Consider the following 72,089-nt stretch of genomic DNA (forward strand, 5'->3'; position numbering starts at 1 on the left):
TTAAGTTCAGGAAATAGAATGTTTTCACGCAAGCTGAGCAACAGACGTGTTTAAGGTGCATGAATTTAAAATAAACGTAAGAATAATGCCTCAATGCCTTTAGATTATCGTCTGTATTTCTGATTGTAACGCTGTTGAGGGAGGCCATGAGAGTAATGGCTGTTTAATGACTTACCTAGTGTCCAGATGAGAAGGAGCTTTCGAAGACTTTGGGTTAGATCTCTATGGAAACCCATAATGACATCCACGACTTGAATCCAGCTTGTGTTGATGCTAAGATAAGAAGGAGCACTGTTATCGAGTATCCATCAAAGACTTATCGTCTCAAGTTGATCGTCGAAGATTAACACATATCGATCGCAGGTATTTGCACATTATGTCCGAAGCATTTCTACAGCGGCCAAGATTGCTTTGCAGGAGACGGATCACAGGTTTACTGTTCAAGTTTTTTTGTTTGTTCGTTTGTTTGTTTATTTCTAACAGGTTGGTCGAGAAGAATCTCCATGGCAGCGCTGACCAATTTCTGGAGACACTTAGCGCCTACACCAGTTGTCCTGACGAATGCTCCTGTCCAGCTCCCTTACTTGAGACAGAGAGAGCCGGCGGGGAAAAGTCTCTGCTTTGCTTGTATCGACAAGGGCTCACAAAAATCGCATTCAGTGCGTGCCTCGCGTTCGGTCGTCTGCTCGAGGAAGCGCTGTGTACATACGTTGAGGATGTGTGAGTGTGTGCCAAGGCGCGCTGTGTGTTTATGCGTGCCTTTCAAGAGTGGCGTATTACCCTTTTGGTGGTGGATGCATCCGGGGGCAGAGATAGAGAGAATACGGTCGCACAGTAAAAATCGGTACATATTCATGTCCACACCCCGGCATTTACCCCCCTGCGTCGCCTTCCATTAACTTTGGCTGACGCGAAAATCGCAAGAAGAATCAAAGATCGTGCTGGAAGGTCACCCTTCCCCGCGGTAAAACTGAAGTCGCCCTGTGAACGGCGCGCGGGCGTGCCAATGCAAAGCAAATATCTCTGCACGATTATCGCCAGGGTGTTGCTAATCAATGGCGAGAAGACTAATCATAGTGGGGAAGAGCGGCGCTGAGGATCACTTGCTTGTCCCTCAGGAAGAGAGCGAGGGAAGGGGTTATGAAGTTTATGTCACTTGTGTGGCGTGTTGCAGTTTCGCCCATCTCCCTTCGAGTATTTCTCTCTCCCCTTCCTCCTTATCTCTCTTTCTTACTATTCTCTCCCCCCCCCCCTTTTTTTTTCCTTCCCTCCACTCAGGGAAAGACGCCACCTAGGCGGTGTAATTTTACACAGCCATAATCTCGCCGGGCGCAATCATTGACCACGTTCGTGCTGACAAGCGACTCCAACAACCAATGCGAGGATGTATGATGGGCCAATTCAAGGCGGACGGGCCCGCCGACGGAAAGGAAATTGGGTTAGACGGAGGTCCGGGGTAAAGCCCGCCTGGAGATGGTCCCAGGGGGAAGAAGAGGCGTCTGTCTTTAGCCGGGCGTGAAGACTTAAAAAGAATGAAGCTGAGAGAGTTTTCTTCACTTGTCAGTCAATAGTTTCAGCTTTGTTCCACTGGACAGTAAATGGGATTAGGAACGACTCAACTTCTTAGTAAATGCAACATCATTCGTAAGACTGTTATATTGATGTATCCCTTTATAGAAACAACTTCTACGCGTTCTAAAGGAGCGAAGAGAAAAATGCGAAAAACACAAACAAACAAAACGGTGGCTGCGTCCAATGGACAGCACGTAGGCCTACACTATTTCTTCGATGAAGCAATGTATGGGTCCCTGTATGGGACTTTCGACGCAAGCATAATGGCATCACATTGATTGTTTTAAAGAACGCTATGCACTTACACAAGAAGAGACGTGCAGTAAATAATTACCGTCTGTATGATTGATCATTATTTTGTTTTTGTTACATTTCCTTTACAGCTCTTTACATCCGCAGTAACTTGTGAAAGTATTCCTAGCATCCAAAACAAAACTGCCATAACAATAATAATATGATCAAAATTTATTAATCACTATTCTGCTGTTCTGTTTCGTTGCAAAAGAAAGAGAAAAAGAAACTATACAGACACGTGCAGTATAATCGTAATGGGAAATTCACGTGATTTACAACAGAGAAGATGATTCCAAAATATTTACAAATTACCGTCCGATATCTATTCTGCCTTGTTTTTCAAAAACATTAGAAAAACTAGTTTTTACTCGTTTTTATGGTTTTCTGCTCCAGCATGATTTATTATATGAAAGTCAATATGGATTTCGGCAAAACCTGTCTACAGATATGGCAGTCATAGAAATACAGGACAGAATAATTCAAGAAATTAATGGTGGTAAAAATGTTTTAGCAGTATTTATGGATCTCTCTAAAGCCTTCGACTGTCTTTCTCACAAAATTTTATTACAAAAATTACAATATTATGGTGTTAGAGGTGTGTGTTTTAATTGGTTTAGATCTTATTTATATGGAAGAAAACAATTGACTGTGTATGATTCTTTTAGCTCGTCTCTTAAGAATATTGAAACGGGTGTGCCACAAGGATCCATTCTTGGACCTTTACTGTTTTTAATTTATATAAATGACATTGTAAGCTCTTGCCATGAATCTCATTTCATTTTATATGCAGATGACACCTCACTTCTTGCCTCACATAATGATATTAACGTTTTGACTGAATCTGTAAATAAAAGTCTTTTTCAAGTACATAACTGGTTCAAGTGCAATATGCTTACTTTAAATATAAGTAAAACGCAATGTGTATTTTTCAAACGCGGAAATGTACAATATAATACGATATAATTTTGAAAATTGGTGAAACTCGTTTGAAATTTTATGAATCTGTAAATTTTTTAGGTATTGTACTGAATAGTAAGTTGAGTTGGAATGATCATATTGATTTTGTATGTACAAAAATTTCTCGTTTTATTGGCATCTTAAATCGACTGAAATATGATGTGCCAGGTTACATATTGTTCACTCTTTATAATGCTTATATTTTATCCGTTTTATCTTACTGTAATTCTATCTGGGGAAATACGTATTCTTGCCAAACACAAAGACTTCTCTTACTTCAAAAGAAAGCAATTCGAATTTGTACAAAATCAGATTGTAGAGCTCCAACATCTAAACTTTTTAAATTATTATACACCCTTAAATTGCAAGATGTAAATAAAATGCAAATATGTTCTTTTATGCAACGTTATCATGCAAAAACTCTTTCGCCTTATATACAAAATATGTTTTCTTTGAACTCTGATGTACATAATTATTATACGAGATCCTCAACTCATTTTCATCGATGGCGTTTTTTAACTGACAAATGTAAATACTCGTTACGTCATACTGGTCCTGTTCTTTGGAACACGCTAGATTTGAGCAAACTTAATGTGCAATTTAATAATACTTTTAAAAGACAGTATAAGAAGATGTTGATTAGTAAGTATTGATTTTTGGATATGGATAATTAGTCTTCTTTTTATTTGTATGTTGTAGAAAGTATATCCAATGCTGTTATTGATTTTAGGTACATAATGTTATCATAATAGCATTCGAGTTAGTTTTTATAACGATTATATTACGGGGTATGTGCAACATAACAAGCCTATTCTGGCTTTCTACGCGCATACCATTTTCTGGTTAACCACATACACAGTGTCAATGAGCTTTTGTTTTTATTGTACCTATATTCTATCTGTTTTCCTTATTTTTTTCATAATACTTTCCTGTTTTGTCAATGTTTTCATTGTTTTTGTTTGTATTTCTGCACCTTTGCACAATGTGCTCATATTTACATGTATTTTTATCTATACTGTATATTGAATCGGAAATAAAAGATTGAATTGGAATTGGAATTAGAATGTGATTACTCAGGAGATGGACTGAATGTTTTTGAAATAATTTTTTTGTTTGTTAAATATGACTTGTATGACTTGAATGAATTGAAGTTATTGAAACAGTTGACCCACTGGCAATGATTAAAAGTAAAAGGTAAAAAGGGCTATACAGCAAAACAACACACAGGAGTCCCGCCACCTATGTATACATGATAGTGTAGTCTAAGTCCAATACATGGGAAACTTGTTTCTGCAAAACCATCGCAGGGAGACGTAAAAAGCAATCTTCATTTAGAAAGTAGTCTTAATGGGCAGGTTCATTGGCCCATAAATTATCGAAGGTAAATAGTGATTCTAATTGACAGAAAATAACCTATACACAAATATCCGCTGCAACAGATTTGACAATACCCACGTAAATACCTTGAAATTATCTCGGCAAATTAAGAATTTGAGCTATACGACACCATCAATCATCGCCGTCAGATACATTCATTTATTTGGTCAGCAAACCTGGGGCCCGTTGCATAAAAGTTACAATTTATTATGGTAACTTTGCCATCCAATGGTAACTACCGTGGCAACAATACTCACCAGCCGATCAATATCAAGAATTCCATGGAAGTTACCAATGGATGGCAAAGTTACCATAATTGTAACTTTTATGCAACGGGCCCCTGCAATCAGACAAAGCATGACCGACTTCTATCATTTATGCACCATATTAATCAGAAATAATACGAAAATAACTATTTTCTCTTTGTCCAAACTTTGTGTTGTCCTGTAAGCAATAAAAGAAGTTTAGTAATGTTCGGTGAGTCTTTGCCTTTACACTGTCATACTTATTATTGAAGAACGCTTGTTCTTCAATAATGTTTCTTTTATACCGGTATCTAGTTCACGTTCATCTGTATGAACATTTCTTGTTGCCATCATAGTTTTAGATGAAGCATACTCAAATTCTGCGCGTTCGTGTCATATATTAGGGAAGAAAAGAGAACGAAAACGTCGATCCAAGTCGAGCGTTATTTGAATTCCATTCTCTTGCAGTCCTAATCTTGCAAGTCAGGTAAGTTGATCTTTAGAAAGTGTCTCGGCTCGCCGATCGTCGACCGCTCTGTCGTTCCGGAGTCAGGTGTCGGCGCTGCGACGCCGGATGTACGAGCGCAGAGGCGCGCCAAAACAAGCGCAGAGAAAACCAATATCGCGCGGATTAAAACAAACACGAGAAATGCACTCACTCTAGTGGGGCGATCTCGTTAGAATTCTAGGCATGCTGATTGCAAGAGAGCTGGCGAGCAAAGAGTCGGGAGTCTTCTAGCCCCATAGCAAATCTTCACCCCAATTCCGTATCCATTAACTTCATCTTTATTGTTTTCTTTATGACTCTTTGTCGTTGATTTCGTCCACTTTATTCATTTCTTCTTCTTCTTCTTCTTCTTCTTCTCCTCCTTTTTTTTTCTGGGAGGGAGGGGGGGGGGACGGTAGTGGGATGGGGGGAGGGGGGTATGTCTGTATTGTGTAGATGCACGAGGAGTCATTGAGTCACGTGGATGAGAATGCACCTTCCCAGAATTTTTTATTAGCGCATTTCTACATGTATAGAAATCAGTTAACTTGTGTCTATTTTAGAGGCAAAGTTTGAATACAGTCAGGGATTGAAATACAGGGGAGTTTAAAGGAACGTATATAGACCTATATAGGCCTACTGTTTTAGTCTTCATCTCATTGAAACTTATTGACTATTAAAATCTATCTATCTCCCTCTCTCTTTCACTCTGTATACTATTATCTAGGGTTGCAGATTATGTTTATCGCGCTCTCATTTTATAAGCACGTGACAAAAAATGAATAACTTCATATATATATATATATATATATATATATATACATATAAACATATACAATATAATATAATAATCCATGTATTGTTATAGGGAGGGAGAAAAAAGAGAGAGAGAGAGAAAGATATGACATTCAGTTCATCAGAAGAAGCAATAGTAATGCGCATATTGTATCAGAATATATAGTAAATATTTATTCCAAATTTGTGACCTCATGTGAACGTTTGTGTGTGTGTGTGTGTGTGTGTGTGCGTGCCATTTTTTATAGTAATTAATGAGTTGATTTGTGTGTGATATATCGAAATTGTTTGGTTCAATATAAATTTTCAAGTCACTTGTGTTATAAAGAATCAGAAATAAGATATTGCACTATATTGGAAAAAAGTGTGTGTATGTGTGTGTGTGCGTGTGTGCGTGCGCGCGCGGAACAGGTGAAGAGCGAAAGAGATAATCTCTTTGGGAAGAGCTCAGAGTCAGAACTTCACAGGGCTAAACACCGAGATTAATTAACATGGCGAAACATGACACACTTGGATGATTTTCAAGGCACAGTAGCTGAGATGCTCCTCATATTACGGAGAAGAAAAGTCCATCGCCTCGAAAGATACTAATACGACGTCTCCCCCTCTCCCCCTTCCCCTTTATCATTTTGTTTTCATGTTTCTCTCTATCACGCTCGAGTTGTTGTCACAACAGTAATCCCATCTCCAGCCGATAAAATACGCCAGCGCATGCCTGCAGATTGCATGATATTGCTATATACATGTTGGACGTGCGTAAACGCCGTATCCGTGATAAGTCATCAATGCTTTCCATTAGCGCTCTAATTGAAGAACGCCTTGCGCCCCGCTGCTGCCGTTATTTTAATGAGCCCTTTTTTAAACCCTCATCCCTGTATCTCGTGTCTGATAATGAAATGAAAGGTATACACGTCATCACTGATTACAGTCCTAGTTCAAGAAGGTTGCGCGTAGGACAAGACAAGCGCGGTGAAGATCAAAGGAAAATTTGTGTCATCCGCAAAGGGATCAGAATGGTTTAATCGACAAAGACTAGACGATCCAATTGTATCTAATTGACAGAGTTTCGTTGAAGACATGCAAGGAACAACGTCTGTACGTTAAGATTATTAACTTGTGTTTTGCATGTACTGCATTGTAAAATGTCCTCTGTTTTTTCACTTACTACAAGCGCGCCGGAACACTTCTGGTTTTGGGGGGGGGGGGCAAAATCTCAACGGGGGCACATTATGTGGCGATGTGAGATCCTCGGCGCGGTATAGCGAAGCGAGTGAGGGGGGGGGGTGGAAAGGGGGATACCCCCCCCCCCCCTGTAGGGAGCTTTTGTAAAACAGGGTACAAAAGTCGCGTTTATATACCATTTAAAAGCAAATTTCTAAGGAATTAAACATAGTGAAAAATAATCAGTGCGAAGGACTATGATCATTACATACGGCCGAGTACATAATAATGTGATTGTGTGAGATCCTCGTCGAGGGAGCGAAGCGACCGAGCGGGGGAGGGTGTGGGAGGGGGATACCCCCTCCCACGGTAGGGACTTTTTGTAAAAACAGAGTATAAAAGTCGCTTTTATAGAGCATTTTAAATTAAATTTCTGAGGAATTAAACATAGTAAAAGAAATCACTGCGAAGGACTATGATAATAACTTATGAAAACTTTTCATTTTACTATAAGTACGGGCAGAACGAGCGAGCCACTTTTACTTTGCAATTTATCTGAAATGTACTCATTAAAAGCTTAAACGTGATCGCATCGTTCGAACAATAAAAAAATATTCTTATACTGCTAGAAAGCAAAGAAGAAAATGAAATGTGTAAGGTTTACTGAAGGTATGTTTCAGCGGGCACACTCGAGGACACGAGGCTACCATCTATACACTAAATTTACTCATAAGTTACTATTAGTGTATAGATACAATAATGTATGTTGTTAGTGTATTATAATCTTCGCCCCGTTAGGGGCGAAAATTTTTGCATTTTCAGTTATGAAATTACAGGGGGCACTTGGGGGGGGGGCAAAAACTCGTTTTGCCCCCCCCCCCCCCAACATTTTGTTTGGGGGGGGGGGGGGCAAGTGCCACCCCTGCCCCCCCCCCCCCCCCGCTTCCGGCGCCCTTGTTGAGAAGCTATCAATAATGTCACCTGACTTAATCAATAATCATTATTATGATATTTTGTGTTATTGATTTTTCTTCTTATTTGCACGCACAGAACACTGGTTTGATATGCAAAATAATACCCATAACAACTACATCTTTTCCTATTAAGAATGGAATCATATTCTCATCTTTTCAAATACTGGAAATTCACAAATTGTTGGAAATGCTGTCTGCCTTCGGAGCCGACTACAGACTTAAACAAGGATAAATTAGATCATTGAACGAATGAATCGGATTTTTCCCAGCATCAGAAGTGAGATCGAACGAGCAGTTATTGAACTAAAATGAGTTATTTCCAGAATAACGTTTACGTTGAGTGTTATTCCTTCCTTTTTTTTGTAAATTCTATGGCTGTACATAGTTACATTTATGGCTTATAATACAGTATCGGTATGTGACTGTACACTGCATAAAATCTCCCAGCACGCCACACCATCTACAATATTCCATGCAAAGGGTTATACGCACAATAATCACTGCAGTTTGGAAAACTGAAGTAGAAAAAGGGGTAGAGGGATTACGGAAAAGAGGATGAAAGAAGAGAAGTTAAAGGAGGAAGAAGAAGAAGAGGAATACGATGCGGGAGGAAAGAGGAGATTGAGGAGAGCAAGAAAACAAAAGAAGAAAATGAAGAATATGAAATTTGTCGTCTGTGGTGTACCCATACATCACATAAAACGAGAAGTTGGCATGCGTGTTGTAATGATGACTTCCAGTCTCGTAATGTCATACAGAGCGTTTGGTATATCTTAGCGAAGGGGAAAAACACAAGTGTAGATGATGTATAGATGCCATGTATCATCAAAGAGCTTTCCATTGATTCATTTGGCAGAGCTGTTGAACGAAATGTTCAAGTCAATTGCGAATCCCATAGGTTTTATCAATGACATAATACTTATCCTCTCACAAACAAACAAACAAACAAACAAACAAACTATAACTTTCTACTTAAAACACACACAGCAGACAAACCCTTCAGAGGGCAACGGTGATCTCTTCAAAAAAAAAAAATAATAATAAAACAAAATTACAGAACGCCAATTCGGATTCCAGAAACCAATCGGAGGGGAAGGGATCGACGGGGGAACTCTCGGCTCAAGATGGTGAGTGATTCTGCAGCCAGAAAACTGATTAATCGGTCACTTGTGGGAATAACTTGTTTATTGCGCTAGCTTGATTTTGTTAACCCGACGAGAGACGAAAGAGTAAATCATTTCGTGGTATGAAGATGAAGAGGGACCAGAATAAACGAGCTGTTTACATGGTTTAGGAGGAGGAGGAAAAGGGGGAGGATGAAGAGGAGGAGGAGAAGGAGGAGGAGGAGGAGGAGGAGGAAAAAGAGCAATAAGATGATGATGAAGAAGGTCAAAGATTTACATTGAGTTGTAATGATTATTAGAAAAACCTTTGCAGCAGTGTTAGCAAAAATTGTTATGATTATGATTATGATTATGACGGTGACGATGATGATGATGATGATGATGATGATTATGATTATGATGATGATGTGATAATGATGATGGCGATGGTGATGATAATGATCTTTATAATTGTTGTCATAATCATCATAAGCATCATTGTTGTAATTGTTAACGGTAACGATGATAATGACAATGATGGTGGTGATGATGATAATGGTGGTGGTGGTGGTGGTGATGATGATGATGATGATGATTATTATTGATGAAGTGAATCAGATGATGGAAAAGAATGACAGAAAAAGACAATGAAGAAAAGAAGAAAAGGATTAGGAGAAGCAGAAGCAAGGGGAGGAAGAAGAGAAGGAGAATCCATGGCAGATGAAGAGAAACAAGAAGGGAGGAGCAGGAAGAGCTAGACCATCCTATGCACAAAGCGACAATGACGATGCTGTATACTAATGGTGATGACCTTCATAATCATGGAGGATGATGCGGAGCGTTATTGGGTCGTGGAAGAAAAATATGGTGATGATGATTAATAAGGGGAAGAAGGTCACGGTGAAGAAACAGCTCTCTGGTTCTTCACGTGAGAGGAGGAGATGATACTGACATACCTTGATATGGGTGTCAGAGAAGAGGAAAAGCACGTCGATGCATGCTATACTCTTAAAGTTGGCTGGTACTTATGAGGATCTGATGGGTGACGAGGGAGACCGGAGGGGGGGGGGGAGAACAGTATAGCCAAAGAGGATAGAACACTGTTGTCCAGATTAATAGATTGTAGACATAAACACAGAATATGATTGTCAGTGAGATGCCCTTGAGTTTGATTTTGGCTTTGTTTTTTCCTGATCACTAGGGAAACACTAAGGTATTCACTACCTTTTTAAGGACCGACTGCTTTTCTCGTGTCACAGGAATTGCCGATTAGAATTATAAAGTGGTTTCGGAAACGCTATTGCCAAGAGACTCGAAATGGGGACCTGCAAATTAAAAATCGATCCGTGGTATTCATCACTAGGCCACAACAGTTTCTCGTAAACGAAATATGAAGAGAGAGAAAGAGAGAGAGAGAGAGAGAGAGAGAGAGAAAAAAAAAAGTTGTTTCTTTTCCAGGCCCTCCATTTCCTTACTCATGGTAGTAAAGTTGATTATAAATGACTCATTTTGGCAGAGGTCTAGATTGTAAGTTCGCTAACGACAACGTATTGAAAAAAAAATAATGACTGAAGGAAAGTGTCTTCAGTTAATTGTTGCTGGTAGTAATTGGAACAGAGCGCTGTCTCAGTGAAACGTTGATACGACCTCATTAGGTTGAACGATTATTGTTCATTGTCAACACCTGTGTATTTCATTACGATATAACGATGGTGAATGCTCCATTTCGCTCGTATATGACGTAAAAAGAGACGTGCTTGCTGAGTTCTCTTCATGAGTTAAAGAAAAATTCTACTCAAGAACCATGATGACTGTGATGTAAGAAGTGAAGCAGAATTAACGTGATACCATGAAGGTGCATACCGATATTTTGTTAAAATCTGACAAAGTAGAGGCTTGTTAAGTTTGCAATTTTCATGCGTTATTCTCAACCGTGATATCGGTTGCATGACGCAATATGCAAATCCATATTGGTTGATGATGACGTCGCTTCAAAATCGAACCCCTGTTTCTTATACCTTTTTGTATGTACATCATTTGTATGTATGTCACACAAATGAATAAAAGAAATCGTGTGTCTGTTATCAAATAATGGCCCATTCCCCTTTAAAAAAAAAAAATGTGCAGTGCTAGGTCACTACAGCTGTAATATAATTCAATGTAAGGGATTTTGTCTTTTTATGGAGTCACTCAAGAAACGATCAACGAAAAGAAATTTGATGAAGCTTTTAATGCTTAGTAGTATGCTTTCATTCACTCAATCTCTGAAAGCCAATTTGAAAATGGAGCTCAATTTTACACCCATCATGGACGAAAATACGACCTAATGCCGATATAAAGTGCGCTAAGGCAAGAGGCAATTGGTAATGATAAACAAAGATGTTAGGGATATAATAGAACCTAATGATAAATAACAGCGTATTCTGCATTCCACATGGCTCCACATTAGGGCAATCGGTTTTGGCTCGGAAACTATAGTGGTTCTATTCTTCCTCTTCTTGTTCCAGTCGTCTGCCATGAGGCAAAACGACGGTTGCAAGAAAACCTTCTTTGATTGGTATCTTTCTTCTCGTTAACCCTTGGCCCGAATTCACGAAGTGGTACAATTGAAACCATGGTTTAAACCATGGACAATTTGTATGGAGCGCCAAATGTCACATGGCCTATTTCGTTATGAAATCAGTCATTTTGTCGACTAAATGATGATTATTTTCGTAACAAAATGACAACATCTAGTCGACGAAATGATCATTTCGTTAATGAAATGAACATTTAGTCGACAAAATGGTCATTTCGTCAAAAATGACTGATTTCGTAACGAATTATAGGCCACGCGACATCTGGCGCTCCATCCGGTTGTCCATGATTTAAACCATGGTTTCAGTTATTGTACCACCTTCGTGAATTCGGTCCTTTGTGTACACTTTGCATGCCGATTGGCGCAGAAACCCTTCATAAGCGTTGTACATAGGACTGTCCAAAATTCCTGACACAGAGAGAGTTATAACAAACATGACAGTCAGGAGAGGGTGAGCTTTACCAATTCTAGAACTGACTTTCACATTAATCTGTAGCATTATGCTCACATCAAAAAGCAAATGGAATTTCGTACGCCACCACGGCGTTATTGGAGATCTTTCTTTCAAAACCAACTTAAAGTGCGATGAGTTTTCAACAGTTATATAAATAAACCGACAGAAGCGATCTCTTAAGATGCAAACGTTGAATTGAAATTCCACTCCGCCTTCATGTTGATTTCGAATGGATGGTAAAAATCTAGACCAGTGAAAGTCGTTTCATTTTTTATCTGACAGAGGTATAGTTATGGAACGGTTGTGTTTTATACATGTATTCGTTTCACAGTCAAGGCAGCAAGTGTCGTGAGTGAGACTATAAACCTTTTTTTTTTTTTTTAATAGACATTAATTTACTGAATCATTCAAGTTTCTGACAATCATCTAGCATTCACGGAACCCTGTCCCTTTTATTCTCGACTCGGCGGATGAGTTTATTCATGTCGATCATATTTTAAAAGACGAAATTCAGGAGAAGGCCTGATATAGGGTTTCTCGCTGTGACTGTTGGAGCAAATCGACCAAAATAAGACGTATATTATACACTGTATAGTAAAAATCCCGTTCCAATCTAATACAAACTACACGCAACTCATTGGAAGAGGAAAAAGGGTCTAGGGCAATTACCCCCTGGGGAAATCACCCCAGACTCTTCCTCTGACCCTAACCCTAATCCAAAATCCTGAACCTAAACCTAACCCTAACCCTAATCTTTACTCTTCCCTGATCACTAATCAGTATACATTTAGCCGGGGAGTAATTGCCCTCGGGCGGTAATTACCCTGATACGGTCTGCATGTACGATAACCTTTAGATATGTAAAATAAGTTAGGACACCATTGAAGGCATGCACAGCATACCATAATTTTATTAAAGTGAAACTCAACTTTTGAGATGGAATAAGATTCTTCGTTAAACACTTCCAGATAATATATATGAAGAGCTTGCTTTCAAAAGGCGCTAAATCCATATAATTTTTTAATGGATTTAGCTCCATTTGGAAGCAAATTCTTCATATATTTTTCTTTTTTTCGCTTCATGAACTATACAGGGACCTGGTTGCTAGGCTACTACCAGTACTGGTACATGCTAGACTTAGGTGAATACTTGTATATCTAATCGAGCACTGTTCAGTTTGGGGAACGGCTGAATTTCAGAACGTTGACGTCATCACAGATGTATCTAAAAATGTTCTCATGCAGTTGACTTCTAGTGGCACGGCTTCTCTTGAAAACAACAATCATTGTATTTTCTGTTATCGTTATTGTTAAGTGCTTTCTCAGGGGACCTGGGACAACCTCTTTGAACCAAAGAGATTAAATCTTTTGTTTTGAACAGTTTCAGAGCCGTAAAAAGGGTGAACTACTGAAATTTTGCACAAGGGCGCCATCTGTAGTCTTTACATTGTATAAGTTTCCTGTCAGAGGTCATGCTGGAAGAGTGGGTTTATGTTCCGCGACAGGAGAAGAGTTGGACTGCATCTCGAATCCGGAGGCATCCTTCCTCCATTTTCGATTAAGAGGATTCCTTCAAGATGAGTGGAGGAGTATCATATTATGGGAGCAAAATAAGCCTCGTATCGAACGCAGGAATTCGATATGAAGGTCATTTGTTCTCTGTTGATACCAACGAGTCGACAGTGACACTGTCGAAAGGTACGTTTTCTTTACAGTGTGTATGCCTCTATGACACAATGACTCCCACCAGTGCAATGTCCACTGTAACGTTATAGAAAATAACCAACATAATGTTTACGTCAGTGTCAGGGGTCGTTTCCTTTTTGAAGATGTTTGACTTGCTTCTTTTGCTGTTTTTCTGACCGCCATAAGTAAGAGGCCATTCGGCACAGCAGAGTTTTGGGTACATTATTCTCATGATGAAATATTAGTAAATTACGGTACGTTACATCTCAACATCAAACGGATTGTAGAAATCCAGGCAGGCGGTAACAATACGTAAAAATGTAGATCTAGGGCCTAACGTGTTAGGTATTTGGTAGACGGATCTAATGTTAGATCTAGGTCCTACTAACGTTAGCAAGTAAACTTTAAATATAAATTTTACTGATGTAAGATGAAGGAGGTTTAGGTCTAGAACTAAAAGATAAGAAAAAAAAAAAAACTATTTGAACAGTAGACACGTCCTAACCAGTTAACAAAGCCCCAGTATTCGGCCGGCCTCCAAAACCCAGACACTTCTTAGGTCCTAGTACCTGGTACCACTTATCACAAGCCAGCAAATTCTACTGTCACAACACACGCATATCACATTGTTTCACACACTGGCAAACTCGTTCACCACAGGAAAGTGTCCGAGTCACCTCCAAAAACCCACCTAAATTCCCAAATTTTGCCGTCAATAATGCGCAATGTGGAATCACCGCAACTTTTCCATGCGCACGAATTGGGTCCCGTGTAAAGAATCAGGGTCACCGAAAAAGTGCTAAAAATTGAAAAATTATGCCGTTCTGTCGCGAGATTTTTTCGCTTATCGCAAGCTCAGAATGTGATGGTAATGTACAGGTGTATCCTCAAAAACAAAAGAAAAACAAAATGTCTGTAGGCCTAGGGTTTCTAGGCCTATGTGCTGATGCAGTGAACAATAGGGCTTAGGGGCTGAATGCAAGTGCCAAGTCACCAAAATTTGGACACGAACGGGCGCCACAACGTCCCCGATGAGCAACCTTGGGAATTGCGACAACAAGGGATGGCGCGCGCTCATTTTTCAGCGGCCTTTGTACGCGTATTGACATTGCGCGTGCGTCGTAATTTTGGGGAAATGACAAGGTGATAATATTTGGGGATTCTGTGAAATTTTATGATGCATTTAAAAAATTCAATATGGGGGAAAAAGTAGGTTGATATATTTAACATAGATTATTAGGGCCCTATAGATATAATTTTGTAGAGTATTACCGGTATTTGAGTTGAAGAAATATTGCAAAAAAGCTTATGTGTCCGAAAATTGGGGGTTTTACTCTAGACATAACATTGTTACATCCGGACTCAACAATAAAATTCTATTTCTGTAATTTAAAAACCTGAACAAGTTAAATTTACCTGGTACATAAAATGACTGAAGAACTTGGAATTCATGGATGTGTTCTGGACCTGATATGAGTGATAATGATGTTGCATTGGCATTGTGTAAAATTACTGTTTGTAGTGTATCTACAGACATGGTAACATCAGTGTCATTATCCGAGTACAATTCACTAGGTTGATGTCCTGACTCACGCTGAATAATATTGAATTTGTATTGGCATCTGCACCAAGGTTTGCACATAGAAGAATTGCCCATCCGCTCCGTGAACAGGGGGATACCCGCGCCGCACTCTGCTGATTGGCTCGCTGCGCAACACTGCTTTGCTGCACAGCAAAGCATAACTGCGACCAGCAGCCCCAAACGCGTAGCGTAATGGGGCTGCGGACTCTAGCATTCAGGATTATGACGGGTAGTATCACGGATAAATATCAACTTAAAATCGGAAAATTTCTTCAAGTTGAAGACTTAGGTAAAGTTGAAGTGTTGACAACAGGTAATGTGCAACGTTTGGTTCTGCCAATAGTCCCTTTCTGTTCGAATTGATGACTTAATGTGACTCGGTCAATCCATTGACTGGATAAGATGACTGTGTGCGCATGCGCTGGCCGTCAATTCAGTGTAGCTCTCCCAGGTTCCTCTCGATCGAGTCACATTAAGTCATCAATTCGAACAGAAAGGGACTATTGGCAGAACCAAACGTTGCACGTTATCTGTTGTCAACACTTCAACTTCACCTGTAAGTCTTCAAATTGAAGAAATTTTTCGATTTTAAGTTGATATTCATCCGCGATACTACCCCTGTCATAATCCTGAATGCTACAGTCCGCAGCCCCATTACATTACACGTTTGGGGCTGCTGGTCGCAGTTAAGCAAAGCAGAGCGCCATTCACTACACGAGAGCTCTGCATAGCATACACTGGTCCGCTATACTCACTGAACTATGGATACCAGCCATAGCTTGAAAATGCGCAACCAGGGGGATCTATGCGTGGCCGACTTGAATTCCCTAGCACAACCTGAACCTCTCCGCCCGTTTCGCAGCCTGATTACACAACGCTACACAGCATACACTGCACTCCAACACGAAACAACAAAATGGCAACGAGAATTCATTCAGTGTAATTTGTTTGGAGGGATGTCACTCTCTACACACACATGTTGCTTCCATACAAATTGCACATAGCTATACACACATATCAACGAACATGTCCACATACTTTACAAACTCATACGATAAAAATCATTCAAAAATATGACTTACCAAAGCACGAACTCACCAACAATATCGCCAAGGTTTTCCTCAAATAAATGACAACACGGATGGTGAAATTTGCTATGATCAATGTAAATCTTCATACAAATTTATTATTATTTTTCTTTCAAATTACCAAAGTAGCTATGTTATTGTACAGGCATGGCTTTTGCACACAAAACAATGGACAGAAACTTAGAATTTACTCGTAAATCCAGTAGGGAACACTGCGTGATATTTAATCGTTACACAATGCATGTCACATCAGAGAGGAACAGAATTGCGAGTGAGGCGTTGTTTTACTGTGACATTTGGTGATTTATCAGTTGGTTTGGGCATGTTTGTTCATGTGAGCAAAATATGCAAACTTACCACGCCATCTACTGAGTCAGGAGTGTGAACATGGCACTGTATGGTCAAGTTTTCAGTAAACTTGGTGGGAGATACCATTATTCACACAGGCACCATGCCCCTTCCCCCCCCCCCCCCCCCTCTTTGGGATCCCAGGTTGCCCTGAAGCCCCCAAATTAGGTAATCTTACGGGGGGAACAAAACATCTGTCTGTGGAACCAGAAATTACAGACACAATGCTATGAGTTTAGAATATATTGGTGAGTGTACTTTTATTTTTATTTATTTATTTATTTTTTTTAATATATTCAGGGGTAACCCCTTGGGGTTGAGACCTAATTCAGGGCTAGTTTTCACATTTTGATCATCTTTTGGAAAATGCACAAAGCCCCCCAAGTTTGCTACTACAGTTGAACCTCTATTATCCGGCCTCCCTTTATCCGGATCTCTCTATTATCCGGACGCAATCTTGCCGTGATTTTGCCCAACTCCTTGAGAACTCCTACACAAACACACATGAATTACATATTACTTCCAACATGATTAACATACATTACATCAAATTTCCTTCCAAATTGCTTACCCTCAGACATTTTAACATCCCCAAACATCCCCAAATGTAACAATGAAAAGGTTGCAGTATACACATTACTACATGTGGTACTACAATGGGCTACATCAGTACATGTGTATGTATGTACATGTATAAAGCATTGAGTCTCCCGTATCCGGCCAAATCCCTTATCCGGATGAGCCCCGGTCCCGACTTGTCCGGATACGAGAGGTTCAACTGTATATGTCTTTCTAAGGTGATGCAGTCTGCAAGAATACAAGGAAGGTGAACTTGCAATATTGAGGTTAACAAAGTTACAAAGCTACAATTTAAAGTACCTTTGAATCAAACTGCCACAGGGAAATGAGAAAAGGATAGTGTTGCATTGTCTTAGTGAAGCAAGATTGAAATGGGGTCTATGGCTCTGAGAGGCTGTGCACGAACTCTTCAGGAAATTTGCAGTCTTGCCAAGTTTTCGATGAATCATTTTACATCATTTACATCATTTCTGTAGTTAATAACTAAACTCTTTTATTTTCAGGGTCATTGATATTCTGTGCCCCTTAGACTAAAGCAAACTACACCAAACAAAGCTTGAGGCTGTTGGACACATGAGGTGTACTGTAGCAGTCACATCGGGAAATTACTGCATTTCATTCTAATTCTTCCCAACAGTTCGCTCCTTTGGGACAGAAGATCGTGAGTGTCCACATCCGGTGGCCCAGCGAGATGAGATGTACGACTACATTGTGTTCCGGGGATCCGACATCAAAGATCTCCTCGTATGCGAGGCCCCAAGAACCCAGAGCACCATTGCGCAGGATCCAGCTATTCTGCAGGTACGTGGTGTTATTTGTAATGAGGTAGATACTGGTACTTACATGTAGAAGGGGAAACTTGATATTCTGATATCATTTTTGGGATGACATAAAAATATCATGATATTGAAAAGATACTCTTAAAGAGGACTGCATGTCACCAAACTACATGTATATTTTATGGCTTAAGATGACAATTTATACGATCATAGTATTGTGGTGATGTAAAAATTGTTGGACACATTGTATTTGCTGTTTAATGATACTAAATGGAAAATTTGATCCCTTGAGTTTGTTGATGGTGACAGTAGAAATGGATTTACATAATTCATTGTGGTTAAGGAAGTAAGCAATTTTTTTCCCCCAATTTCTTTGTAGTGCAGATGTAATGACATGTAATGTTAAGTGTTGTCTGCTTGCCTAAGCATTTTTTTTTTTTTTTTTTTTTTTTGTGGCTATAGGGCTAAATGAATCAACAGTCAGGAAAAGAAATGACCGTTTTGGTATGCAATGCATTCTTAATGCTCTGGATTGTACAAATTAGTAACAATCTTAACACCATGTGTAGATGTGCTACATTCTTTTGGTGTTGTCAAACTACAATGTACCTGTATGAAAAGCTGAGACAAATTGACACATATTGGGGTACTCATCTGTCAGTAGGTAACACATTACCAAAATGTCCATTTATTCTCTCATAGTATTTTGGAAGACTTGTTTGTACACATTGTCATTGATGTTCCCCCTTGACATCAGTTTAAGCTTTACAATTTCTCTCTTTTTTACTCTCCTGGTCGTATGGTGCCCATAAACTAAACCATGTAAAGCAGCTTGCGCAGTTACAGTGTAGCTGGAATTGGTTTTATAATAGAAAAAAAAAAGAAAAAAGAAAGGGGATACTCTGTAGTTGGCCATGAAATTGATAGAGCCTCTTATCTTAGAGCAGTTTGCATTACAGTGTGTTTGTGTGGTGTTGGTGGTGGTGGTGGTGGTGGGGGGGGGGGGGGCATCCCACCTGCCCTGCAGAACAGTAGGGTTAATTTTTTATTGAAGACAAGGCTCATGTTGTAATATTCTCAGTATCTGTGTATTTTATCCTTAGGTGCTTTATGCAGTGTGCTTTGCACATAATGAATGTTGAAACATGTTGAAATGATTCACAGTTTTTTTGCAAGCAGTTTGAGGTTTGCTTGATATTGACCATATTGCTCAGATAGCTTATATTAAAAAGATTTTAAAAATATATAACAGCTATTGACAGTAGAAATGAAAGTGACAGAACTATTGTGATCTTGAATGATCTGTATTGAAGGATATCAGTAAATGCTTCTACTACTACTGATAATAATGATAATGATTGCATTTACATGGCACTTTATACTAACTGGTGTTTCTAAGCGCATGGTGCTATTCTTACAAAAAGAGTAGAAAACACAATAACATTAGGACAATGCAAAACCAAAATTACAGTCACAAAAGAAGAAAATAAAAACAATGTGATACAGTGATACAATAATTAATAACTGACTGTGTGCGCCTCCGGAAAAAAAAAATACTAGTGTCTGATCTGTTTGATTGTTGTTCATATAGCACTCTGGGGCTGTGAGCACAACTTCAACTCCAAGCTTCAGGCCCCCCAACACCTTTGCAACTGCTCCTGCCCCATTTGCTCCCTTCAATGTCCCATACCAGTACAGTGCTATGGGGGGAATGATGCCCAATCAGTTTGGAGCAGCCCAGGCTCAGAGACCACCGCAAATGGGAGGTAAGTTATGTGTGTCTGAGTGTGTGTATGTGTATTGGTTGGGGGGGGGGGAATGTAAACTGATTTGTCACAAAAACACAACAACATGTAAATAGTAAGCTACTATTGGATTCAGCATGGGTAAATGGATACTGGAGAGACCGCTGTATGGGGTGTTTTTTTATGTTAATTTTTTTGTGTGTTAAAAAAAGTATTGAAAAAAAAACACAAAGCAATTAATACAAGAGCCATGTTGCATGTCACGCACAGAGCTATACATGTTTACTTAATCAGGAATTCTTGTGCAGGCAAACATTGACTGTAGAAAATCACAGGTTTTGACATGAGCCATGCCATGATGGATGCAAAGAGCAATACATGCTCACTTAATCAAGAATTTGATGATTGGGCAAAGATTGATGACTGAAAATTCTAATTCATTTTTTTTTTTTTATTCTTTTTGAAGAGTTCATATTGAAGTCCTGTTTTATGATTATCTAGAACATTCGTGCAACAATGCATTGTCCCCTACAACCTGCTTCATCCCATTTCACCCTTTCTTTATCGTCTTCCTGTAGAGGTAGGTCGGCAGACTCCCCCAATCACCCGCAAGTCGCCAACCATGGAGCAGGCAGTGCAGGCCTCTGGCCCACAGTCACCAGAGAAGGACAGGAAAGATGGCGGCAAGCACCATGAGAAGGATGAGGAGAGTCATCGCGACTCCAGACCCGAGCCCCAGCAGCAGCGGAGGCGGGACGATCGCCGGCCAAACCGGGACGCCAGGGACGACGGGCGCCACAGGGACAACCAGGATGGGCGGCATCGTGATGGCCAGCACCGGGACCAGGACAGGGACGTTGACAGGAGGAGAAATGATCGGTCAAGGGATCAAGGTCGCCGACCCCAAGGTACTTTGCTTGGTAATGCAACTGACATCTCCCATGTGGATGCTCTGTCAAAGGAACAAGAGTACTGATCACTACAAAATGTGATTGCCTAGAAATGTGAAGCTGATGAGACAAATGTTAATTTTTGACCCAAAGGTGGTATGAGGGAGTGGAGTAGGACTCTGCTTTAAACATTCTTTACACTTTTAATGTACATTGTTCTTTAGCTGTTGCAAACCTGTAGAATCTCTACTGGGAATGGAGAAGGAATCATGCTTAGGTAGCCATTTTGAGCTTAAATAATTTTCAGAGATATCATCTCCCTGCAAGCATATTTGGGTTTGGGTCATTAATCATATTCTGTGATCATTTCTTGCAGGTCAGCAGCAGCAGCATCAGCAACAGCAGCAGCAGCAGCCATATAGGAGGGGTGGGCGGGGCCGCGGGCGTGGCCAGCGCCCACAGATTGCCAAGGAGCCAATCAAGGTTGGCACCGACTTTGACTTCGACACCGCCAATGCCCAGTACGACAAGGAGGCCATAGAGGACGAACTGGAGAACAAGCTGAAGATTGGTGGGTGCACTCCCCTCTAGTCTTAAACACAGTGATGACAGTGCACAAATAGTCCAAGTCGCAAGTCCGTAATTGCTGTGTTTAACCCTATCTCTGTCACGGGCCGATTAAATCGGCCCAAAAACTGCAACAGAAATGCTTCGGCCGATATTATCGGCCCCATTTTGATTGACAGATTACTTCAAAGGCTATGACACTACCACTCTATAAACTCATATGTGATTGGCTGACGGTGTAAGGAAACGATTTCCAGCCTCAAAAAAGCTTCCCCACCTTTGACCAATCAGGAAAGCCTTCTCAAAGTCCAAAAAATTGTGGTGGCCCCGCCCATGTTCATTTGCATTCAGACTGCAATGTATTGTGTACAGTTTTGCCATGTGTGGAGAACTTACACGAATCTGTATATGTGGGACTGTAATAGAGATCGCCGCGAGCGATGAAAAGATCGTACTCGTGGGTCAATTTTCATCTATTTTATCTAAGTCAAAATAGTAAAACATGAAGTGAAAACATTCAGATTAGGGATTTCAACATCTCTGAATTCTGTGAAGGGGTATAGTTTCAGTAATATCGGCCTCATAAATGATCTGAAGAATAGATGAACACTGCACATTCGGTGCAGCAGTTGCAACTGTTTACTCGGCACTAACAGCAGTGCAATGGGTCTCTAGTTAGCCGGGGCCAGCGGGGCAGGTGTAAGGAGCAATAGGGTTACAGTAGCTTCCTGCTGGCGGCCTGAAGCTGTACAGTCTTGATGTTGGGATATGTTTGACTGTTTATTATTATTACATGATGAAACTGTCACTATGCGAAACTTCAGTTCAATGCAGGTTTATCATAAAGAAAATGACTGCTGTGCTAGTTAATTCTGTTTCAATAAGGAAAGTGCAGAAAGTCGTAGACTAGCATATGATGATCAACTGGAATGCATGGACACTCCCAACGTCTGAATATTTTCAATAACATTTTTTATCCTTAGATTATCTTATCATTATGGCATTATCATAGGACAAGATTAATATAAATTTGAAAGAAAAAGCACAATTCAATTTATATTTTCAGCTTGACAAGATACAAACACGCTTTGTCTACTTTCAGGCCAACATCACTCACAAAATCAGAAATTACACAAAATGTGTGAAATCTAGGTTGTAATTGCCACAGACTTTTGTTCATAAAATGAAAAGTACTGATGCTATTGATGAAAAATCATACCATCTGAAAGCTGAATAAATCCTCTACAACATCTATGAGACCTTTTTGTGATGCAAGCTCATGTTGTGTGGAAAAATGAGGTGGTAACATGTAGAAATAAGTCTGCATTGATAATTATGTGACATAAGAGGGCGTCCTACTTAAAATTGAAGTGCGCCCTCACTCAGATTATTATGGAAAATGAAAGTTTAGACCATAAGCTTTCAAATGATGTATAACATGACACATTAATGTCAATAATAATAATCAGAAATGGCCATCAACAATCTTGTGTCTGTGCACTGCAAAATGTCTGAGCAGTCTGGCTACGGTGTATGTGACAGATATAGGGTTAAACACAGCAATTATGGAGAGAGAGGGAGAAACAAGAACAGACCAATTTGATTATATTTCTTACTTCAATGGTTGATATATGGTAGCAATTGAATACTCCTCTGTTACATTTTCTTGTGAAACATGACTCCTCTGATCTGTAGCATTTTAAGGGATAAGAAACGACGTAGTAGGTTGCCTAATGTAATTGTCATCCCTCTGAATGTTTTGCCAAAAAAGTTAAACTTTTTATTTCGTTACTTTGTAGTGTATGGCTGATAATATGTTTGGTTTCACTCTGTTTAGTACTGCAATCTGTTTTGCCTCGAGAGAAAGATAACTTAGATGCTGTAGTTTTGTTACAAGTGTGGCGAGCACGGACCCTCTGTGGCAAACTGACAGATTCCTACTCTCTTTATTTCCTCATTAGTGAATGGTGATGAGAAGTCTGGAGAGCATGAGGGATCGGGCAGTGAGACACCAACCAGTGAGACCCAGGATGACAAAGCCTTCTACGAGCCAGAGAAGTCCTTCTTTGACAGCATCTCGTGTGAAGCCAGCAACCCCGAGTAAGGGACAGGCCCCCCCACCCCCCCCCCCCCCCAAGTCTGATGCTCTTTCTCTCTCTTCGCCTCCACCCCTTTATGTTTCCCTCACATGTAAGCTGATATTGTGTAACTTGTATGACCAAATGATCAAAAGTGATAATACACCTCCAAACATTCCAGTGTCATAGTTTCTACTGAAGCAAAGCAGCAGCACCTACGAGAAATGTTTGTATTGTGAGATTCTATGGTGTTATAGTAACATGCCAAAGTTATGATTGTTGATGAGCACATATATACATTATACATGTACCATTTTCATTGCAGTATGTAAGTTTTAAGAAGAGAAACAGGAGGGTATTGTTAGTGAAGTGTGGATGGCAATCTATACAGATAAGTATTTCTTTATTGTGATGTATTGCATTTGTGTGTGTTGGGGGGGGGGGATGAATAAAGTAAAATCTGTATTGATGGGAACAGCCATAGATTTGCTCTACCCCATATTACCCTGTTGAGGACGAGTCCCTAGTATGCTTGGGCAAGGGTTTATGGGAAATGGGTGTTGCAGCAAAATCAGTCCGTCCTCAACAGGTTAACGTTTTCATGCTGTCTTGTGTACCTTGTAGGAGCCGAACCCGACCAAGTCGCCGTGAGGAGTACAAGATGAACACGGAAACATTCGGGGTTCCCTTCGCCAGGGGACGTGGACGCGGCAGAGGAGGCTACTACCGTGGGGGCTACCGGGGAGGCTACAACAACTACCAGGGCAACTACAACAGGAGTGGCTACAACTCTGGCTACAGGGGTCGTGGCAACTACCGTGGCACGTCTTGGAACAACCGCAGGAACCGCAACCAGGATTGGAGTCGTGGCGAAGGGTTCCAGCGCAGGGACCGGGATGATAATCGCAGACGAGACGAGGGAGTCAGCCAAAGTAAAGGAACTGCAGTAAGTGTGTATATATAACAATTAGATTCTTTCGTTGTAGGAGTACTTGGTATGTTCATTTTCCCCCATTCAAAGCTTTGTATATACCCCGCTATGTCTGCATGCTAGAAGCAAAGCTTGGTATCAGTGGCAGTGCCTGCGGGAGCTGTCTTTTCTTGAATCACGACGTGTGTAGCCAGTCAGAATGTCCCGTATCATGTGGGGTTGTCCTTCTGTCCATCACTCTGAACTTTGTCCAGGAGAGATGCTGATTGTGATTTTCAGTCAACATTCTTAACGCTATTCTAACTGGGGGGGGAGGGGGGGGGGGGGTCAAATTGACACCCCCCCCCCCCTTGACGTTTCGCACCACGATTCCGCAACGCGCGAAGATTTTACCGCGTCGTTTCATGACTTTTTTCATTGAAGTCTTCGCATATTTTTGAGACCAAATTTGCGACGTCCAGGTACACCGTCCTGAAGTTACGTAATGTTATGCATATGCATGTCAACCCGAAAACAGCTCAAATTCATGATATCGTGTGCAAAATTTAATGCAAATTGTGTTTTTTGGTTAAATTGATATAAATTTGATTATTTCAGCTTTTAACCATTGACATTAATCAATTCTAGTGTAGATAAGCCTGAAAAAGTGCCCACAACAAATTTTGGCAAAAAAACAATAGAAAACAAAAGGTCGAAAAAACAATAAAATACATAAGAAATTTAAAAAAACAATAAAAAACAAAAGAAATTGATTTTGATTGCGCTATTTTTTTACATGAAAATTGTTTGATATGTCTTGAGGAATTCTGACACAGAAATTTAGCGATACTTCAGTCTTTTTAATGGAGTTATAGGTGAAAATATGATTTCATGCACAAATTTGCATAATTGATTTATTAAAAATAGAAAGGCAATATTTTTCTATTGTATGACCATGTAATCTTGTAGTTGACATCCAGCTCTACCTTCAGGCAAAATTTTGCGGCTATCGCGCGATACCCCCCCCCCCCCCCCCCCCAGTAAAAACTTGGTCTCAAATAGCCCACTTAGAATAGGGTTAAAAAATGTTAACATGTCTGATATAAAAGAATGCCTATAAAATACTTGTCCTTCTCATTCTAATCTGGCATATGCATTTTTCTCTCTATCTTGCAGGAGAAAAGCCAGAAAGAAGATATAAAAGTGGCGGAAGGCTCATAGGTGGAGTGCTGAGCGAGAGGGGAGTTTACTCATCTGTACAAACAGACTCTTATTCTTTTACAAGCAGCAGCCCTGGTTTTCAAGAGAAAAGCTGGAAGCAAGGACCGTCAGCAGCTCTCGCGAGTAATTATTGATATTGTTTCGGTTTCTTTAATACTGTTAAACCCTACCCCTCTTCCTTTTACCTACACAAAAGTGAGGGGGAACAAAAGTATGAGAAATGTGTGATACTACATAAGCGACATCCTGCAGCCAGGTGTGCAGATAGTGGTGGTGGAGTAGATCTCCATCCCACTGTAATTTCTTTGGGGGAAGATGGAGAGGAGTTAGGAGTATGATATTTTATCATGATTCTTCATTGTTGGCCTTTGGCAGTGGTTCTGTGTGTCCAGTGTGAAGTTTAATCAGTCTTTGGGGACGCTGCACTTGTCGGACTCTGGATCGTAACTCCTACAATGGACTTTGAGGGTTTTTTGTTGTTGTTTTTTTTTTTTTGTTGTTCTTGTTTAATTTTAGGTCTTTCTGTCTGTTCGCTTTATTTATTTCTTTGCCTGCCATTGTACATTTAAGAGCCAGTGACCCACTTGTGCTAAATCAGGTTTTTTTTTTTTTGTTTTTTTTTTTGTCACCTCTATTGCTGATACAAAGTGTCGTCTTAAATTGAGATGGACTTCATACTCACAGGCCTGCATACGAGGGGTCTGCTTTGCTACTAATACTCACTTGTGGTGGTGTATAGTTTCCTATGAAGTTTTCTGATGACCTAGAATATTCTTTCACCATTGTGAAGAGAGATACCTAGAGTATGGCGCTTAACATAACCTCACCACAATTACAACACAGTCAGCATGGTCATGTGTAGGCATCTCTTTGCCAGGGTTGGATGAAGGATGTGCCGTTTCATGAGGGAAGAAGTTCTGTTATTATTCTCATCATATTTGCACTTGGCTAAATGAGCAAAGTTGGCATTCTTCACTAAATAGCATCACAGATGATGCGGAAGATTTCACTGTATGGATATGCTTTGATCTGTGCACGTAATTACCAAAGGCACAATATGTATATCTGTACCAACACAAGCAACATCTGTGAGCAGAAAAGCTGGAGATTAATATACACTGTAATGTTACATATCAGTCATAGGCATGCATAATATGATAATGACAGATCATGGAAAGTTTACTGCAACTGAAAGCAATTCTTTCCGGAAATTGGCCTTATTTCATACCCTCAAAAAAGTATGCAAAGCAGGCATGTCTTGCCCATAGAGATGTTGTGGATCCTTCTCACTCATAGCCCTCTGCATCTGACGAAACATTTGATCTGGCGTCAATACTCAATTATACATGCTGAAAGTGATGCCAGTCATGCTCTCTCTGGCACAAAAAATGCACATGCACCTTTCATAGAGAACTCAAAGGTTGTCATTTTCACAATCGAGTGTAAGGAGGGTGGATAGGTAAATTTGTATCATGATAATTGGTATAGACCTATTCAGTGTTAAAACGCTGTAACTTCAATTGTTCGTAACTGGGTGACTTCGAAAATGAGACGAAAATATGATTCAATGGGTTATGCAATGAGTCAGCATGCGAATCAACTGTTATAAGGCATACTGAAGCCTCCCAGGTTTGGTTGAAGTAGACATTAACATAAACCAAAGAGGTGTGTATTCAAAGGTATCCTAGGCAATTTGGTGCACTCCTATTGTTTAACAGAGTAACATAGTAGTGTGCCAACTGGATACAATCATGGAATTTAGACAGTGGTTGTATTGTCCACCCAAACATCTTACCAATGAAGGAAGTTTTAAAGGGATATGTAACCCTCTTCCACTACATTCTGCGTTGAGGAATAACAGCAATGCTGCACATGCTCCCAACTTTCTGATGGAAAACAACCAAAAATTTCCAGAGTTAGGTGCACCTCCATTTATGTATTGTCTAACCACCCTTATGCACACATTACATGCATGTTGATTGTTGGAAGAAAGAGGAACATTGCAAAGCAGATCTTTCCATGTCATGTGTTGTCATTCATGTCAGTATTAAAAATAGCATATTTTGTTTTTGTAGCAGATGGACTGCCACATAGAAGTTAAGTGATGATGATGCTGTTGGGAGACCGTCAGTGACTAACGGTGCAATGTGTGGTCACCACCAACACTTTGTATTGAAATGAGCAAATGGAAGTGCAGGTAGCCTGCCAGTGTTCGCGTACTTCCAAGCCATTGGCAAGATACATAGATTGTATCGCCACTTGGAAATTTTCTGTGTTTCAAGTGCCACTGCACTTTACAAAGAATATAAAATACAGAAGTGACCAGAGAGGTAAGATAAGTAGCCGCGTACTACTGAAGTCTTTTTGATATGTTGCTTGGGCAATATGTCAGCGGAGTAATTCTGACAAATGTTAAGGGAGATTGTGAAACTCCACTGTCAAGGGACGAGAGCTGTGAAAGCAATGGTATTGTTAGTTTTGTAAATACTTGTAGCTGAACATGTGATCATACTACAAGTTTATTTATGTCCCATCCAAATGATGGATGGATCATTATTGATACGAGCACGGTTGTCACCAGGAAGCACTTCAGTGTGTAAATTGTCTATACATATATTGAGCTTTAAATTCTACCTAGGAAAAAAAAAAACCTACATTTTCTTGTAATTTAACTTGAATGTCATACGACTGAGAATTTTGTATTCAGACTTGGGTTGTTTCCTTGAGGACAAAAAATGGAAAAGTGAGATCATTTTTTGAGTTTGAATCAAATGGATTGAATAAAAAATTTGTGAATCATTTGAGAAGACGATGTGTATGACTGGAAAGTCAGTTTATTGCCATGGAAGGTGGAAAATGTAGAAAACAAGTGTACTTTTCCTTTGATATAATACATAAACTAGAGAATGAAGTTGATTTGAACTGTTATGAGATGTCAATGAATGATAGACAGTGTTGATTCATTGCTCCTAGGGGTGCCAGCACACAATTTGGACAGCAGGAGTTACAGAGAAGTATGTATCAATGATGAGTGTATTTTGCAGCAGTGAAATAGGAACAGGAACGGTCCCTGTATTATAACAAGAAACAAACAGAAAGATACTGCTAATTGTGGAGGAATGCTCTCATTACAATCGCATGTTAAAGAAGATATCATTTATATGTGTGTTTGTAAGTGTAGACAAGAATATTTTGGAAGAACAGCCAATGAAATTATAGAAAAAAGACATTATCCTGACTCGGTCAGTTATAATTTTTTTTTCCCTGATTCACACAATTCAAAGTATATAGGATTTGCAGAAAAACAAGGTAGCTGAAGGTCGAATGCTTTTCTCTTGGAGAAATTTCTTTTGGAGAAATTTCTTTTGACCAAAATCATCATTGGGCTATTTGAATGCTTGTCATGAGCACCATTTTGAAGTGATATGCAAAGTCCCAATTGTGTGGTGGCACTTGAACATGGTGTTGACTCCTTTAAGGTGGAAAGGATTGGCAAAGGGTGTCCAAAAAAATTAAGAGTCATGGGCAGCACATGTAGTGGTGTAACCAGCCCTGACTAACTGAATTTTATTTTAGGGTTTTTGCAGAGATGTTCAAGTAAGGAGAATGTTGCCACGTGACAATCTTGAAGTGATCGCATGATCTTGAGGGCAGCAAGTTGATGGCATTCAAGGAATAATGTGAAGACGGCTAATGGAAGAAGTGTAGAAGACTGCACGATATTTTGTGGTGCACGCTAAAAATGGAAAGAAACTCAAAAAGACTTCAAATGAGAGATGTTAATCATCTTGTAGTGAGCGAGGTAGAGAGTATATTTCTTTTGTACAGGCAGATGACAGATCTGCAAAATGTTCCGTTGAATTTTGTGAAATAAACAAGCTAGAATTCAAAAGAAGTTTGTTTCTGTGTCTGTGTGTGTGATGTGATCCAATGAGTTCAGAATTGTTTCATGTTCAGTGGACAATGCTCATAGTATGTACAGTACTTGTAGAATGAAGCCTCATTTTATAGGACTTCACTTTCAAGCAAAAATGTTTCAGATACTTCACACAATGAGAATGCTGGGACTATTCGAGGTTGGCTATACATTATTGGTTTCCTATGGGTATGTCAAATTACCATTTCAGCCACATGAGATATCAAGGATATAAGATATAGAATAGGTAGTGAGAATTCTGCAATCTCATTGGTTAGGGTTAGGGTGGATTTTCTACTGGCCACACACTGCCTCACAGTGGTAAACATGTTATCGCACACTTGTAACAAAGCTTCGCACACTAACAAGCATTCGCGCACTCAGAGTATGCCTATTGGCAGAAAAATCATGCATCCAGTACATGTAATTACTGGATGCATGGTTTTGAAGTACTGAATGCATGATTTTCGGGCTTTCATCTATAGCAAGCCAAAAGGAAATGGATCCATTGAATTTGCCATAGGGTAAAATGGATTTTTGGCAAGAAAATTGTCCCCACTCTATAACACAGATGATGCACATGTCTTTCCGTACGTCAGTCGGAATAGTGTGCATGTGATAACTATGGAATTTAGCCTAAACCCACTTGGCTTCGCCTTGTGGGTTAAGCATTCCATAGTTAGTTACCTTATGTACACAATTCCGACTGACATGACTCAGACCTGTGCATCATTTGTGTAGTGATACACTTTCCCTGAAACACAATGGCCCGAATTCACGAAGGTGGTACAAACAAAACCATGGTTTAAACCATGGACAAAAACCATGGAGCGCCAAGTGTCGCACGGAATATTTCGTTACGAAATTGGTCATTTCGTCGATAAAATGACAGGTTTCGTTAACGAAATTATTCCGTGGACGAAATGTTCATTTAGTTACAAAATGTTGTCATTTTGTTACAAAATAATAATTTCATCGACGAAATGACTGATTTTGTGACGAAATATTCCATGCGACACTTGGCGCTCCATGGTTTTTGTCCATGGTTTAAACCATGGTTTCATTTGTACCACCTTCGTGAATTCGGGCCAATAGGTCAGACTATAATCATATGAGTGTGACAGATCATGTATATGCTTCTATTTAGTGCCTCCCTGCCTGGAAACAAAATGCTCTCTGGATAGATTTTTACAAGGAAACCTGCTTCAAAGAAGGCCATAATTCTCATCTCTTGTATCATTGAACAAAGTCTAGTAGATGGGATATTACTGTAAAAGTTACTTTCTATCCAAAAGTACATGATTCAGCGAATGTAGCATTCCACTGACATTTCAAATACAATGTAGACTGATATGCTATCGATGTTGCTGGGACCCCCCCCCCCCCCCACCTTTCTTTTCTCGACTTTTCACCCCTCTCACTTCTCTTCTGAAATGGTTGGTACAGTTATGGTTGAGATGGGGTTTCAGGTTTCCAGTGGATTTTAATCATGATTTTTTTTTTTTTTTTTTTTTTTTTTTTTTTTTTTTTAAGATAATGAGAAACTTCATATAAATATGAAAGAACATATAATTCTAAGAGGAGATTCAAAGTTTATTTGATGAAAATTGATTTTGAAATGGCTTAGATATTTAAAAGTAAGCAATCCTTATAAAAGATGGAACTCACCTTTTACATGTATTAGGATGGCTATGTTTTACTTTGTTTTTGGATATCTCAGCCATTTCAAAACCAATTTTCATCAAAGAGACTTTCAATTCCTCTTAGAATTGTATGCTATTTACCATTTCATAGAGTGGTAGCTCCGTATCTCGCAAAAAGCTAAAAGCCGAGTCCTGCTTTTAACTTTTTGTGCGATACTGAGAAACTGCTTTATGAAATTCTAAGAGGAATTCAATCTTTATTTGGTTAATATCGGTGTTAAAATGGCCGAGATATCCAAAAACAAAGCGATCCTATACCGATGTTGATAGAAAATCATGACAACAAAGACAAGTTGATCTTGGATCTTGTTCATATGTTCAAAAGACTACCAGAACTCTAAACACATATGTATTCATATTTTCTTTCTCTCCCTCACACAAAAACACACACACAAACATGCTTAGAAGTACAGTAAATATATATATATATATATATATATATATATATATATATATGAAGAGTTTGTTTGCAAAAACTGATAAGTCCATTTTTGAAGATTTTGAAGTACGGTCTCTGTCATAAAGTACAAAATAATACCTTTTAAATGATATATTGGTCACTACATATAAAGGTATATTTTTGAAGTTATGGTCAAAAGAAGCAAAAATTTTCTTATTATTCTCTTTATTTTTCTTGACCTTTAATCGCAAATATCTCCATTTGACAAATATGGACTTATCAGTTTTTGCAAACAAACTCTTATATATACATATATATATATATATATATATATATATATATATATATATATATATATATATATATATATATATATATATATATATATATATATATATATATATATACACACACACACACACACACACACACACATATGCATTGTACTTCAGTATGTTTAACCATGTACATATTTGGTTAAAACCAAATAGAATAGTGATGACAGTTAAGCAAAAAAGAAAACCCAAATATACTGTAGGTGGTACAATAAAAACACAATATCAAAAATAGCGAGGCCGGCACAAATTCTGCTGCTACTGTGGATTAACCACATCCAATATTTTGAAGGTCTTTCCCAGGCAATTATGTAATCAAGTAATAAAATCTATTATCCTGTTCCCGTGTAGATTTACACCATATTTTATTACATCAAACAAAACCAAAGAAATGAGGCTGTCACATGAAAATTTCACACCTAAGTAAGTACTGGCATAATTTATTTTCTTCATACTTTGCACTTTCAGGGAAATGATGCTGCAAGTTACAGAGATAAATTTGCAGTATTTCAAAAGTAGTAAAACAGAAGGGACAAGGATGTCAAAAACTTATCTTAATCTAATTTAGGGAATCAGAAAGATCTGTATAAAATATGCAGTAACTACTGTATTGAGAATTTAAAGTTATTGCCGCTACTTGGAAACACATACGTGCAGGCAGGGGATCAATACAAAACATCAGCATTTCCTATGAAGGTGTTTTTCATAATCTGAGAGTGACTTTGTCACCTTGCTATTTACCTCAACATGATCACTCGCATCAACATCTATTGAAAAATTTTTCTAGTTTTCTCCAAAAGTATGAATAAGCTGCAAATCTGCAACCCTTTACTAAATACACTGTATCATGTTATAATGTACAAACCGTTCTCAAGTGCATTGTCCATGTATTTCTTGCGTAAGCCACATTCTCCAGGGCAGAAATTGCAATGCTACAGTCTTGCAAGAGCAATGGCTACATGACAGCTGTTAGAAACTGTTCAAAATATGATGGCACTTACAACCTGATGCCCCATCCCCAGACAGGGAAAGACAATATTGCAGTATCAACTGCTGCTTTCCATGCTCCTGGCTATCTGGCTGACGTGGTCCCGCACTGCCCTGTCCATAACGGCGTACATGTCCTTGCATCCACTGCTCGCAGTGTCCAGCACCTTTTCCAGGTGGTCAACGTGCAGCGGAGAGTCCATCTTGAAGAGCGCGATTTGTTCCGACTTTGGGAGCATGGCGACAGTCACTACGGGGCCGCCCTGCGATTCCTCGAGGTAGCTCACGTCGGCAAGTGGCGTGTCGTTGACAAAGCTGGACGAGCACGCGCACACGTAGTCCTTCATCGGAATGCCCGCATCGATGATGGCCAGCGTGGCTGCATTGACACTTGCGCAATAATTGCCTCCATCAGCCTGAAGAATCTACAGGAACATACATATGAAAATACCATTCATGTACATATTCCACTATGCACTCACCAGTAACATGATACAAGTATTGCACATAGAAATGCAGCATAAGTTACCACTTATCTATGTCTAGCCAAGTTTACCCATGACTCGAAGTCTCACAACTAAGAATTCCACAGCCTAGTCAGCATCAGCAAGGTTTTAAAAATTAAAATTTTTTTTATTTTATTTTTCCTGTAACATGATAACTCTGGACATTTAATCATAACACATGATATATGTAAAGTATTATGCACAATGACAGCATAATGTTGGTAAGTATGTTGTAATCTACAGTTGTAGCCTCTATAAGTGCTTTGGCAGTAATCAAATTTTTGCACTTGGACAGTAAGATTCCTTCAAAATGCTTCACAGTAAACTTGACCTCTAACACAGGAGACAGTAAGCCTGAAGTATGACTTAGTGAACTCTCCCTCACTGATATCTTGCATCACAACTTATAATATTCTTGAAATATGTTGTGTGACACACTTCATAACACACTCTACCATACCTCAGCAACTTTATATAATGACAGTTCAGATGACAGCAGCATGACAAAAACTTATCATTGCAGGGAATTTTAGATAATTTCTGTTGACATGGAGAGTGAAAATACTGCTACCTACAATAACTGAATTTCTTTGTGAAATGGGATTCATGAAATTTGACATCAACTACTACCACCAAACAAACTCAGACATATCAAATTTGAGACAATCTAATAAATTCAGTGACATATCTCATACCAATATCAAGTTATAAACAAACGAAAATGAAATGTGACATCATATTGAGAGTAGTTGTTCCTTTTTTGGGACAATGCTTCAAGACAAATCCCCCCCCCCTGCTTTTTTTTTTGGGGGGGGGGGGATGGGGGGACTATTCCACCCTTTAAAAAAATTAATCCATTCACAGTGAAAACATAAATGTTAGAATGAAAATGCTGTATGTTAGACTGAGAAAACACACAGAAACATTTGGCAGAAACCAATGATTTTATACCTGAACATAGATGTCAATCTGTGATCGAGGGTAGAGCTGTGTTTCTATGGTGGCCTCAAATGTCCTCTGCAGGTGCAGTGACATCTCAATGGATTTGCGGTCCCCCGCCGGACGCTTCTTTCGCTCGTTTGTGCTGAAAGTAGCCATGCTGTACTGACAGTTAATGGTCACCTTGTCATGTTGGGGCTTGTTTCTCCCTCCCAGTACCTAGAATAGATGATGCACATGATTATAACAGATATCAATGACATCATAAGGTAATATCACCATCAGCAATTACAATCACATAGACTACATGTATACATACAAAATGAGTGGGAAATTGTCAAGTTTGGGTGTGGAGTGTGATAGTCAAGCTCAGTTGTCAGATACTTGAGCGAAACCCCACACAAGGCAATGTTCCTGTTTCTTAAAAATGTATGTGTAGTGTAGTATTTCTACCATTGGGCATTATGTGAACCTGCTAAAAAGTCCTTTTTAATAAACATGAATGAATGTTAAGACAGTGTCAGCTAATAGTTCTATCAAGCATTAGGTTAAAGCAATACTGTACTAAATCTGCAGTTGGAACAGTTCAATATAAAACCTTTTGTTTATATCGTACAAACATAGGTGCAGCAACTGCTGGTACTGGTAGGACATCATATTGATAAGTGTTTCAATTTCAGTATGTGTCCTGCAAAAACCCATCATCCAGAACCTCAAACAAGTTGTTTTCACCCGTTTCTATCAACAGTCAATAAACATCTTCCTGGCACTAATGCACTTTGGTATCCTCCATTGTATCTCAAATTCCACATGCCTAAATTGCACCAAAATGACAGGAATATACTTTTAGCATATTTTTCCTATCACTCTTATTAATTTCAAACAATAGGTCACCAGAAAGCAGAATTATCAACATCCACTTTCATGTCATTGCTCAAAAAAGCTCATTCTTTACAAGCAATCACAATACGTACACTGCCTGCACAATCTGAAACTGAAGTTAGCCATAACATTATGCAGTGTATCTTTCAAGTAACCGGGAGCTCAAATCAATGTAAAAAATTATGACAAGTTGAAAGAAGTCGGTCGAGAAATGCAGTTCCTCCAGCACACACGAACACACATGCATTGACACAGACAGACAGACAGACAGACAAACAGAGGCAGACGTTTGAACACACACACACACACACACACACACACACACACACACACACACACACATACACACATATTTCTCAATTCATTCATTTCTAAACTTGCCATAATCATTGTACACTGATTTTTAGCTCCCCATCAATTTGACTTGAAAGATTCGTTGCATAAAATTTAGATGGCTAACATCAGTTTCAGATTGTGCAGACAGAGCTAGAGTGCACTGCAATCCCTTGTGAAGAGAGAGAGACTCAAGTGATATAATATGTATTTTATGATGAGTGATAACATGAAAGTCAAAGTCGATATCAACGCTTCCTGACAACCGATTTGGCCCAAATTTACGTATGGGTAGGCGCTAAGTGACTGGAAATATGCTATATAATTTATCAATGTGTTTATTTCCAGTGATTTTGGTGCAATTTGATTGATTTTGTAGAATTTGATGGCTTTTCTACAGTGGCCATGGAATAGATATAATGTGAAAGAACATTATAAGATTGAGCTGTGAATTTTCTTCAATTTGTTTCCCTCTCTAACATATTACATTGTTAGTTTTTACTATCGCCTGCCTGTCTCCATGTCTTCATTGCTAAGTTTGTTAATCATGCATGGCTATGAGTAGTCTGACCAGACTTTGTGTCGCTAAATTTATTTATACAGCGACTGCGTTGTGTATAGTTAGGCTTAATCCTGGGGCACTCCTTAACATACACAGTCATACTGCACTGTGGGCTACGCGTTGGGGCTAGTCGCAGTTAAGTTAGACTATGAGATTAATGCAATAGTAGTAAATCGACTCTCTAATTCTGGTTTGTATGTAGGCACCAGTGGACTCAGCTCAGCAGGATCCGTAAGCGTATAAACGTATGATCGAAGGTTTAGCCTGCTGTACTGACACTAGTAGTACCGTCTGTATGATCTTCGACCTGTCATACTCATAGGCCCGAATTCACGAAGGTGGTACAAATGAAACCATGGTTTAAACCATGGACAAAAACCATGGAGCGCCAAGTGTCGCATGGAAAATTTCGTTACGAAATCGGTCATTTCATCGATGAAATTATTTTTTGTAATGAAATGACAACATTTTGTAACTAAATGGACATTTCGTCCACGAAATGATAATTTCGTTAACGAAACGGTCATTTTGTCGACAAAATGACCAATTTCGTAACGAAATATTCCATGCGACACTTGGCGCTCCATGGTTTTTGTCCATGGTTTAAACCATGGTTTCATTTGTACCACCTTCGTGAATTCGGGCCATTGTGTCAAGAAAGTGAAACTGAAGTAGTTTGTCAACTAGAAAAGCACTCTGAGAGCACAGACCTCCGCCAAGCAGCTACTTTCATCTTGCTCTTTATTAGTTTAGATCAGTGATTTCCCGCCCCACTGAAAAATCGCCAGATTTCCCAAAAGCCTTTGTTAATACGTCATAAACCCTCAGATGCGCGGCGCCTCGCCCCAGCATAAACTAGAGCACGCACTTTAGTGTGCGCATGAAAACCTCAAAAACGCACAACCTGAGCTGAACTCCCAAGTTCATTGACCCTACCTGCCAAAATATCAAAAATCCTTCATAAATTCCCCAAAATTCTCGGATCACTACCACAGTTTAATCGTTTAATACTTGTAGCATTCTATTTCTAAACCTTTCCTGCAAGTTTCATCCAAATCCGTTAACTTCTGTTTGAGTTATTTTGCACACGGACAAACTAACAAAAAACCAAACATAACCTCCTCCCTTGGCGGAGGTAATTACAGCAACATGAATTAAAGCGTATGGGACTGAAGCCAATTAAATAGCTGCATACCTCATGTGGTCCATAAACGGTAGCAAGGACCTTAGTATTTCCTTGTTCCATGTAAGCAGACCCATCTGCCTTGTCAAAAACTCCTAGTCGACATCGGATCTTCCTCAATTCGGATGGTCGGCGCCCATCTAGCCGGAAACCCTCATCGGAGAGCAGTTCAAGCCCGGCCATATTACTTTTCTTGCCCGTGCGATCACTTACTTACACCAGGGAGGTTCGGTGGGTAAACGGGTGCCCAAATAGTGCTTTACCATTACCGAGGTAAACACGCTGCATGCATGCATGCTTCGCAAAATGTATTCTCTCTCATGCGCCCTCATTTGGCGGTAGCGGTCGCGAGTCCACAAACCGCTGACCCCAAAAAGACAGACAGCATTGTCCAGATGTAGGTCCATGTCCAGATCCAGGGAAGGGTGGGGGGGGGGGGGGGGGGGGGGGCAAAACTCTCAAATTTTCAGCTCCTTCTCGACAACCCTATGATTTATTTTCACCCCGTGACAGGTATAGCATCCCTAATAGGGTAAAATAATCTCATTATTTATTCAAAAGGGCACCAAACCCACGGGGTGGGAGAGGGGAGGGCAAGGGGCCCAACATATCGGATTGTTAAAAGATCTTATCTAACTAGTGAGAGTTAAATACAGTGCTACTGTATAGATGTAGATTCAAGTTTGCTATGCATTTATGGTGGAAGAGGGGATACTCAAAGGTAGGGAGAATTTTTGAAAATCTGTGTGTGAAAATGGCGTTTTCTTGCATCTAAAACACCACTATTTTTGGTATAGAGGTCATTGCCATAAATAGAAAAAAATAAAATTACAAGTTAAAAAAAAAGATAAGACAAAAAAAAAATGGTCCCCAGATTTTTTTATTTTTTTTTATTTTTATTTATTTATTTTTTTTTTGGGGGGGGGGGAGGGGGGGGGGGGCGTGCAACCCCCCAACCCCCCCCCCCCCCCCCCGGTTTCGCCGAAAGGGTGCGTTGGTACTTTTTCTCATGTAATATTAAAAGACGAGTTTTGAATTTATATCTAACCTTCAAACAACCATTTTAAAGAGGCTATCGTCCGGATCGGTTTACACTCTATTACCACTTGGTCTACAGCCAGTTGGTCTAATAGACTGTTTAATATCAGTTGGTCTAATAACCAGTTGGTCTATAGTGATCATTTTGTCCAATAATCACTTATATTACTGTTTGGTCTAATTGTTATTTGGTTTAATTACTATTTGGTCTACAGTCAATAATAGCCATTTGGTCTATTTTTGGTCTAACACCAATTTATATTTTGTTTGTTTTTTGTTTGATAGATACTTTATTTTCTGCAAATCAATATACATAAGTTACATAATCATGAAGATGCAGGAAGTATACAAAGTAAATTCAATGCAGAGTCGTTTGACTTGCATAAACCACGATACATATAAGTACATAATCATGAACATGTAGGAAACATATAAAATAAATTTAACACAGTCTTTTGACTTGCATAAACAACGATATGAAAGAAATATAATATACAATATGCATGTCTATGCAGCAGTGATAAGAATAGCATTTATAGTTAAGAAACGATTATGCAGAGGGCCGCCATTATAAGCATTGCTTGAAAAGATGGCCGGCCCGAGGAAAGGATAAGGACGTACTAGATTCGTAACGATATAAATTCATTTATCATCAAATACCGATTTGGTCTATTATGAGTTGGTCTAATTCCATTTCGTCTAATCGTCAAATGGTCTAAAATTAAACCAAATTTGTCCAATATAAATTTGGTGTACACATCATTAATTTTGGTCCATTGCCCAGTTGGTCTAGCCCTCTGTCTATCATCATTTAGTCTACACCCATTTAGTCTAATAACCATTGATCTTATTGTCATTTGGTCTAATAGCCAGCCTCCTGGTCTAATCAGGTACCATTTGGTCCAATCATCGTTTCGTCTATATGACCAACTGGGCTTTTTTTTTTTTTTTTTTTTTGGGGGGGGGGGGGGGGGGGCTTGTTTATTGATGTGTACACCAAATTTGGACGAAGGGTGGTGTTCCCATTAACGCGACGCGCCACCACCCAACCCACCCTTTCGGCACAAGCCGGCCGGCCGGGCTTGGGAGATGGGGAAAAACTTTCACATTTTCAGCTCCTTCTTAAAAGCCCTAGGATATGACAGATTTTGACCAAACGTGGCAGTTATTTAGTATCTCTTTGGGTATTATAGAAACTCCTTTTGTTAGAAGGGGCACCGAGTCCCGGGGGGTGGGGGTGGGGGTGGGGGGGGGGGCAAAAACCCTTATCTTAGGGATTGTTTAAAAAAAAATCTTTTAGAACCAGAAGTGATAGAGAGATTTCCCATCATAGTCCCAATGAACAACCATGATAGCTAGGCCTACAAATCACATGAGATATTCCTCTCGGGCATCGTTCAGAAAACTTCGATGTTTTTGATTTCTTTGCTCATGTGAATAGACCGGTTCTGTATGGAGATTTTATGCGTGCTTTGTTCACAACCACAAAACTTGCCGGAGGCTTGCCCTACCTATCAACAACTAAGTGAATTCCTTCCTACTATTAACTTTAATAGGAGGGAGCAGGTGAGTGAAATGCTTCGTTACTATAGTATTGCTATAGGAAAAGAAACATCTATTGTAATTGTAATTGTAATACATTGAAACGGTCTATTGGACGGGGGGGGGGGGAAGACCACTTCACCTTTTTTTCTCTCTAGAGTTGTTCTCTTTCTGCAGTGATGACTTTGTATAAGAGTAAAGGAGACGGATTTACAATATTGTTTGTGAATATAATAATTATGAACAAACACTATCAATAGATTTTTTATGAGCAAACAAGTCAGATACCAATTTTGATGCAATGATAATATCCTCGTCACATAAAGTAATGTGTTTGTGAAGGCCATTGCAGTTTTTGAAAATGCAATAGATTTCAACAATCATGACCTTTTCATTCTTTAATTTCTGGATGTAACTTCTGCCAATATCTGCTTGTTTAGCTTTACTCTTCTCAGGGCCGGCGCACTGTTTTCAAAAGTGTGGGGGCCCACTTCCGGGTTTCATGAGCTAACAAGCAAAAAAAAAAAAAAAAAAAAAGGTCCTCATCTCTACCCGTCCACTTCCGGGTTTCTTCAGCTGACAAGCAAAAAAACAAAACAAAAACAAAAACAAAGGTCCTCAGCTCATTCTCTCCCCTCCCATTGTAGTGCCTCTTACGTACTTCCGGGTTGAAAAAAGTGTGGGGGCCCAAAGTGATGACACCTTATGTATTCCTTTGTATGGCACAAAAAGTGTGGGGGCCCGAGCCCCCACGGCCCCACGGCCCCCACGGCTGCGCCGCCCCTGCTTCTGTTTAACTATACTCGGAATACAGAGTGTATAGCGATGTTAGCACTCCCATAGCAGGCAAGCCGCCGCACATACTATGGCACTTGTAATCCCACTTCAGAGCACTGTAACTTATGGAGGGCGTAACTGGGGGCTTCCAAAGAAGGTCAAAAACACTTTCAATTGTTTCCGTAATGAGCCGGGTGCTTTGCTATATGTCAGTGCATAGATTATCTTTTGTTAGACATACTTGAAGCCCCCAGTTAGAAATTACCATAAAACAGCACCCAAACCGAATAGGCCTACACGTTGTGCTTCGTGCTCTTTTATTCTTTTCACCGGAGTGCCTCACATAGCAACCGAGAAATAGCGAGCATTGATTTTGCATGACATTCCACATTGCAGGGGTTTATCTGACACACGCAGTTTGGGCTACGAAATGGAAAATCTAATGAAACAGACCGTTTTTGGAAGGTTTCACAATTTATGGATGTTTCTTTTCCTATACAGCCCAGTAACGAAGCATTTAATTCACCTGCTCCCTCCCAGGCAGAAATTCACTAGACGTTGCTTGGTATAGGGCAAGTCTCCGGCAAGCTTTGTGGTACGTTAAGAGCTACTTTTGAGAGCAAAGCATGCATAAAATCCGAATACATTACAGAACCGGTGTGATTTGTTGATTTGTTGCTGATTTGTTAGGTAGGTTGAAACAATTAAGTGCTTAATCATGTCATGGACCTACTACACATAGACTAGTAACGAAGGTCTTTCTTTGATCCCATCATCACCGCCGCCACCTGATTATTGTGCATGTATGTTCATGTGCTTGGATAATGACGATTGTGACATCGTGCATCGACACTGACAAAAGAACCATTTCCCTCATCGCGGTGTTATTTTGCTGAGGTGCCTTTTCAGACACAACTGCCTCTGAATAAACACCGAAGAAAGAGAGCAGCAAACCCGAAAGCATGACAGTTTTCCTATCACAAAATTGAAAATTACTGTAAAGTGGACACTTGTGGACAAGCATGTAACATGGCTTAATGATAGGACATAGTTATATAATGTCATCTACGGTAAATGTCCATGTTAACTCTGGAACAATGTGCGAAAAATGAGGAAAATTAGATTACAAATCACAACAAACCTCTCAAAATAATTGCTTTCTCTTGTAAAGGCAATATTTGTCAATCAGTTTATGGAAAAACATGACACCTGGGCCCCAGGATGGCAACTCTTGGTGGAATGACAACTTCCAATAGCAACAGCCAATCAGGAAGCTGGATTCTTGTCGTTACTAAGACAATTGTCATTCCAGCAAGAGTTGCTATCATATCAACTTTTTTATGAAATGGGGCCCTGGACACAAGAATTAATTTGCAGGAATATGCTTCCCCAAATTATGGACATGACTGTATGTATGTATGTTCGACGAGTTGATCTGGCAAGATTAGTATCGGAAGGTTTCTTATCACTCCCCCCCCCCCCCCCCTCTCTCTCTCTCTCTTCAGTTCTCTCTTTCTCCCCCTCCCTCTCTTTCCTTTAAATTTTTTTTTAACCCTTTATTCTATTTATGGCAGGGAAATTAAAATAGTTTGTAAAATGTAACACATGTGATATGTAAGTAACGAAAATTGATGAAAATAGTCATATTACTGTGTCATGCCATATGATTGTACAATGTGAATGGAATTGCTGAGTATTACGTTATACTTGTAAAGAAATGCCATACTGAGAATAAATCAAAATAAATCAAATTAAATCAATTAGTGACGGACCATTATGGTCTCTATTTTACGCAAGTTCCTTATCTTTGCATGAACGTGAGTGAATTCCATATATTGTTACGCTGGGCGAGCTTATGTCGTTTCCAAAAAGAGTGAAGTACCTATAAACCTACAACTGAGAAAAAAAAAAGGAAGAAGAAGAAAGGTCATAATATTTGCACCAATGGACATGAGTATAGTATGATCTAATTACGAACTGTGTAATGAGGCTCATTGATTGAAAGCATTGTTCATCTCCCTTTGCTATACATTAGATGGTATATAATGCAAGGAATGGCGGGCTGCATAAAATAATTGACGTTGTTCGCCAGGAATCTATAACTGACATTTTCACGATATGAGTTTGAGTTTGAGTTTCACTTCAGCCAAAGGCTGTTCTTCCGTGAGTCCGTGTATACAATATACTGTAGACAGGAGTGACCTATGAGTGACCGTTTAATGTTCTTGGGATCAAACCACGAATGGATAAGTGGAAAGGTCAGTGGCGGACCCCAAAACAAGCTGATGGGGAAGATTTTCAGAAACGGTTCCAAGTACCAAGAGAAAGAATGAGAGTGGTACTCGTAGTGTTGCATGCTGTAGAAATCTTAATTTCACAACTTCTTACTCTATTGGTCCAATTTTTAAGAAACTTAATTACTGATATCTACCCATGTTACCCTATTGTAATCAAGTTCTCTTGAACACGGAGTGAATCTTCAAATTATATTTTCTTTTAAACGAACATTTTGAAATTTTCTAAGAATCAGCATATTTCTATAAGATCACTCTTGAAATTACTCCTACATAAGGCACAGATAACTGCATTGGCACATCCCCTGATCGAAGTCAAGGGAATTCGAACTTTTCATGTCTTTTGAAGGAGTAATTTGTAAATATTGTTTTGCATAATTTCTTTATACACAGCTTTACACAGCTAATTACACGTGATATCACGAATTGTTAGAGGGCAACACATGGAATCAGCCCAAAGTGATATGACGTTTGATCTGACTAGTCAACAGCATCGTTTATCCGGGTCATTTGATAATAAAATTATGTGTTGTAAAGTTGTTGTTTTTTATCTTTTGTATGATAGAAAACATGTGAGCAAGGACGAGGGAAAGAGGGAAAAGGGAAACTTTTTGCAGGTCAATGCTCCTGATAATTTACCTTTATCTTAACACCATGTACATGTTGGTTCTTCTTTTTCCCAGTCTGTCCATTTTTGCGGACTTAGTCTTCTAGAAAAAAAAAAATCTACATAAATACCATATCGAATATGTCATCAGCGTGCTGTTGACGAAATAGTCTGTGATATTACATACAGCTTTCTTCTTGGTGATCCAGTAAGAATTTGTTGTTTTACCCGTTCGTCATCCTCTCCTCTGAGGGGGATTATAATTGCGTATAATTGCTTCGCTTTTGACTCTGTTTGTTTGTTTCAATTCTTCCTGCACTTGCGCAACCCTAAATTATTCAACAAAGCTTTATTTCTGAGGCTATGTTTCTTATATTATTGTTTTTATATAAATTTTTGTATTGTGGAAACTTTGAAACTTGAAACTAGTACTCGTACTCTCCACGGGTATGGTATCTATTACACGGAAAGCGATGCCAGCATGTGGTCATATGATTACGCCCTCAGCGAACAGCTGCTGCCCGCATCCGCATTGCGCACAGAGAGCCGTTGCGCAGCATACACCAATCTCACCGCAGCTATGCATGCACGACCACTCGGCGTCTCGTCTCCATAACTGCGATTGCTAGGAACGCCACCGCGGCCGGCGTGTTGTCCTTGCGATCGCGATCCAACGTGCCGGTGCAGACCGTACTACGGAAGTGAAAATCTGTGCTGTTGCTGGCCTGGTGTACGTGTATGTACGAGCGAAGGGTTTGCTTGCACCGGGGAAGAAGAACAGAATCGATTGAAATTTTACGTTTTAATTTTCCTTTGAAGAAGTCGTCCAGTTTATAGAGAGGTGAGTGTCATCTTGTAGTTTTATGTCAGGTCAAATATATAATCTAGCTACGGGGCCCTAAACTACTGAAAAGCGAAATAAGTTTTTAAACTAGCAAACTAGAAAATGCAGAATCTGATTCTGACGTATTTAAACTCTTTGATGGTGTACCTGTACGGTATAAATTATGGCTGTTGTATAAGTGTTATGTCGTGCTCTGACCTGGATGCGATAAAAGTATGGAGCCTAATTTCATCGGCGAGGTTTCATTAATCATGACCACATGTGTTGTGATACACTGTAGATGTAGCTGTTTGAAGTCGCCCGTAGCAGTGTCAGTGACAGTGAAGTAGAAGTCGACTTTAATAGTAGGTAGACCGTCCATGATGAACTCCATGAATCAGTGACTGTGTGTCTTTTGCTACTCTTGCCTGGATCTTGGAAGTTTGATTTGGTGTCTCAGAAACACCCACTAGAATTTTAACTGGATATGTGGATGTGTTGTTGATGTTGGCGTTGAGTAGTCATTGCTTACTTTGGTTACAGCTCGTTATTCCGAAGGTTCGTTATTCCGAAGGCTCTTCAGTCCGAAGATTCGTTATTCGAAGGTTCGTTTTTCCAAATTTCATTTTCGGATGAACAAATCTTCGGAATAACGCCACAAATATTCGGATTAACGAACCCTTTTTCATTTTCGGATTAATGAACGTCTAGGTATAGGGAATTTGCGTGTTTCGGATTAACGAACCTTCGAAATAACGAACCTTCGGAATATCGAACCTTCGGAATAACAAACAGCACCCGCTTACTTTTGGGTCGAACATCAGATTTGGTGTTACTGTTAAAAATATTGACAGCTCTGTTTTCAATGCAGCAGCTCCCAGTGTGAAAACCTCGGGGCGCTCTGTTGTACACAGGTGCAGGTATACATGTGTAGGTATACAGTGGCCTAACACTTCAAAGAAATAATGCAAGTCAACTCAAGTTCATCTTCAAGATGAAGAAGAAGAAGAAGAAGAAATAATTAAGTAGCTATTGCCTGATACTTTCACACCTTTGGGAAGTGAAAAGTAAATTGAAGTCACATACTTTTCTTCACACAATTTTAGTAAGATGCAGTTCGAAGATCAACAAAAAGTGTTTTCCTTTTACCCATTCACTGCAGCCGCACTGCAAAACTTTAAATCAGCAAAACAGCCTTATTATAATTGTTGTGGTTTGATGACTGTTGATGAACAGCTGCTGCATCATGATCATCATGAGTCGACACTAGTCAACATCATTTGCCATTTCTGACATCCATGTCTACAGTGTATCCTGAAGATAAACTCAGATTATTTGTTTCTTTACATCAGGAACCACAACCCATCCCTGCATTTGACAATTCTGGGGAGGTCAATGCACATGAGCTGGACTCACTGATGGTCGGACTTTATCATCCCCAAGATTTCAGGGAATATTACCATCAACTATGTATCAAATTGAAGTAAGTTTACAGTACCATAGATTCCTCCCCCCCCCCCCCCATCTGCCACTCCATACTGCTGTAAACAATTGATGTTATATTTGTTTCATCCCGTTCTTTGCTATAACCAAGAAGGTTATTTCCTTTGATCTATGTTCGAAGCCGCCGTTCAAAAATATTTGAAGCATGTGCCAAACATGGTCTGCTGTGCCGATACGAAGACAATTGACTCGTGTCTCATTGCATAATCACGAGCCACTTTCAAAGGAAGATATGTCTTTAGTGATGGTAATTACTTTTCGCTATCCCTTCTTTAAAAGCTAGGAGGTACAGACACCAGGATGCGCGAACAGAAATTGAGGAAAAATGCTGAAATGAAAATGAAAATTATTCGACTGGGCATACGCGGGCACTAATCTGATATACCTGTCAATAAAGAATATACTTGAAGATTATTACATGTTAGTTTCATTTGGGGAAATTAAGTCGAAAAGTGATAAAACCAGCTTTCCAGGATGGTACAGTTTTAAACATTTTCAAATAATACAGCTCTGATTTACACTTTTGCGCAAATTTCTGAAAGGAATTGACTTTTGTTTTACATGCTTTATTATTAAAGGGGCCCTGAAATCCAAATGCATGTTGATTTGTGTTGATTTATGATACCCTCAACATCACTTTTGTGGTGAAATGAATGTTTAGAAACATTCCATATATTTCTAACGATTTTTTCTTTTATTTGTCTCCAGATTACTTGGGAACGCCCACAAAAAATCCTTCCAAACTAATCAATATTGATATTCTTGAGATGACCTCATCTGTCAATCATTGGTAAAGTACTGAAATGTTCAACAAAAGACATTGGAATGCACCTTCCCCTCGACTCAGCATAACTTGCATGTTCCCTCGCCATGTCTTTTGTTAGTCACATAAATATGACAGGAACATGCAAGTTATGCTGAGTCGAGAGGAAGGTGCATTCCAATGTCTTTTGTTAAACATTTCAGTACTTTAGCAATGATTGACAGATGAGGTCATCTCAAGAATATTAATATTGATTAGTTTTGAAGGATTCTTTGTGGGCGTTCCCAAGTAATCTCAAGAAAAATAGAAGAAAAAATCGTTAAAAATATATGGAATGTTTCTAGATATTTGTTTTACCTCAAAAGTGATGTTGAGGGTATCATAAATCAACATGCATTTGGATTTCAGGGCCCCTTTAAGTGAAATTTCATTTCATTTAATAAATAGATAAGCAAAATATGGCCAACATGATAACGTTCAAAATGAATCTTCAGATTGCTCAGCAGGACGGCGGCTTGGAACATCGATCATCAAAGGCACAAGTGCACCTGTGGAATTCTTTTGTACATCAATAGAAATCTGACAGCTGTTTGAATAAATTACAGCCAGTTGGAACTCCATGTGTAAAACCTCCTTGCTATAACCTGTAATGATTAGTTGTTTGAGATGTGAGATAAAGTCATTTATTGTCATTTGCATGCAGATATCATATAGCTTTTTCAAATTTGTATACCGTGTACACTGTATTAAATCTGTTCTAATTGCAATCTGCTTGACGGGGTACAGTTGCTATAATATCATCTTTTTACTCTTGTGTACTAGTACTATAAAAGTGGAAATTATCACGGTGATGAAATTTTCACGCATTTCACGCAACCAGAAACTGGTGCGAAAATAAAAGCATGTAAATATTTTTGCTTGCCATAATGTTCCAACAGTTGATGTCGTGATTGCGCGGAATTGAAAACATGCGAAACTCTTCTTACACCTCCGAGCGCGAAAAAGTAGTCGGGCAAAAATATCTACTTTTACAGTACGGTACTTGAGATTGGAAAGCATTATCTCTAATGAATAAGTGTGAGTACCCATTGTGCTTTAAGTAATGGTACGTCTGCAAATTATTTCCAAGGGCATGATTCTGGCATAAAGAGAAACAAAGAAAAAGCCAAGGCAAAGCAAATATAGGTGCCTGATTCCATTACTGTGTGCGACGACCTTAGAATGTTTGGTCATTTTGATGCTGGAAGTAATTCTATTTCTAATAAGTGGCCCACATGATGTTTTGCAGCTGTGCGAATAAAAAATATTGGCACAGTGTCCTTCCCTTGTTGACTCTTCAGCCCCAGGGAAGCTGATTCATTAATTGGCAAAATGAGGTTACCCGGGTAACGAAGCTTGGCGGCGTTGCTGTGAAATTGGTGGAGCTGCTGGAGGACATTTTTGTAACAGGCCCTAAATATTTGATTTAAGTGTGCCTGATTGAGAAAAAAAAAAAAAAACCTTAATACATATTGATTATCTGAAAAGGCATGATCCTTAGCTCTCGATATAAAGAAGATATTGAGATCAAGTGACATTTCAATAGATTTTCATGTACAGACGTTTTCACTTGCATATAATGTTTTGGTTGAAAAAAAAAATAACAAAAAACCCAAACAAACAAACGATCAAGGTGTCTTTGTTTGATGAAGCTGTTGGTCAGAAATTTTAATGAGATCTGAGAAACTTTCGTGTAACAATTCGTCAGGATTTTTTTTTTCTGTGTTTAGCTTGATGGCAAGTCTTTGATATCCAGGATTCAGTCCCACTGAGTTTTGTTTCTCTCCCTCTCTCTTTTTTTTTTAATGCATTTATGCTCCCATTAGAATAATTAATTTCTTCATTATCCAAGCTGTTTTGCACTTACATTTATTTCCTCAGGATTAAAATATTGATTGTAGTCTGTCTGTCATTGACCAGTCTGTTTTCATTTGATAATATGCTTTAATCTATAGCGACTCTAGCTAGTGCAATGATAATTAAATCCATAGATCATCTGTGGAGTTGACTAAGAGAAAACATCTGGCAGTGATAACAGCCATGTTGCCCTGTATGTTAACACAATAGGCAATACTGGAATCTTCATGAACTGAAATTTGACATTGATGCAATATTTGCCCTTATTACCTCCGCCAAGGAAGGAAGAGGTTAAATGATCATCGGCATTGGTTTGTCTGTTTGCAAAATAACTTTAAAAAAAAAATGAGTACGGATTAAGATGAAACTTGCATGATAAGTTGATATTGACACAAGGAACACCTCATTCAATTTTGTCAGTGATCCGGAAATTTTTATGGATTTTTGAAAGGATTTTCATCTTTTGGCATGTAAGATCAACAAACTTGGGGTTCAAGCTGTGCATACTGGAGGTTTACATACGCGCTAAGTCGCGTGCTCTGCTCGGGCAAGGCACCATGCAGCGACGTAAACAAAATGCTTCTATTTTGGGAAATTGCATGTATGTAAGGGTGGAAATGAGTTGCAGACTTGGCGGGAGGTCTGAGCTCTTCGAGTGCTTGTCTACACTGTAGTTCAAAATATTTGAAAGCAGCATCTGACACTTAAGGACAAAAAGTTCTTTGAGCCACAGAATTGTATCTCTTTTTGGAGTAATCTAATGTTAAGTTTTATTTGTATGGATTTTGCCAGTCTTGTGTGTTGATCGATCGCTACACATAGGTCAGGCCTCTCTCAATGAGAAATGCAGTGGGACCATCTGGTTTCTTTCACTGTTACTCAGTAGAGTGAAGTAGCATTACCTCACTTCTCACCTGGTGATCTATTCAACACCAGTCTTCAAAATAAGAAAAAAAAAAAGAACAAGAAAAAGTGAGATACAGAGAGTAGATGGAGAAAAAATACACACAGATGTAAACGTACTCATATTTAGCAAACAGCAAAGAGGAGCGATGGAGATTTCTCACTTTTTAGTAGATGGTAAAGAAAAGAAAAAGATAAATCTTGGATCAGACAAGAGAATGTACATTTTTAGAGCTGAATTTGCAGGTGTTCCTAGGTTTATTGAATGTCTTTGTCACCATATGTGAGACAAATAGTTGAATAGCAGCCAAGGAATGAAAAGGAAAGGAATTTATAATGTGTGGTAGATATGCAATAAGAGGCCAATTTCACCATTTATTTTGCACACATCTATCACATATCAGTGTACTATCTTATTTTTTTTTCTGTGCCTGTTTGTGGAAAAGATGAGGTGGCAGCAAACTTAGACTGAGAAATTAATTTTGCTGCAAAGTCCAGACCGCTTGAATAATTTGTACACAGCAGAGAGGATTCTTGGGGACTTTATTTGCTTGTTTGTCTGCTAGCCATCAAATTCCTAATGCTCCACTGTCCAGAGCTGGCCTCCATTCTAGACTTACAGTATGTAGTGGATTGGGGTTCTCATGTGTAGAATACCTTTGTGCGGAACTTCTTTGTGCGCAGCCTGTAATCTGACAAACAGATTTTATTGCCAGGGACAACCGTGTGCGAAGGAATGATGCTGCTACAGTAGTACTAAACTCGGCTTTTATTGTATCCTATTCAGCTGCTGTTTGTTGACTTGGGTGTTAGTTACATGTTAGTGACCATGGTGATAGAACATTGTGAGCAAAATTGATATGGCTTCCTCAGTTCCTTGCTTGTAACACCTTTTCTTTGTCATCCATTTCAGAAAGCTGCGCATCATATTATCTGTATAGTGTCTTCTGATGATTCATGTAACTGCAACAACAACAATAATGTAGCAACCACAAATATTTCCTACTGAAATGAAAGAAAGGAGCTTGTAGCAAAAGTTATCAGATATTTTGTTATATTGCAGTTCTTTTTACCAAATTTCCTGTGTACCAAGGATTTGAATATGTGGTAAACGTGGCATTTTCCACAATGGAACAAAAGAACATGGTCTATTGGAATCATAGAAAAGAGCTTGATGTAAAAGTTGGGTGACCATCAGGTATTTTCTTTCATCAGATCTCTGTATTTTCCTACCATATTTTCCATTGTACCGTGTACTATGTACAAATCAAAGGTTTGCCCTAAAGCAGTGATCGTGGGGTTTTCCCTCCTGTTCCCAGCATTTTTACAATCATTTCATCAAAAAAGAAAATGAGATCCACTTTGAAGATATCCACTTGTTTAAATCTTTCTCCACACATTTCTATCACTTTCTTGTGAACACCACTCACACACACACACACACACACACACACATGTAGACACACACATACAGACACACAGACTACAGTACAATACTGATATACCCATTTATTTGGGGATAAAAAGACTCTGATTTACTACATGTATATCAAACAGTTGCGTGGGATAAAAGGAATCCAGTATCATTCAGTAATTTTCTTGATGTGCTGTTAAATTTCTCTTTGACTATTCTATTGTTGTGGCATTTGTACCATTTGTGTTAGCACAATTTTCTTCTGCAATCGACACACTTTGCATTGATTAATGTAGAACAAAATGTGCACGTGGGTCATTTTACTGCAATTTATTCATTGATTTTTCTAGGAGAGAGACAATTACATGATGAACTTCAAGACACCAAAAAGCTACCACACAGGGGGGCGGGTGACGAGGCCCTCCCCCACCCCATCGCGAGCAGAGTCCATGATGGAAGAGCTAGGACTTGACAACAGTAAGTGAATGACTGATCAAACCCTATTCACACTTACAACATAAGAAATTTACTTAAATGGGATTCTCTTGATTTAGATTACTACTAAGGGGAAGGAAATATTCCACATGGGAAGAACTGTTTAGCATGTAGCATGTAGAGGTTGGGGACCTGTCCTGAAAAGTAATCTCATACTGAATAGTTTGGGGTGTGAATGATGTCTCTTTTCCTCATTTTTTCCCAGTATTTGACCAATTTATGAATTATTACATTGAAATTCACGGGGAATATATGTTGCATGAATTTCTGACAGAAATATGAGAGGGTAATGGTTTCTTTGTGTATGCCATCATAGAAAATACACACACACTTCATCCTGAAGAGAAAGGTAAATGACAGTGTGTGACTATAACTGTTACTGAAAATCATATAATGAAATGTTACAGCAGTTAGCTTCTTTCTTTGACACTTGCATTATCCAGACGACTAGCCTTTCCATTTTTCAACTTGTTCAATGAACTCATGGGATATTTCCAGTGTAGTAGATCTGTACAACGATAGAATAATTAGCCCATATTAAGTATCAGCTTTATCCAACCAGCTGTACAAGCTGGGGCTATTGTTACTGATTACCCCTACATTTAGTCACACCCACTCTTTATAACAAGGCAGGCAAGAAAACAACATAGTGTATATCATTAGAGTATAGTGCTGCGTAGCTCAGATATTAACAATGCAAATAGGAGCAAGCAAATTAGGGGAGTAGTATAAGAGAGCATTTAGGAGAGTCATGGAAGAGGTACACACAAATGTGTGTTAAAATCTGGTCATTAAAATGAAAGATGGAAGACATCAAGGTATAAAGATGGATACTGTATAAGCTGTTATTTTCACGAGGGTTTAATTTTCGCAAATTTCGCGAATTACTGTTGGACCACGAATTTAACAACATGCGAAAATATCGCGATATGCTGAGGTAATAGTGTGCACTTACATGTATGTTAGCATTGGTGTCTATTCGCGAAAACAACGTCTCGCAAAAATGTCCATGATCTCCTCATTCGCGAAAATATCTGTACGCGAAAATAACAGCTTATACAGTGATATATGGATGAATATGTAGATAGATGGATAGATAGATGTATACACCAGTTGATAGCTGAATTAATTGCTATAGGTAGATGAATAATAGAATGATGATATGATGGATAGATGTCATGGGTGTAGATCCATCGATCTAGAGAGACCCTAGTACAACTGTGTGGTACCATTCTTCCATCATCAATCAATTTTAGGATTAGAGATTAGCATTCAGTTATTTTTACGTACAGATATATGTGGGAATGAGGCAGTCACAGACATTTTGGCGAGATGTTGTTTTTGTGATTTGATGCCAAGACTAACAAAAGTGCACTGATGCCTGTCCGCAATAATTTTGTGTGCTGTTAAATTCACGGCTCAATAGTGATTTTCAAAATTCACAAAAATTAAACCCTCGCAAAAATAACAGCTTTTACATTGCCAGGTATATGTTGGTGTATGTTCATAGAGAATTAGAAAAGCAAGTAGAAAATGATAAGTCACTGAGAATAACTGGGTGTCCATGAAAATCATATTGACACATTAGTATTGAAAGGATGTGCAACTGTTACTAGGAAACTGAAAAATGTGGGCACTACAAACAAAGTGATCACATTCCAAAAATGCCATCATATTCTTGTAGACCCACTCCTGGAGGCAGTTTACACTATAGTATTTATGCCCATTCTGCTGCCAGTAATTGTTAATTTGCAATTTATGACTGAGGACCAACTTCCATTTATAGATAAACATATTATAGGGTTCACAGAGCAAGTTGATAAAGAGTAAGAGGGAGAGAGAGATAGAGGAGAGAAAGAAGAGGCAGTTTTGCCAGGAATAGCTCAACAGACAGTAACAAGCCCATCAAGCACGCCTGTGGTCATGAATAAAGGACTATTGTTGGTCCCTTCCCCACGGAGCCTCATAACACTTTCATTTACACCCAGCCCTGAAGACCCTGCATTTGTGTCCAGACACTTTCTTGCGCTCCCAGTCTGCAAAGACCTTCCTTTATCATGCTAACAATAGATGCTCTCTTCTAAGTGCTCCTTCAGCAGCTATAAGAGGAAACTGAAGAAGCCTGTACAAGTTTGTACATGTACTTTGGTTGAATGAGCAGCCAGACTTCAGACAGGGTCTGGCCTTCTTGGAAAATATAGTACATCTTGTCATGGCTTGGAACTGTCAAGCCTGGTATGACCTCTAACATAATATGTACAATTTCCTTAAAAGTGTATTGTATTTGAATGATTGAGTATATATGTTTACAGTCTTGTAACTCCCATCTGTATTCATGGTAGATGGATGTGAGCCATAAAAAGCAATCCAAAATCACTAGTAATTTCTGCATAAAATCCAATGATCTCAGTGTGAATTATGTCAGAGGATGTCTAATTAAGTAGTACAAACAAGATCTAAAACAGTATATTTTCAGTTCCGACCTGTGGAAAGTGACAGGCTCTCAGTCAAGAGAAGTTGAAAGACATTCAAGAGACATTTCTCACATTGAATTACCAAACAAAAATGAAAGTTTTAATAGATCTGCAATGTAATGTGCTACATTTTTGTAGGTCTGACAGAATAAAAAAAAACACACACAACAACATTACAGTTCGACCTCGATTATCCGGCCATGTTGGGACCGGCGCTCATCCGTATAAGCAAATTGGCCGGATATGGGAGACACAATGTTAATGTATCATGCCGTCCAAGCTGCCGTCCCAGTGCACTGGCAGCTAGGCAGGTAGCGTACCCTGCAACAGTGGTGTAATCTATGCTAGCCTGCGCAAAATTGTAGTCCTGATAGATCATGACTGCTTACTTTTACGATGATAATGTGGTGTGAATTTATATGTTAGTTCTGTCGGGAATATTGTAGGTAAATTGTGTGAGTTTTGTAGAAATTTTAATTGAGTTTAAAGTCACTATTTTTTCTCAATTTTTGGATGAAAAAGAGGTCCTTCACTGCATGAACGCGACCGGATAATAGAGATTTCCGGATAAAAGGAGGCCGGATAATCGAGGTCAAACTGTACTAGTCTCCTGATTAGGCCATTTACTCTGTAAGACTTAAAAAAAAAGAAAAACAGAAAAACAAAAGTAATAAATTTGCAAGAGACACAGAAAACATGAAAAAAGCCTTTTGAGTGAATATCAAACTAAAAGCTGACATTGAGATCAGAATTATTTGCAAAATTATCTAATTACAAAACTTATTACCTAAAATTTATACACAGGGCTCATTGTGTTTCTGCCTATGGTGTAACTATTAGCAGAATTCAGTGCTCTGAGATAGGCAGCCAGTGTTCAATGATCTAATTTGCAACAGCTGTATTTACAGTATCTATTGATTTTCTGCCTGCTTCTGACGTTATTTAAAAAAAAAAGACATGATTAGTATTACAATTATTTTGTGAGTGTATGACTCATTGCCTGAATTGTATTGTTGTCATTCTGCCACCCAAGGAGCCATTGTACAGTTTGTACTACATTACTTTATTTTGTATTATTGCTTTCTCTAAAGTAGATGTGAAATACCTTCTTGTATACTCTGTAACACTTCCCTGATTAAACAAGGAAGAATTATATTCTTCACAAAAAAAAAAAATCAGATATTTTTATTAGAGAAATAGATTCATGTATGATCACCAAATATGCTTTGCAGTACCACCAAAATGACTGAAGATTGAATAAGATGAGGCCTACATGTACATTTTGATGTTAATAGAGTCAAAATAAATGATTTTGAGGCAGAGAAAAAGACACAACATGCATCAGTGCAACATACATCCATGTACTACTCTAACGTTGTAAACAGTAAAAGAAGGCAAGATTTACTTACTCAGATATGAAGTACTCCATCTGGGCCCCATTTCATAAAGGATGTTAGGATAACAACTTTTGCTGGAATTGCAATTTCCCAGAGCAACAGCCAATCAGGAAGCTGGATTCTTGTCATTACCATGACAATTGCCATTCCAGCAAGAGTTGCTATCATATCAACTTTTTATGAAATGGGGCCCTGATCTCAGTATAAAGTGATCATTTAAGTACATTATAAAGCATATCCTCTCCCTCTGACATTTTAGATACCCTGAAGATCGTAATACTAATGAACAAGTTCTCTTATCTCCCGATAATTCTCAAATGTCGATGATCCTATTCTGCCTGTCCAATTTGTGGTACGATTGAAGAGGCACAATTTTACTGCATTCACAGCATTGTTTCTTCTTGTTCTTGGAAGCATTTCATCCCCCATAATGCCAATAAACAGCTAAACACTTAATCACAAGCAGTTCATGGCCATGCACCAAAAATCAATACACAGATACCAATGATGAATGCGTAGCGTTCACTTTGAATGGCAGCTGCATGCTCGCAACTGCTCTAGCGTGGTGTGCATTATTCATGAAAATTCCACCCAAGCAGCTCTCTGATCAAGAAGAGTAGAAAATATATGCTGTTTATGGGATGCTGAGCAAACATCAATTCCCCGGGATATTCCAAACTGTTTACTTCAAGCGATCAGAAGATATCTAGGAGTTTGAAGGTGGAAATGGATCCAGAGTAATGGAGCAATGAAGTATTTGTCGAGGAGACGTCTGCTCCCGGGGAGTTCGACCATGAGAGTCTGAGAGATGACGCACATCCAGGGTGCTTCATTTACATAGATGAGATTATAATCAGATGCCGTCTCCCCTCTCGCTTACTCTCTCCCTGTGCGTCAGGTGACCTCCTTAGTGACGAGGACGGAAATAGCAGCGATGGGAGCGAGGACTCGGCAGATGGCGATGTCGGAGGCAAAAAAGGTGGGATTCTCCTCCTTTTTCTCTCACTCTTTTTGTGGTCAGTGAATGTTTTTGTGTGGCTGGATGAGTGTGTAATGAGGATAGTGTCTCTACAAGGGGATATTATGCCAATTATGGTGCTGTTCGACTAGAACTGGCATGATGAAGAATTCTTTGCAGATGTGAGCAGCCACACTCGTTTTCTGTCTGCCATTGCTGCAATGTTGCTTTAGGAGTCTCTGTTATAGCTCTCACTACAAACCAAATATTTCTATGTGTGTTCTTGAGAGCATTCTGTTATAAAATAAGTACCTTAGCATGCCAATGTACATTGTATGAAGTCCAGAATAAGTTGCCTTTATACATGGTAAATTGAATGCATGATTGTATTTTTTCCCCTCCAGTTTTGCTGCATTTAATTGATTTCACACTATAGTGGAATAGTGAGATATTGCAGAGGACACATACATTGTACTTATGTACATGGTTGGGCAAAGCATATACACAGTACAAGTACACATGTAGTTGCAGTATTGAAATTAATGTTCCATTGAGAGGAGAAGAAAGTGTTATTCATGAGTTCATATTGGTGTGTATACTTGTATTTTAAACAAAAGAAAAAATGATTTAGATATTGAATGTGATTTTCCATAGCAACAATATGAATCTCACACCAGAATATGGTTGATTGGCATGTTCTTTTTGTGCTTGCCATATTAATATGATGGCCAGATCCTGGGTCATGCAACCTGGACGTATACAACATGGCGAGAATATGTACATGTATGATATTCAGCAAACTTGAAAGTGAGGGTTTTCTGTATGTTTGTGCCTGTGTGTACATGTGTATATTAAATGTTTTAAAGGTGTAAACATACTGTACATATGTGTGATTTATGGTGTATGAGTGCATATGTTTATATACTGTAACGCAAAAGAATTTGTGTGTGCACTTGTATACATGTGTGTGACTGTGTACACACAACTCGGGGATGAGAGGAAAGGGATTCATCCAACAGTGCATCATTGATGAAAGTCCTTGGTATGAGAAGAATCTTAGTGAAAGAAATATCAGCTGGGGATATGTTATACCATCTAACCGTCAATGAGGTCTGGACTGTCAATTTGTGGACGTCATAATTTCGGGACTGTGAGGGCACTGTGACGGAAACTGTTGTACCTTGTCTTTTGAGCAGAGTTAGCATTAAAGAGGTCTTCTATAGCTATAATATTGCTTCCAAATCACTGTTGGGATTTTGAAAACAACTGAGCCAAAATGTATGTCATTTACATTTTAAACAACATATTCATAAATGCCCATTGATAATCTATACCCACATATGAAATCCAATGATTATTGAGGAAAACTTTATTGTTAAAGTCTGCGAGTTATCAAACAGTATATGGTTCATTATATTTATGTGTCAATATTTAAAAATGTGTTATATTTTAGATGTGAACAGGGCTGGAAAAAAAAGATTAGCTAACCCCTTATGTATTAAAGCAGATGATACCAATGGTTCTACGATACAGAGAGAAATACCCTGTTCACATATTTTATAACTCGTGCACCTGGCCTTGCAAGTTGCTGTATGGTTGTGATGCTTTGTCTGCTGCTGTATACAGCAATTAAGAGTGTTTGTATGCTGGCAAGCCTTGTTAGTTCCTAATGATCAGGCATGCATGCATGTAGTCGACATGTGGCTTGTCACATTTTCACCAGCTGTCAGATCTAGCCTCGTCCCCAGTCTCCGGATTGTTTTTGTCATTTTGGAAGTGTAATGCCACCCCATGTTCTGGGGTCCATTTCATCATGAAAGTCATATAAGAGACTTTTTTGTTCATATAAGACACACTTATAAGAGACCCCGTGAAATGAATTTTACTTCTCTTTGAAAGTCTCTCATAGCTACATGATGAGCGACTATGGCCATTCTGAGATTTATGTACAGACTTTTATGTGCTGACTTCATGAAATGGACCCCTGGTTAATTTCACATCAGATGTTTATGTAGTTCAAACAACCGAAACAGTGGAAGTATTAAATACTGAGAGGAATGTACATTGTAGTTATGTACGGAATCCCTACGAGGCACATATGAGTTACACGATTGTACCTACTTGATTTCATGAAACATTCTGATATTGGGCACAATTATAACCATGGTAATCCAATGAGCTTATAGAATCATGACCTCACAAGTTGCCCTTTGGCTTGCATACAGTGAATCTTTGTTCCAACTTTCTTTGGAAATGAAATAATGCACCATTATAAACTGTCTCAGCCATTTCAAAACCGATTTTCATCGAATAAACTTTTGATACCCCTTAGAACTGCATGCTCTTTGACATCTCATAGAGTGGTTTCTGAATATCTCGCAAAATGTTAAAAGCTAAATCCTCACCTCGACCAGAATTGTACACACCCTTTAAACAATTCAAATGGTTACTGATATCACTGTTTTATGAAAACATATGAAACTTCAAATTATGTAGCTTTTCTCTTTTATAGCCAATTGTGATACAAAACTATAATTTCACCGTAATGTTTGTTTGATATTTCATCTCTATCAAATTTCAGCTGGAAATAGTTTCACCTATGATATAAATAGAGCACTAGCAAATATCAGGATGCCAGGTGAAATTTCTTTTTTGAGATGAATGTTTTTACCCCCCCCCCCCAGTTCAGCTGTTTCATGCCATGCAGACTAAAAAGAGGGGAGGTACATGTATAGATAAGTGCATAGAGTCTGGTACCAAGGCTAAGTCAGTTAATCACATGACTACTCATCTGAGGAATGGAATGTTAATTTACATTTTCCTCCCAATCTTATGAAGCCTTTGAACTCTAGATTGAGAACTGTCCCATCATATAAAATGCTAAATTATGGTTTGTATTTTGGCATGTGTACTCCGGCATTCCAGCACTCAATAAGGGTAAAATATACTCTCTTTTTTAAAATGACTTTCCTTAAAAACACAAACAGAGCATTCAATTTTAGACATATGAGAATGCATTGTTATTAATTTGTTTGATTTTTTAAATGTACTTTTATTATCACTTTTTGTGCATTTTGTGTACTTTGAGCATACACAGAACTAAAAGGGTCTTGTTTGGGGTTATGCTTGATTGTTCATTTTAATCAGTTAGCAGAATAAAGGAGAAGTTGTAGTAAACAAACGCACTAGTCTGTATCTGAAAATGCACAATGATTGAATTGGTGAGCATATGGGTCATGTGCACTGAGCAGAAATTCAAACGGTTTCTGTATAGTGAAATGTTTGATTATGTATGCATGCTTTGAATTTGTGTGAACAATAGAAACATTGTCAAGATTTCATGAGAACTAGCAGCTCCCCAGTACTGCACTGCTACCCGGACACAAAATGATAAGCTTATTCTTCATAAAAATGAATGTATTTGAAACATATTGTATTCTCTCTATTCACAAGTGTTGTGCTGTTTTTATTGAAAAAAACAAAGTTGTTTTTTTTCCCCCTTTGAATGCGCCTCTTGAACAATCACATCGCTTATTGTCTGGGGCTCTCAACACAATTGCTTTAGAGTAAAAACAAAACAAAACAAAACAGGATCTTGGAGTGGCATTTTCACACTTGCCCAGTCAAGTGGAACTGCATTTGGGTTCAAATTGTGGTCACATAGTACAAGGCAACTTTGGACAATGGGAAATACAACTGTAATGACATCACAGTTAAAACTCCAGAAGGGTTACATATTTTACAGGAAAATCACTCTCCATGTAGGATCTGATGTTCTGAACAAGTCTTTTATCCCAATTTCTTCCACAAATCTTAAGGAATTGAAAAAGCAGTGGCAATCAGCAAGATGAAGGAATTCTCATGTATGTTGTTCTTTTATTTCTTTCCCACATTTTCCTGTGTGCACGTGTGAATAACAACTAAAATATTAATTGTTGAGAATATTACGTGCTGTCATATGTATTACTTCTGCACCTGTGTGTACATTATGTTTTTGTTTGTGTGTTTGTGTGTGTGTGTGTGTGTGTGTGTAAGGGGTTGTCGTTGTTTCCCAGAGGTAAATAACCAATTTTATGTTTCAGATATCAATAATTTATATGTATGAGAAGGGGGGGGGGGGGGGGGTGTTCTTTCAGGAGTATTACCATAGATCTTCAGTAGATATGCTTTCAAGTACTATTACTTCTAAAATGTGTGTGTGTGTGTGTGTGTGTGTGTGTTTGTGTTAAAGTGTGTATTGTTTTCCTAAGAGTTGGTTTTGCTTTAATCTGATGCCCTTACTGAACCTATTGAATTTTAACAAAGCACCTGTGTATTGTGAATTCCACAGATCAATGCTGCACTTGTAATTCCACTGTCATCCCATCTGGATTGATGGGAGGGTTTTGAAGTGCTTATTGATTTTATTGATTGATTTTATTTTTGTGTTGTTGCTTTTCCTGACTAATGGCTACATTCCAGGCAATCCAATAGTGTTTTACTTCATCTATTGTGTAATGCACCTGTGAGGATGAGCACTCTACTCTTGCTGTGTGTACTGTATGTCTGTGTTCTATTAAAAGTACAGAAGTATTTACATGTACAAGGGACATTGTATAAGGGACCTTTATGAAACATTTCTTGGTGCTTATCCAGCTCATGGACTCAAAGATATGCCATGATTGACCACTATTTATTACTAGGTAAAATTATCCACCCACATCAACATACTTAGGAAATATAAAAGTGTGTACTCCAATTTGTTTATCACAAATCATAATTTCTTTTATGCAGTATTCTATCTTGGTTGGTTATGAGTTTGCCACAGAATCCATGATCATAGATTATAATAGGTATCACATTTTACATTTGATGTCTGACTAGAGATAGTCTAGTATCAACATTTGAAATAATGCTTTTGTTTTGGTATTGGAAGTAGCAAATTGATCAGAAACTGAGCATTACCTTGCAGTGCTGCTTTTACAGTGGTCCTTTTAACTGTACCACTACCTCTTTCACACTGAGTTCCTTAGATCAAGGTCAATTCATACCTAATAGAATGTGGTCATTCTGCTCAGCTCTAAGACTGCTGTTGGCTATTAAGTGGTATTTTACGTAACTGAAAATAATGCTTTGTTGTTGTTTTTTAATCAAATAATCAGGTATTTTTTTAATGTTTTCTCACACAACTATGTAGGCCTACCAGTTTGTACTAAATTGAAACAGAATAAGAGATGCAAATTAAAGAATCTTTTCCTGACTATTCATACCAAAACAAGCATGCAAGAATTCATAAAACAAGGAATCTGAAAGCAAAACTGAAGAAAAAATCCTGTCGATATAATTGTTGAAATTGTGCTATGTACTGGCTTTCTCAACCTTGCCTACATAGATGCAGTATACTATAAAACCAGAAATTTTTGTGTGCATGAAACTTTCTTGAAGATAAACATAAGTAAAATGCATGCAAAGTCTTTGTCTATGCAATGTATTGCATGCCAGTGGCAATTTGCTAAAGTTTCATCATCCGAAAAAAGGCTGTTGCCTCCCACTTACTAATGTTTCTGCTTCTACAGTACATTTGATTTTGGGAGTCTTTTCTCCAGTAGCTTTCCAAAATTGAACTTGGGACCTAAAGTTTCCAGCAAGCAGTCACTAAAAGATATCATCAAAGTAGTGAGCTTATTTGGAAATAGTAATTCACCAAAGATCTTCATCAAAATTTGTGCAAATCAATAGAATGAATTATGTCTTTTTGTTTGAACAAGCCTATTTGCCATACCTTAGAAGATTTGTGTCTTTGGTTTGTGGTGGTACAAATGTAAATTGATCTGTTTGTTCACACATTGACAATTATAATGTTTTATGTGTAAGCCTATCCCTCACTTGAAAGAGAGAGCCAATTTTGTAGTATTTTGAGAAATATCACTGAGAATATACTCACATGTAGCTGGGATTGTTCTCTGGTGAGGATGTTTTGAGAAGATTCCTAGCAACATTTGTTCTGCTGAAAGAATGGCAGTGTATTATTCATTCCTGACTTTTCAATGCATGGCTGACTTGTCAAAAGTGAAACCTGTACCATATTTATTCAGTCAGGACCACATGCACAGCCCAATCCCTTTTGTTGATTTAGACACCTATGGAGTGCATGTTTGAAATGATCATATTCTGTATCAATGCCAATAACCTTTTTTAAAGGCAGCTGGCTTGTCTGGCCAACTTGACATCCTGTAGCGACCTGCTTAAACACTCACTGCAAGCCTCTATAACTCTCTACTCTATAATGTGCAGTGTTCTAATGTTGGTTGTGTAACATAGTAAAGAAAGTCAGTGCCAATGTTTCTTGATTTCGTCTGCACTCCAAATCTTGCAGCAATGGTGTCGGCGGCAAACGTGCACGCCCTACGCAGAGAACTAGAAGAGGTACACTTGCAGCGTGACGAGCTCTTACTCAAAGTCAAGGTGAGACATTACGAAAAAGAGAGGTAGATATATATGAGGAGTTGTTTTTCCCACAGTGGTACTGATGTGAAATGATTCTTTTGTGGACCACAGACATTCATCCCCATTTCATGTAATGTACTGACTGCTGTAGGAATTAGTCATCAGAAATACCTGCTGTTTGTGATATGTTCATGTCACTGTCTTGTGGTATTCTTCATTGTATAAGGGTTAATTTATAAAAACAATGCATTGTGTTGTTCCCCTTGTATGATTAACATGAATAGGTTTCACTTGAAGGCTTATGAGCAATGCTTAGTACTGGAATCATTACCTCCGACCAAGGGGGAGGTTAAATGTTTTCGTTACCGTTGGTTTGTCTGTGTGCAAAATAACTCGAAAAGTAGTAAACGGATTTGGAACTTACAGGAAAGGTTGAGAATGACACAAGTAACAAATGATTAAGTTTTGGTAGTAATCAGGAAATATTTATGGATTTTATGAAGGATTTTCGGTATTTTGCCATGTAGGGTCAATGAACTTGGGAGTTCAAGCTGCAAATTTTTGAGGTTTTCATGCGCACACTAAAGTGCGTGCCCTAGTTTGTACTGGGGAGAGGCACGCCGCGCATTTGGAGTTTATGACATAAAGGCTTCTGTATTGGGAAATCTGGAGATTTGTCAGTGGGTGGAAATCACTGATCTCTATGGAAGAGCAAGATCACGATGGAAAGTAGCTGTTTTGCGGAGGTCTGCGCTCTCAGAGTGCTTTTCTAGTTCATCATTTCCCTATTTTAATTATGTTGCCAGCCTGTGTAGCTGAATGTGTATCAGTACAAAGTGATTTTACAAAGTGATTACAAAGTGAATTGAAAGCCAACAAGTTGGATATTGATTCTATTTCCATTGTAGGCAACAATATCCCTCTGTTGCAATCTGATTGTTTTGTTTGACTCTCACATGGTTTATGTTTGATCAAATCACCAACATTTCTTAATCACCTACTGGATTGTTCTTCTGAAGGACTGTAAAGCTATTGGTCCTATAGTCATTTTCTTGAGATGAACAATACACTTCTCCCTGATGATCACTTAAAGCCATTCTTTAACATTGGGAGCAGTGATTCAAATGTTTTTTGAATTATCACATTTGATGCATAATGTATAGTTCAGTTTTATCACAAAACACCCTACCATACAAAGATTTTGCAATGAACTCGCAAACATAAGGAGATACCACTAATTTTCTCAATAAACCATTACAGTGACAGTTTGTTCTAGGAACAGTTTTTAATAAAGCTATTGTTCACGTTTTGTATATTTAATAGTAATTAAAAGATAATAATGATTAACATTTTCATGTTGATTATTTTCATCCCTAACTCACCTACTGTAATTTTCGCGGTGTTGAAATTTTCGCCCATTTTGCGCAACCAGAAACTAGCGCGAAAATAAAAGCATAAAAAAATATTTTTGCTTACCATATGTTCCTGTGTGGGACGTCTTGATTCTGCGGAATTAAAAATGTGAAACTCTTCTTACCCGGCCAAGCGTGAAAAATTAGTCATGCGAAAATATCCACTTTTACAGTATTTTGAAGCACTTAAGCTGGTTTTTTTTTTTTTTTTTTTTTTCATCTGCAAATGTTAGCAAGTGGCATCAAAGTAAACCCAAACTCATCCAATACCCCAAACTTTGGCCCGCCCAGAATTTCAGAGAGAGCTCCCAGAAGTACCGATCCAGCTATGAGAAGGAGAAGGCCAGCAAGTGGCAACAGATCAAGATCCTGCGCAAATCTCACGAGCTGCACATGCAGGAGAAGCGGCAGCTGGTAGAGAACCTCCAGGACATCATCAATGACCAGGAGGCCAGGATCCTGGAGGTGGAGGCAGCGGCAAACGGTAAGCCTTGTCTCCAATTTGAGTTGAGTTGAGTTGAGTAATTGAGTTGAGTTGTGTGGAGTGGAGCAAAAGTGGAATAGAGGGGGTGGCATTGCGATGAGTTGAGTGAGAGTGGGGTGGGAATGAGGTGCGTTGAATTGAGTCGAGTTGAGATGTGAGTTGAGTTCAGTTTAGTTGAGTTTAGTTGAGGTGAGTTGAGTTGATTTATTATTTGTGCTTGGCAAAATGAAAAACAACCTGTAGTTACATAATTGTCGCTGGCTGCAGCATCAAGAAAACATTGCTGCAAAAAAAAAAAGAGAGAAACATGCACACACACACACACACACACACACACACACACACACACACACAATACCACTTGTAGTCGGTGAGTGTCACATATGAGCCAGTACAAGTAGACTATTTGGTGTGACAGTACAACCAGATATTAAGTGCAGCTCGGTGCCATCTAAGAAGTGACATCAACAACACCAATATCAAAGCAGTGAAGTGACGCATGTAAAGGTAACTGGATAGTATATTTCCAGGCAATATGTCAAGGAGATTATATGGTTTGATGTCTATCAAAGGTTCATTGCACAGTCAGTCAGGCGAGGCAGATGAGAATGAATGAACTGAGATGAAGAGATCAGATGCAGATACAGGCACAGCTGTCTTCACTATCTAGCTAGTCAGGTACGCTATATGATGTGGCAATTGATTAAAGAAGTGACTAGGAAATGACATACAAATGCCACTCCAGTAGCATGCGCAGTATGAGTAATACGAAAATAGATTTAAAAGAAAATGAGGGAAGGAATTCAAGGAATGGAAGAAGGGTGTGAGGTTGAGATGAACAGATCAGTAAGATACAGCTGTGTTACACTTACTACTCAATCGTCATCATGAATGTCATTTCTATTAACTGCATCATCAATATCATTATTGTCATTGTCATCAGCATAATTTTTATCGCAGCTGTTGATCAATCTATTGATCAATCCTAAACTGCTCCTGTCATTGCCACCGCAGGTACAAGCATCCCGTCGACTCCGTCCCCAAGCATCTCAAAGCGACTCGAGCAACTCATCAATGCCCTAGAGCAGGTCCAGACCCAGATGGCAGAGGCGAGGGAGAAGCAACTCATGGCGGAGGAGGCCCTGCAGGAGATGCAGCAGCGACAGCAGCAGCAGCAGCAGCAGAACGGCCACCTGGACCGGGGAGGGGACGCCCTCGACTCCTACCACATCCTGGGAGGAGACGGGGCCGACCCCAAGGGTGGGACTAACAACAATGAAGCGGGGCTTAGACAGCAGCTGGAGGATGCTAACCAGATGATCAAACAACTACGAGATGAGCAAGTGAGTATGGATGTAGAAGATCCAGTAGAGTCCTATAAAACTCCAGTCAGTTTGTACTCCAGTCAATGACATTGTGTTTCTTGTTTGTTGGTGATTTTTCTTTTTCTTTCAGCTTTGGTTTCTCATTATGTGGGACAAATTTCATCTCTTTCATAAATGAAAAGACACTAAAAAAAATTTTGGTGTGAAATATGTATGTCATAAGTGTTGTTAAGGTCCTAGTGTTATTTTTACTTGTGATTACCTAGTCTCCTACACAGACCATATTTATATCACCTTCCCAACCCCCCCCCCCCCAACACCCAAGGTGCCAAGCTTATTGCTTGCTTGATGCTAGCAAAATTGCTAGCATTGAAAAGGCAAGTTATTTTCATTTTCAATTTGCTTTGTATTTTGGCTTTTAGGCTGGCAATTTTTTCATAATATGATTCATTCCATGCCACTGTAATGGCATTATTTCAATATTTCTTGTTGTATACGCACTTGAACCTTTTCCTCTTCTCTTCATTCATTGTAAATCCTAGTCTTGTCCTGTGATGTAATTTTATTTTGCAAAACTCGCACAAAGGGAAATGCCCTCACGCTAGACCTCTTCTCTCTCTCTCTTTCTCTTTGTCTCCCTCTTTCTTGTTCTTGTATCCTCGAGAATGCAGCCTCAAGTGAAATGGCCCCTCCAAACGGTATTTTAACATGCAGATTGAAACACTTCCTTTTCCCCCTGATGAATTGTTTGTCCATTTTCTTTTTCTTTTCCTTTTTTTTGCTCTGGCAGAGACAGCTGAGCGGTGTGACTGACTATGAGAAGGAGGTAGAGCAGTTGAAGGAAGAGGTGGGAAAGCTGAAGGAGGACTGCTCCAGGCACAAGAAGGAGGCCCTGCACCAGGAGCAGGTCCGACGGCGGGAGTCCAAGTCACTGAAGGTGAGGAGGAGGAGGAGGAAGAATGTGGGGGGGGGGGGGGAGGTGGGGTGGGAGGTGGGGATCGAGCCCTCACATGATTTGTGGTATGAATGAGACCTGACTAACAGAGTGTTGTGTCTGCTGTACACTGTATCTAAACTTAGTTTGTGTGCATTTATGTGTGTGTTCACTGTATGTGCTGGGTGTATTTCTGTAATGATGTGTTTGCAAGGATATGTGTTTGTAAGTGTACATGTTTTTGTATCTTTGTTTATTTTTGGGTGTGGATGTGTTTATGTGTGTGTGTGGGGGGTTGTCTGTGTTCTTGTATGTTGATGTGTTTTTGTATGTATGTATGTGTGTATATGTGCTCAGATGCGTACATTATTTGTGTGTGTGCTAGCATGGTCAGTCAACAGGAAAATTGGTGCCATCATTGGGTGTTCATACACTTGTAACTTACTTTTTCAGCCTGGGATATTTGTTGACATCTATTAAAGTCATTGCATATTTGCCACATGTACAGGGAGTGTTAGTCCTTACTTTAAACACCAGTGAGGAAGAGTGTGGGTTACCGGTAATCTTTTGTGTCCTTTTAACAAAGGGTATGTCCCCGACTGGGCTTTTAAAGCTGCTTTATTTCCTTCACCTCTGCCGCTCTTCCTAACACCTCAGAGATGGTATTTTCATTGGATTTTTAGGGGGATCAAACTAAGCAAAAGGGCTCTCTGCAGTAATTCTCAGTATACACTCAATGGGGACCACATGTGCCAGTAAGAGGCAGTGGAAGCCTAAATCCTTTGAAACCAGGAATTGCCACAATACATGAACCCCATCTCAACATTTGAGTCATCTGGGGTAGAGAAGCCTACTCACCCTAATCCTGTCATTGTCCCGTTGAACAAAGCACTCAATGCCATGTGAAAGTCTTCTCAACAATCCACTGTGCAGTGGTACTGACCCAATGTGCCTTTCCACAAGCCACTTTGCCCCACTTGCACTTAACAGTTTGTTCATCGAACCATGCAAGTCCTGTCCCCCAACCCATGGAAACTGCATTAAATGATGCCTCGACTGCATGGTTGATGAAATTTGTGTAAAGTCCCCAATGCCTCCCAAGGATCCAATGTAGGCGATGATAAATTGCACCATCACATATTGGGGAAACCTGCCAAAATGCCGTTCATTATTTCATGGAATTTGAGTACCCTGCATTTCATATTAGAAATAGTTATGCGATGTGTAGATGTGCATATATTAATGTATTTCTGCGTGGTATTCTGTGATCATATGTTAATTGGCCAAATTTTAGTAATGGATTTCAAGACCTGCTGTAGCAAAAATAAAACAAGTAAACTAGGATAGTGGACATGCCTGTGATGATAGAAAAAAATGAAAGATAATAATAATAATGATAACGTGTTTCTGACCTGACATCACTTGAAATCAAAAGCACAAAAGTATATCTTTGATCAGAAATGATACTTTGCTCAGTGTGGATGACATTCATGAAGGAAATGCAAAGTAGGCGTGACGGTTAAGCCACAAAAAAGGGAAATTCACTAAGCTCGCTGACCAATTCTGCACTGCATCTCAAAAGGTCTTTCTCCTGTATGTTCTTGGATTTTCAGCAATCTGAACAGGAGCGCCAACAACTTCAGAAGCAGGTGATGAAACTTGAGGCAGAGATAGCCAGCAAGACCAAGGAACTCGAAGCATTGTCGGCCAGCCAAGCCGAAGCAAAGAACCTCACAGCAGGTAAAAATTTACACCTACTCCATGCCAGACGACATACTGTATACACCATGTATTTTGTGTGTCGAGTGAAAACATAAAAATTGAATTCAAAGCTTTTCCTTTTAGCCATGTGACTGTGCTTGTTTTGCTCAATGCATTGTAGAAATGAGTAGCATAAGGCAAAGGTGTAAATGACACCTGAAATGTGAAATAATCATAAGGACTCTGTTATCTCTGTACTTGAGTGTATCTCTGCGTCTTTTTTCCATTGGTAATGACTAGGGCTAAATGAAGATGTCGAGCGACAGAAAGCAGAGGCGCGAAAGAAGATCCGTGAGCTGGAATCCCAGCTAGCGGAGAAGTCGGCACAGATCGCTCAGCTGGAGGCCTACCGGGATAAGGCTGGGATCTTGGAGGAGGAGGTGTCAAGACTCAACTCAGAGCTGCTGGAGAGCAGACAGACGTCAGAGTCAGCCATTCTCAGCAGTAAGGAGACCTACGAGCATGAGATCAAGGTATTAAACCACTGACTACCCTATACCTAAGATACCACAATTTGATGTGTGTGGAAACTATGCATCAGCTTACAGTCAAATACTGTATTTCATTGGTTAAAGTAGATGAAGGAATATGTAATGGGTTAAGCTGATCAAATCTTAATTTTTGACTACGTTTAAGTAAATCAGAAGGCTTTAAAGAGGTTTGAGTTGATCTTCACCCTCAGATAAAACAAGGTAAAAGTCATTTGAGATTTGCTACTTAGTGTTTCACATAACCATGATATCTCCAATTGAAATCCAAACACCAGCGCACATGAAAGAGTGAGTATATGATTCAGCAGTGTCACATGATTTTGCTGTTATGTGCCTTTATTTGCCTTTTGGAGAACAGAGCAATAATATCATGTATCCGTGAGCAATGTGCTATGCTTCCGTCCAAACCCCAACAGAAACTCCAGTCGGCCAACAAGTCCAACAGCAAGCTGATCAAACAGCTGGAGGAGAGACTAGCCAAGGAGTCTGAGAAGCTCCTTGAGTCTGCCAACAGACAGCTCCAGGTACAGGAATCTCTTGAGGAGGAGCTCACCGAGAAGAAGAAGCAGCTGGAGAAAATGCGCGCTGACTACGAGGAGCTGAAGGCCAACCCAGAGGTGAGAGGTCGTCACTTGTATCATCCCGCCTGACGTACAGCTTTGTGATCTGATTAAGCCGTGCTTTGTGACCATGGCCCACTGGTGGGCTACGATGTCAGCAAAAAATAGACTAGAAAAGATTCATATTTCATATAACTGTCGACCTCGAAAAATTTGTAGGAGTGGGCCTCGGGTTTAAAAAGGTTGAGAAGCATGGTGATAAGGCATGGAATCGTATGCGATTATGTCTGCTACATGATCATTCCGTAGCTGCTCAGAGAATGAACAGTTTTGCGAGATTTATCTGCCCATCCTTTCTTTTTCATGACATGTGGGGCAAGTTTCTCTCTTTGAGAATGTGACATTTTGTTGTTTTGCAGCCAGCAGATAGGCCCTGTCAGAGATAAGAAAAAAGTGATACATGTAGACTCAAATGTCAGTGCATATTATTTCAGTGTATAGACTATGCAGATTCAAGATAATGCTCCGGAGGGCAATGATTAGCAAGTTTTCTAAGAAGAACACACAGTGTAGGAAACATTAGAAGATGTCATTAATTACAGGCAGCTATGTCATGGTTGGATTTTGCTGGTGTATCGGTTGTTTTTTCCTGCCTTTTTCATTTGGAAATTTTCTCATGGGTTGAATGAATTTTATGTCCCTTTTTATTCTGCAACGAAAAAATCCATCCTTGTAAAATGCAGTTGTCCCCGTTGTTGGGATTTAGTTTTGAAAATTTATTAGTATATGTAAATCTCTGAAAGTCAAAGAGCAAAAGCAAATAGACAAGAGAAAACATTTCTTTGTTGGCCAGATCAAAGAAGTGACCAAGACGGTGGAAGTGGAGTCAGAGGAAGCCAAGAGGGCGCTGTTGCAGTTCAAGCTTCAAAATAACAAGCTGAAGAAGGACCTTGGGGAGCTGACGGGGGTACACAAAGACACTGAGAAGCAACTGGAAGAGTCTAAGACTGAGGTGGATTCACTTGTACAGAAGGTATTGGTTGTCACTCTTGACTGTGGTCTGATCTCATTTATGTTCATTATCCAGGATCTAGTTTTCACTCTTACAGAATCCAGGATCCCATTTCATAAATGATGGTAGGAGAGCAACTCTTGCTAAAATGGCAACTTCCCATAGCAACAGCCAATCAGGAAGCTGGATTCTTGTCATTACCGTGACAATTTGCCATTCCAGCAAGAGTTGCTATCATATCAACTTTTTATGAAATTGGGCACAGGACTCTGAACTCTTAATGAGTCCAGGGTCCCATTTCATAAAAGATGTACGTTAGGATACCTACTCTTGCTAAAATCATAGCAACCTCTCGTAGCAACAACCAATCAGAAAGCAGGAATCTTGTCATTACTGTGACACTTCTTGTTGCAGCCAGAGTTGCTGTCGTAGCAACTTTAATGAAATGGGGTTGAGATTTAAATTGTCCTGTGATGGATATAGAAAAGGAATGTGTGGAGTGGTTAAAAAACAGACTGGATGGGTTGAGACGTCACAATACTAGTTTCAAAGCCTGTTTGAGAAAATGCTTCAATATTGTATTAAATGGAAGATGCCTGTGGCATTCAGAGAGGCTACTTGTTCACACACACACTCTAACACAGAATATTTGCAACAGCTTCATTCAGTGAACTTATTGATTTGAAGGTTGTCATACTGATGTTAACCATCACCCAGAGATGATGATGATTACAAATTAAATCCACATGTTATGAACTACCATATTGATGGAAGGATGATGCATTGGAGGGTTGTTGTTTTTTCTCCCACCTCTCACAGCTGGAGGAGCGGGAGCAGGAGATGGCGGAGGTGCAGCAGCAGATGGAGGAGGAGATCCGGGTGCTGGAGGACACCAAGGAGGAGGAGCTGAGGCAGACCAGGGAAGAGGCGGAGCAACGCAGCAGCTTCCTCTTGCAGAAGTACACGGCCATGCGCACCCGCTTCCAGCAGCTGCGGCCAGGTCTGCTCATGATAGCAGAGGAGTACCAGCAACTGCGCTCCATGTGCAGCCAGTTCCCCACCATGCTCAGTCAGGCCATTGAGGACACCAAGAGGGAGGTGAGGAGAGTTGGGGAATGGAGGAAGGGGAAAGGGGGGGGGGGGGAGGGAAAGATTTGAATTTTATATAACTTTGTTGTCCCCCCCCCTTGTAGAAATCTGTTTTTTATCCTTGTGAAGGATGTTAGTTTCATGGCAGGTGGGCTTCTATGAGGAAGAGGGCAAAATAGTCTAGCAATATGGAGTGTTAGTCAATTATGGCATATTCTTTCATTGAAATGCAGCCTACAAAAGCCAGCTAATGATGGTAGCATAGGCTATATGTTGCAGACGGGGCTGTGAATTGGGAAAGGTGGTTTCGAATATGATATCACTTTTTCTTTTCTTTTTTTAATATGACGGAAATGGAAATTCAAGAAGCAAGTCAAGCATGATATTCAGACGTATACTGTGAATTTGCACTATTGGGAGAAGTAGTGATTATTTGCAGGTCATTATCATATAGTATATCCAGAGTCTTTTCTTTTTTATTGATAGTGAGGAAAGA

The 72,089-nt window shown here is 39.2% G+C and overlaps 3 protein-coding genes across 3 annotated transcripts in view; 2 read left to right on the forward strand and 1 right to left on the reverse strand.

Moving 5' to 3' along the window:
* Window positions 1–13,468: 13,468 nt before the first annotated feature.
* Window positions 13,469–29,364, forward strand: LOC140233075 (protein LSM14 homolog B-like). Its single transcript, XM_072313192.1, has 8 exons — window positions 13,469–13,694; window positions 17,917–18,080; window positions 19,650–19,824; window positions 20,382–20,711; window positions 21,070–21,264; window positions 23,222–23,360; window positions 23,963–24,284; window positions 25,425–29,364. Exons 1-8 carry the CDS (start codon window positions 13,574–13,576, stop codon window positions 25,467–25,469), a joined length of 1,491 nt encoding a protein of 496 aa, XP_072169293.1. The 5' UTR covers window positions 13,469–13,573; the 3' UTR covers window positions 25,470–29,364.
* A 2,827-nt stretch (window positions 29,365–32,191) lies between these two features.
* LOC140232961 (exosome complex component RRP41-like) lies at window positions 32,192–37,451 on the reverse strand. The gene is made up of 3 exons (XM_072313072.1): window positions 37,228–37,451; window positions 34,268–34,474; window positions 32,192–33,235 (listed from the first exon to the last, which is right to left on the reverse strand). Exons 1-3 carry the CDS (start codon window positions 37,396–37,398, stop codon window positions 32,870–32,872), a joined length of 744 nt encoding a protein of 247 aa, XP_072169173.1. The 5' UTR covers window positions 37,399–37,451; the 3' UTR covers window positions 32,192–32,869.
* A 13,692-nt stretch (window positions 37,452–51,143) lies between these two features.
* Window positions 51,144–72,089, forward strand: part of LOC140232794 (uncharacterized) — a 27,795-nt gene continuing 6,849 nt past the window's right edge. The window contains exons 1-11 of the mRNA XM_072312911.1: window positions 51,144–51,252; window positions 56,040–56,120; window positions 62,455–62,543; window positions 64,229–64,421; window positions 65,436–65,764; window positions 66,537–66,683; window positions 68,294–68,420; window positions 68,682–68,914; window positions 69,349–69,549; window positions 70,346–70,525; window positions 71,324–71,602. Of these exons, the coding sequence (XP_072169012.1) occupies window positions 51,144–51,252; window positions 56,040–56,120; window positions 62,455–62,543; window positions 64,229–64,421; window positions 65,436–65,764; window positions 66,537–66,683; window positions 68,294–68,420; window positions 68,682–68,914; window positions 69,349–69,549; window positions 70,346–70,525; window positions 71,324–71,602 (1,968 nt within the window). The remainder of the gene's footprint in view (window positions 51,253–56,039; window positions 56,121–62,454; window positions 62,544–64,228; window positions 64,422–65,435; window positions 65,765–66,536; window positions 66,684–68,293; window positions 68,421–68,681; window positions 68,915–69,348; window positions 69,550–70,345; window positions 70,526–71,323; window positions 71,603–72,089) is intronic.

The sequence above is a fragment of the Diadema setosum genome, chromosome 9 (assembly GCF_964275005.1).
Source record: "Diadema setosum chromosome 9, eeDiaSeto1, whole genome shotgun sequence".
Taxonomy (NCBI): domain Eukaryota; kingdom Metazoa; phylum Echinodermata; class Echinoidea; order Diadematoida; family Diadematidae; genus Diadema; species Diadema setosum.

Bases quoted from the DNA above. Each gene is read 5' to 3' on its own strand.
- LOC140233075 (XM_072313192.1), top strand. From the start codon at position 13,574: ATGAGTGGAGGAGTATCATATTATGGGAGCAAAATAAGCCTCGTATCG. The intron at 20,712-21,069 runs GTACTTTGCTTG...CATTTCTTGCAG, and splicing joins TCAAGGTCGCCGACCCCAAG to GTCAGCAGCAGCAGCATCAG. The intron at 21,265-23,221 runs GTGGGTGCACTC...TTTCCTCATTAG, and splicing joins GGAGAACAAGCTGAAGATTG to TGAATGGTGATGAGAAGTCT.
- LOC140232961 (XM_072313072.1), bottom strand. From the start codon at position 37,398: ATGGCCGGGCTTGAACTGCTCTCCGATGAGGGTTTCCGGCTAGATGGG. The intron at 34,475-37,227 runs GTATGCAGCTAT...CATCTATTCTAG, and splicing joins CCGTTTATGGACCACATGAG to GTACTGGGAGGGAGAAACAA. The intron at 33,236-34,267 runs GTATAAAATCAT...ATGTTCCTGTAG, and splicing joins AGATTGACATCTATGTTCAG to ATTCTTCAGGCTGATGGAGG.